The 71,305-nt window shown below is 45.9% G+C and overlaps 4 protein-coding genes across 4 annotated transcripts; 2 read left to right on the top strand and 2 right to left on the bottom strand.

Moving 5' to 3' along the window:
* The first annotated feature begins 26,498 nt into the window (after positions 1 to 26,498).
* Positions 26,499 to 28,204, top strand: LOC149364386 (complement C1q-like protein 3). Its single transcript, XM_089568678.1, has 2 exons — positions 26,499 to 26,695; positions 27,793 to 28,204. The coding sequence occupies exons 1-2, from the start codon at positions 26,499 to 26,501 to the stop codon at positions 28,202 to 28,204; spliced, it is 609 nt and encodes a 202-aa protein (XP_089424804.1).
* A 12,621-nt stretch (positions 28,205 to 40,825) lies between these two features.
* On the top strand, positions 40,826 to 44,998 carry LOC149364385 (complement C1q-like protein 3). Its single transcript, XM_089568677.1, has 3 exons — positions 40,826 to 40,830; positions 43,288 to 43,497; positions 44,587 to 44,998. The coding sequence occupies exons 1-3, from the start codon at positions 40,826 to 40,828 to the stop codon at positions 44,996 to 44,998; spliced, it is 627 nt and encodes a 208-aa protein (XP_089424803.1).
* Positions 44,999 to 46,999: 2,001 nt separating this feature from the next.
* Positions 47,000 to 50,191, bottom strand: LOC149364384 (uncharacterized). The gene is made up of 4 exons (XM_089570101.1): positions 49,984 to 50,191; positions 48,828 to 48,898; positions 47,641 to 47,730; positions 47,000 to 47,269 (listed from the first exon to the last, which is right to left on the bottom strand). The coding sequence occupies exons 1-4, from the start codon at positions 50,024 to 50,026 to the stop codon at positions 47,159 to 47,161; spliced, it is 315 nt and encodes a 104-aa protein (XP_089426227.1). The 5' UTR covers positions 50,027 to 50,191; the 3' UTR covers positions 47,000 to 47,158.
* A 3,898-nt stretch (positions 50,192 to 54,089) lies between these two features.
* Positions 54,090 to 67,211, bottom strand: LOC149364383 (carbonic anhydrase 1-like). The gene is made up of 8 exons (XM_089568676.1): positions 67,100 to 67,211; positions 65,316 to 65,474; positions 64,549 to 64,635; positions 63,432 to 63,593; positions 61,420 to 61,571; positions 59,994 to 60,083; positions 55,261 to 55,482; positions 54,090 to 54,305 (listed from the first exon to the last, which is right to left on the bottom strand). The coding sequence occupies exons 1-8, from the start codon at positions 67,209 to 67,211 to the stop codon at positions 54,090 to 54,092; spliced, it is 1,200 nt and encodes a 399-aa protein (XP_089424802.1).
* Between the last annotated feature and the right edge of the window lie 4,094 nt (positions 67,212 to 71,305).

Genomic DNA, 71,305 nt, shown 5'->3' with positions numbered 1-71,305 from the left:
GGTGGTGGTGCATGAAATGCGAACAAGAAGTGTTAGAAAAGTAATCTGCCTCTCATATCTCGCGAAGAGGTTTGCTTCTTTCCAACGTCGGCTTATAAAATTTGTTATCTTCTTTTATCTAATCTCTACCCTCAAAGCTACTTTCCCGCACTAGAAAAAGTAAGGGGAGACACGAATGTGGGGTAAGTTCCCGCGGCACAATCCCCATGGAGAGTGGCATTATTTCGGGCGAACCACTCCAACTTCCACTCGCAAAGAAAGACCAAGCGAATATTCAGCTAAGTTTCCTTCTCTTGTGGAAGCAGAAGAGAGCAGCCCAAAAACTTCAATATATATTCAGCTCGTTATTGTAAGTCTCGTGCAGATTAAGCGAAGAACACAAAGACTTTTAAAATATGCACAGCTTTTCAACCTCTATAACTTCAAATGTTGGTCGGTTTAAATTGCGCCAGGAAAGAAGCGGTGAAACAGAAAATGAAAATGGATGTATACCCACAGGAAGCAAGAATGGTTTAATCTTTCGGAATAAAACTGAACATTTCTTATAAGTCAATTTTGTGTTTAATTGACCATTGGATGTTGGCAAGTCAATCTAATAATATTGTGACGAAGACGAAGCTGGCAGTGGCGCGGGACGGGAATATGATCATCAAAGGCTAAATAAAAACGAATTCATGTGCTGTCTCATTTCAAAACACTTGACGCCACGGCAGCTTTTCAGCATATAAACCACCCATGGAAGAGTTTTAGAACTTTGCGAATGTTCTGAATTTTTGAATAGGGACTCGAATATTCCCTTATTTTATTCCTCGACAGAATCAAGTAGCGAGTGTTCAAATTATTCTGAACGAATCGAATATATTCTCAAGTTTTTGAATAGTTCTTGAATAATTGGAACGAGGTCCATACAGCTTATTCGTGTGGTAGCAGTTGTAAGGCTTCAACATTGCCTCCACGTTTGGGCAACGCGACAGGGCTCTAGAATATTTAGCAAACCCTGCCTTTACTCCCGATCTCGGAGTCCATGTCACATCCCCCGCCTCGGGCGTAGTTCTTTCCCCTCTTACCTACTGAGGTATGTCTTTAGTCTATTAGTTGCCGTCATCAGTAGTTAGATATTTTTTTTTAGCTGTACGAAATCAGTCTCATAGAATAAATATGCTGACATCGTGTTTTGTACCCCCTGGAAGTGATGGGAGGGCTTCGAAGAAACATAACTTTAAAAAAAAACGAAAACAGCTTTCTCCTTGTGCCGCCGCCGTGGCTCAGTGGTTATGGCGCTCGGCTGCTGACCCGAAAGACGCGGGTTCGATCCCGGCCGCGGTGGTCGATTTTGATTTAGGTGAAATTGTAGAGGCCCATGTGCAATGTCAGTGCACGTTAAAGAACCCCAGGTAGTCGAAATTTCCGGAGCCCTTCACTACGACGTCCCTCTTAGCCTGAGTCGCTTTGGGACGTTAAACTCCCATGAAACTCAGTTTTTTCTTGCTTTTTTTCGCTAGACATGAGAGTTTGAAAAAAGTCGGCATTCTATACTGCTGTTAACACATGTAATGAAAAATTCTGTCTGTATACTTTGAAAGTCCTATTGATATTTTTTTTTTTTTAACGTCTTTATTTCTGCATTTAGTAGGGCAGAACTAAGGTATTTATGTCAAGAAAAAAACAGGTTCTTTTTTTTTTAAAAAAACTAGTTCTCTTAATCTAGTATCATAGGTAAGTTGCTGATTAATCTCGTGCTTAGTCATGACATCATATTTACCATTCAGTTCACAGAACAGCATTAACGACTGCGGCACGAATTAACAGCCGGCTGTGTTCTCGTAATGGGCACTGTGCTTCCCGTTCTGACCATGCTGTCGCCAATACGGTGTCAGAAACGTTGTATGGTTCTCTTCGTTATCAGAACGCGGCTACAAAGGTTGGAAATAATAGAGGGTTGAAAAAAAAGAGGGCTGAAAATAGAAGGTAATAACCGAAGGTTATACGTGTAAAACAAGGTTATTGAGCGTCAATGAAACGAAGTTCACGAAAGAAATGCTGCAATCAGGACATTTTTTTTTTTTTGCTTGTGTCTGTATGTTCAAAACGAAGCCCGCGCAGCCTCACAGCAAAAAAAAAATTGCTGCTTAGCGTGGTAAATTAATAATTAATTGTTGGCAACGTCTTAACGCACCTGAGCACCCCATGTCAGCGGTCAATGCAGGGTAATCAGAATTACGCGCTTTTGCCCCCTAATATTTCAGCCGTCCCTGCATCGGGATTCCCGACCTTATGTCAGCGTCTCCACTGAACAGGACGCTCAGTTCTAAACTCCTGTTGCTAACCAGTGGTTGGGCAATATTTTTTGAGTTATTTTTAACTCCCATTTCAATTTTTTCTGGTTATCCAGTCTTATGATTGGGGGGGGGGGGGGGGGGGGGGCACATATTATTATTCTTTTGTGTTAGCAGTGACTCTTACGCATTACAACATAGAATAAGGGGAAAAGGCCACCTTCTCTTCCCCCTCCTTCTTTCAATGCACCATCTCGTAACGCATCCTGTTCGTGCTTTCCAACATGGCCAGTGGAAAGCAATATGTCGAACTTCCACACAGTAGTCAAGTTAAAGCTGAACTATAATCAAAATACCTACTTCGTAAAATGTTTACTTCCATTGGTTTCGTTTATGTTTTTTTTTGTGTGTGTGTGTGCGGGGATGAAGGGGCATTTTATGATACTTTCCTTTTTTTTTACAGATAGTATTTTATTCCAGCAAACTTTCCCAGTCGAGAACAGCTGGCTGAAAGCGATGAGTACACTGCTTGCCCTCCCCCTCGTAAGATACCGGTTTGCTGGAAGCGGAAGAGTTGAAAGCTTTTTTTTTTCTTTCTGGTTTTCCCAAAAGAAACTTCCTAAACACTCCTATTTGCACAGTGGAGCAAGAACTAATCTTTCTTGCTTTTAGGTACCAAAATAATGCGAAAATTCAGAAAACAGTTTTTGCCTCATCTCACACGAACTAGCTTCGACTATGGGAGCCTGGAACGCTCCCCTTCAAAAGTGCCAAGATATTACTAAGATATTACATGGGTTTTCTCAGCGCCGCGTAGCAACTAGAGGACCAAATATTATTATTAATCATCATTAAATATTAATAAAAACATTATTGTGATTTTTTTTAATGCGATGTTTATTGCCTCAGGGCATAAAACGGCATGTAATGATAAATGAGGATGCCTAAATAAATGAGTAAAGGTTCGCTGATCTAATGAAATCGAGCAGTGAACGATGATGAGGTCCTTGTGTCCAAGCGGTGTATGAAGCACTGTTATCGGGCGAAAGACCCGCTGCCGCCAGGTGCCGAATTCTTGTAGGCTTCAGCGCCGGGCAAACCCACAGCAGGTGGTGAATGTCGGCCTCAAGATTTCTGTTCTTGCAGACTGGACACCCGGGGCGGGGAAATACACCTTCGAATTGCGGCCACTTTCGTGTAACGGCCGGAGTTAGGGCAACCACGACCCGGATCCTCCGAAGCGCAACCTCCTCTGCACGGGTAAGACCACGGGGGAGGGTTACCGCACACGGAGGGATTAGAGCACGTGTGCGGCGCCGGAGGTGTTCCTTTTTTGTTAAAAGGAGGGTGGTGTCATCCAGTGTTAGGACTCGAGGCGAAGACGAAGTTGGGGTCACAAGGTGGGTCGCAGAATCTGCACGGCTTTGCGAACTCAGGAGGTCTCGTGGGACCCACTGAATTCGGATTGGCTGCGGGATGCGCGCCGCGAGACGGTGGATGTCCTGGCAAATGCCTGGGGTGCGACTGACGCGTCGTAGTAGGCGTATGACTTGAAGAGCGTCGGTGCGGATGACAATGCGAGCCGTAGGTAGTAGGGGAACGGCGGCCACTGAGCATAGTGCCTCTTGAACAGCAAGCATCTCCACACAGAAGGAGGAAGGAGGTTCTGGGAAGCGAAACCTGGACGTTTTGTTGAGGGCAGGCTTGCAAGGGCAGTAAATTGCAGTAGTGGTTTCGCAAGCCTGGATGCCTGCGTCAACGTATAAAACGATGAAACCATACGGCAGATGGGCGTCTTCTTGTGCAATTCGTTCGCGAAACGACGCCGCCGCGAGGGTAGATGATGGCCGACTTAGATCTGTTGGTTTGTTATCGCTTAGCTGCACAAAATGCCAAGGAGGGAGAACTGGCGGAGGCGGCTGTCGAATGGAGTGCGAGGAAGCATACGCCCTGAGTGCACACGTTGCGTGTGTAAGGTTAGACTTAAGCCGGCGAGCATCACGCCTTTGCTGCACCAGCTCATCTAGAGTATTCAGCTGCGCATGTTCTTGGAGCGCCACGATCGGGGTTATGCGGGGAAGGCAAGTGATGACCCTCATTGCCTCTCGATTAACGGCTTCAAGGCGATCCCACTGAGCCCTCGTCAAATGCTGGAGTTGGGCTTGGTACACGAGACGCGGTTGCACAACCGCCCGCACCAACTGCCTTGCAACATTGTGATTAATCAGTATTATCAACTTATCATTAATAAAAAGTATCAAGAAGTCGCGAAGTGCGGGTCATCAACATAGCATGAGGCGTGTACAAAAAAGCCAGCAGCTATAGAGATTTTTCTGCTCTCTGTCTATCTTATTCTACAAGAATAAACCGGAGCAACATATGGAAAGCCAACAGTAGCGCAAAGTTGACAGCAAAAAGCTCGAACATAGTGAATACATAAAATTTCTGGTTGGAATACGAGGGTGAAACGAAAGCCTGAAGATGTGTAGAGGATGATAGTACACATAAGAAGGAAAGCAATGTGCTTATGTAATGAAAAAAAATTTTGAAAAGTGAAAGACAACGATTAAGACGGTTACGATATAAAAGACAAGATTGATACAAATCAAGACCACTGACAAAGGTGCGGGATCTAAAAAGATAAAAACAAACGCGGACAGACTAACATAAGGAAAACAAAGGAAACTAAAACTTACCGGCGAAACCAAGGTAAAGCCAGATAAAAGAGAAAAATCTGTTTTCATTTACGCCAAACGGAAACAAGGGGCGGGTGACGCAGTCACCTTCAACCTTCAAAATCTTGTGGCTTCCACTACTTCGCTTGTCAGCTTATCGCGCTTTTTTTTTCGAAACTTTTGTCTTTTTGAACACGGAGGAGCAATGTTCTTCCCCGCCACAGCTTCTACAACGAGCTGCCAAGTTTTTGAGAGATGACCCTGTTGTACCACACTGTACCACGTGACACAAAAAAAACCCTTAATCACATACCCGCAAGGTGTAGTCTATTCTATCCCAATATAATGACCCCTCGAGGAGCTCAAGTTGTCGTGCCCCTATCTTACGGCAAGGTACACATCGTCCCTGAAACAGGCCGTTATATAAATGAAAGGGTAATGGAACAAAGCAAAACTTTATCAGTCATCTGTCTCAAACTTGGAAGCTCACTTTCGCACCTTTGTCAGTGAAGAACAAAGCTCCCCTGTGTTCTAAAATACAATGGTTTTGAAAAAAAAAAACACTTAACGCCAGGCTATTTCTTTTGAAAATGACGCGATTCCAGTAACGCCAGAGTATTAATTAATGCGCATGATAACTGTCATAGATAATTTATTGAGCGAGCTACGCGTTTCGTTGCCTTCTTGTATAATTGCAAGAGGGGCTGCACAGTTCGTGTTTATGGTGGAAGCGAATGCCCTGTGGGCTGGTAAGCTTCATGTCACGAACAGGATTTGAGAGCAGCTCCTAACTCGACACGGGAGACGGGTTGCACAAAACGAGAAATTTTTCGCTCTTTGACTGCTTCATTAGGCCGACTTATATCCGACCTTTAGACGAGCGCACAGTGGAGTTCCGCCTGTGTTACCTGCGGCATAATGAGACAGCAGCTAGGAAGGAGGAAGATTCCGTAAATCCTTGCTTTTCGAGGAACGAATCTCGACAATCTGCAAGTGACATGTTGGCATGTTTTATAGTTGTTCTTTGCTTGGTTTTTAACATGGGCTGTTTCCAACAGATAGCATGTTTGGATGAAATGTGTACTGTTAGGAAATATATATTGCTTAATTTTATAACTTGATACGCAGTCTTTCGGGACTTGTTCCTTTGCCGTTAAATTCTTGGGTGTAACATTTATTGCCATGTATTTTCGTGGACCAATCGAGGGTTTTGTTTTAGTAGAATTTCTACAAGATTTTAAACTGCCGCTTTCATGATATAATATAAAAGCCTGGCACATTCTAGAGCTTTCATTAACTGTCTCCTCAGCCTTCAGTTTGCACTCCTTTAAAACGTTCAACATAATTCATTTAATTGAAATAAAAGCAAACACAGCCATGTTACTGTATTGCAACCAGAACCTTAAGACTGGCGACCTTTTGAAAGCGAAAGGTCTTGGAAAATTGCTGCACCAGTCTAGCATTTATTAGTTCCTCGCTCTAAAGGTGAGTGAGACTCGTCCGCAAAGCACTCGACCTTTAGAATCCTGGCTGAAAATCCCGGCTAGAAACGAGCTCTTAGCGCCATATTTCCAAAAGACAACTAAAATATTCAGAGACAGCGGGAGCCACTAACAAACCTGTCGTGAGACCGCAAGAAAGCAGCTAGAAAACTTGCTTTCAGACCCTGGATCCCCGGGCGAATAAAATACAAGCACTATACGAACCCTTCAGAACGGGAGGAAAACGGAGAAAATTTTTTGAGGAAACTTGAAGGCCGCGGGTATCAATGATATCTGAGAAGCTTTCGGTCGATGCTAGCATGACATCAAAAATGAAAACAAAGTAAGGCACGCCAAATAAACCTATGTATATAAAAGTACAGAACTTAGTTGGGACAGAAAAGAAAAAGATATATAAGATGAAATACCGGAACTAGCCGCAGGAAGTGGCTCAGAAAACCAACACCACTTGCGCCCCGAGAACGGTGGAGAAAGCAGGAAGGCGTCCATAGAGAAATGCAGAGGAAACGAGATTGCAAAGGCATTCACACATGCGCTCTCCACGGCGCGGTTCTCGGGGTTTTGAAATGGAAATCGCATTTACTGCTGAAACCAGGCGCTTCCACAGACGGAGTACTTGGACAAAAAAAAAAAGATGTGAAATGTGGCTGCCAAGAACTACACAGAAGAAAAGTGTATGCTTGGAAGAGGGCGATATCTTTATGTGAAATAAGGCACAATGCGCGGAACTCTCCATCCAAACCCTTTGTCCTCGCTGATCAAACAAACAACCTTGCTTTATTATGGTCCTTTTATTTTTATTTTTATTTTATTTTGGGGAGGGGCGGTTGAGATCACTTTTCAACCTGACTGAGCAGAAAAAAAGAAGGGCAAAACAGAGACAGAAAAAGTTGTCGCTGGTCATCCCATTTCGCTCGCTTCATAATTGTGACTCTCGCTTCCGAAAAGGTATGTTAGACTCAACTTTACGGCGACTTGGCGAGCCGCATACGGTCACACTGACCTCGGAGCCAAAGTGAGGCACACTGCATAGCCGCCGTTGAAGTAACCTTGCGCTACTGTCTACCAATGTTTCAAAATTATCTACATCAAACAATAAGTTTCTCGTTGCCGCACGGAACAACTGCCTGCGAATATGCCTTGGCCTCCCAAAAGGTTCATCTGTATCAGGAACAGTAGCGGAGGCAGGATGTCTCCCACTAGAGGTGATTGCCGCCCAGGAAACTATGCGTACCCATCTCCGCCATGTTCTTCAAGGGAAGAAGCACTTCCTGCACCGTGTCCACCTAACTCACAGCAACTCTAGCTTTGGCCAGGCAGTGCAGCTCCTGCCCATCCCTACTATTAATCAGCCACAGAAACTACTACCTCAGGCATTTCCTCCATGGACACTCTCTCCTCTAAAGGTGAAGAAGTTTGTTCCAGGTGTGAATGCAAACAGCCGCATGCCACAGGCAGCGCTTCTGCAAACTACTCTCGCCTACATAACGGAGGAATATAGGCAGCACACCCATATCTTCACCGATGGTTCAACTACTAAAGAAACCTCTTCATGTGGCCTTTATGTGCCTCAACAGGTCACGCCCTTTCTTACCGGCTGCAGCGGAGGACATCCTCTACGACAGCTGAGCTTCACGGCATTAAAGAAGCTGTTTCTTACATCCTGCGCCGAACCGCCGGCCGTTGGGTTATCTTCACCGATTCAAAAGCATCTCTCCAGATCCTGGCCAACCTGCTGAAGAATACGAATCACCAGCCAGTTTCCCTGGGCATCGGATATCTACATCATTTAGCTATTGCCGCAGGCCACGTTGCACAACATTTCAGTGGGTACCTGCTCACTGTGGCATTCAGGCTAATGAAAAAGCAGATGAAGCGGCCCGTAAGGGCCATCAACATCGGAGATACATTCGAACTTTTTTTCACGAAATCTGATGCGTCCCAAATGGCTAAAAGTTTTGCTTCCGAAGAAACGTATCGGCTTTGGAGTTTGCCAACACATCAGTACCAATTTCTTCACTCAATCGACCCACATCTTAGATCAAGACTCTCACCCAGAATTCCTCGACATCTGGAAACACTTTATCATCGACTTCGTCTGAATGCTGCATATACAAACGGCTTACGATAATATTTTAGACAAATGAACAGTCCGCACTGTGACAACTGTGCCTCGATAGAAACTGTGGAACATATCTTGCTTGAGTGCCCTGCGTATGCTAACGAGCGTGCGTACTATGAACATTGCATGCAGAAGCTCTGCTCAGTGCCCCTAACAATGGACAAAGTTTTGGGTCCCTTAGCATGCCTTAGGCAAAATAGACTTGCAATGAACTTTCTATTCACATATTTAAAAGGCATTGGACATCTCGATAAGCTTTAAATTCACTTGCACGTTACCTTCATGCATTCTTCATGCAGTGAACTTCGTCAGCCTATTTGACGGACTATGCACTCCATCATTCCATAGGTTACATCAATACTCGCCATTGCATCCTTAGTACCCATTTCATGGCCGCATTTTATCTTCGTTTTTTTTTACCTCTTCCACACTGCTCTCCTTCTGGCTTTATCTCCCAAATTCCCCTCCCTATGCAGAGTAGCATGCCAGCGATTTTTAAACGCCGGCTAAATTCTCTGCTCTTCATTAAATAGTCTCTCTCTCTATTTCCAGTGTTCAAGAACTGCCGGGTTTAACAACAAACTGGCGCGAAGAACTTCAGCAGCGCAAAACTGCTGTTGCATTCAAGGCTTTTGCTGGTGATCCCTATTCAGCGACTGCTTAATTCCTAAGCAGCGACTGCGAGACCAGTAAGGAACTGTGAAACGGCGCAAAACGCATTGTTCAAATTCGACTTCATTAGCTATCCTCGGCATTCTCCAACTTCAGCTTGCCTTTTCCGCTCCGCAAACATATCGGGTTTGCGCTGTAATCGTATTCCGTATCCCTTGCCCCAGACAGCCCGGCACACAGTAACTGCGGTATTAATTACATTTGCATTCGGGCGCTCTTGTTCGCTGGAAGCGAACAGCAAAATCAATATCCTTTTGTTTAATTTCGCAATCAAGGTACACCTTCTTGTGTTCACACTTTCCTTTGCTTAGTGGGAAATTTACATAATTTTTTTTTTTTTTGCTTAGGCCGGCACAGGGTATGCGAGGCGAAAAATTCGACTCTTTTGTGCTGACCCAAACCTGGAATCACCCGACGAAGAGAGCGAAATGAGTTCGCCTCGGTTCGATGTATTGACGTATTGCGACACTTTCAGAATTTGTCGAGATCAATGGTTCTGTCGCGGGGGCGTATGGTTGCCTTTCTAAACATGGTGACCTGAAATAGAGGCTACATAGGCATGGAAACCTCAGCCTTCCACATTCCTATTGTAGAAACAGGGCTTTGGCCGGAAAGACGCCCCTTTTGAGAATAACGAGGTAAGCACCCCCCCGACGTCGATAGTCTATTTACAGAAACTTCGGACTGCTTTCCCGCGCTGTTGTAATGAAGGACTGGAACTAAGCTCACTTGCCATGGTGGAGTCTGCTTTTCGGTCGATTGCCGAGCACGGCCTATAGCTGCAGTGTACGGACGGTGACAGAGCGGTTGCTACCCTGTGCGGGAACAGGTTCAGTCAATGAGTTTTCCTAATGAACCTGTCTTCATCTGACAGAACCAATGCAGCGAATCAAGAGCCGCCGCAATTAGCCCTCTTTGGTGCCATTTATGGAGTATTCGTTGGCCTTAGTAAGCGTTCGGAAAAGTTTTAAGCTAAGAAGTAAGCCGTACCATTAGCATATAAAATCAGATACGATGGAGCTTGAAATATCTGTGATGCGGAGCTCACCAACTTTACCGCACCAGCTTCCTTTTTTGGACAGTTTCCAGAAACGCCACACACCTTACACGTTCTCTACTTTCCTGGAAGCCATCTGGTATCTTATGCCCGTATTTAAGCCTAATGGAGAAATGCGGGTAGCCTGCTCGCACTGTAGTAAGTGAGATGAGGCGTCGGACTCTTCACTCAGTCTGCTCCCGGCAACATCGTTTCACGCGGCGAGTTATATTACAGGAGAAGCTAAGTGTTTTAAAATATGTTAGAATGCCTGGCCACCCTCTAAATCTGCCCAAAAGCAAGCAACCACCATTTCTGAAGATAAAAAACGATACCTATGTTCACTTCTCGCTTTCATGTGATCCGCCATTTCCTTGTAATAAAATGACGCATAACAACCACTAGAAAACTAGGCGCTCCGCCATAGCTACTTCTTCGATTTTATTTTGCTCAGCTGCTCAGCGCCAGTCAGTGATTTGATGCCATCTGCACCAGCTTCATTTCGACGGCGGCATAATCCAGAAAATACAGTCACACTACTGGAATTTCAGTGCTGGTTACAGAACCCAAGGTTGTCGAAATTAATCCGGAGCTCTTTACTATACTGTGTTTCGTTGTAGTTGTTGTTGGCCTCTTCAGACATGGCACATACCCGCGATGGGGGTGCGCCATGGATTTTTTGGAGCAGCTCAAACACCTTTCAGCACTTATGCCCGCAGCAATGGTACGCGAAAAACGTGTTACTAGGACGGCTGTTAACGCCACGTTTCTCCTTTATGTAGCATCTTTGTCTTCGTGTTCTAACGCATGATAGAATGACAATTCGCCGCGCTGATTGCTCAGTATATGTGACGTCGCGCGTTACGTCGTAAGATCACGCCGCGCTGACTGGCCAGAATTCTAATCATTGGGTGGTCCGATAGCGATGACGACGCCCGTGACGCAAGAAGTTCTCCTCCTCGTCCTCCCACCGGTATTTCGTCTCCACAGCTGCGTCTGTGAGGCCGGACGCCCGCCTGATATGGATGGATAGATGGATAAGCGACCATGTGTGACGCAGGACCGGCAGTGACGGACGCCCCATACTTCATTTGTCTATTCAACCACTCAACAAAAGGCATCCCTACCCAGTGTTAAGCATTCCAACTAACAGCGGCATTTCACGTAACCCCAGGTGTCGCTGAAATTCGCAATAATCGAACAAATATTTAAGGAGAGACTGGTTGTTTTAAGCAGTTCACAGATTGTTTTCTGAATAAACGTAAGTAGATATTTCGTTCACTGAGTACACAATATCTTTCTCTAATACTTTATTCTCAACAAGCGTCTGTCGTTCCCCTGCAGAAATCTGACAAGTGTTTTTCACGAGTGCTTCGCAATACCCGTACACTTGCGGGAGTCGCGGTGGTGCCGAATGCACAGATAACGAGGTGGAAGTCAATTACAAAAATAAATAATCAAATGCAAAAAATAAAAAATCACTAAGGACGAGAGGACGCAGGACCAATATCTTCCATGCGTCCTCTCTTCCTTTTGTGCTGATTTTGATTTTTACGCGGTTACTATGCGATAGCATAAAATCGTCACTGGGAACGTCAGGTACTTTTGGAATGAGACATTTATTCACTTTACTGAACTAAGTACTCAACAGGTCTCCGCGGTGGCTCATTGATCTCGGCTGCTGACCCGAAAGACGCGGGTTCCATCCCGGCCGCGGCGGTTGCATTTCGATGGAGGCGAAATACAACGGGCCCATGTACCATGCAATGTCAGTGCACGTTAAAGAACCCCAGGTGGTCGAAATTATCAGGAGCGCTCCAATACGCTGTCCCTCATAGCCTGAGTCACTTTGGGAGGTTAAACATTGTAAAACCAAACCAACAGCAGTTTTATGGCTGTGTGGCGTATCATGTTAGAAGGACTCAGACTGTTTGTGTTGCGGTCCACAGCGTCAACACTGCTCTGCCGTGCACAAGAACTACAAGAACAAAGCATACACCACGCAGGCACTGTCGGGCAGGATATATCCGGTGCCGTATTTACTCGCATTACCCACAGAGTGATGTTGTAGAGGACGCTACGTTAGCCACGTCTGTGGCAACAAATAAATAGTATCGCGATATAGGCTGTGGAAATGGCGTAAGAAAGGCAAACAGGGGAGCGGAGGTGAGAGGCGAGTAACTGGCAAAGAATAAATGAAAAATCGATAAGCCAAGGAGCTCTCCTGTTGTGACGATAACAGCACTGTTGCTAGGGCAGGTTACCGTGCCGAAGAGACTCTTCCCTTGTCTCATGACGCAAAGGCGGCTGAGAGTCGTTATCTGGTAGAAGGATCCTAATCCATACAAGGGAAACTCTTGGTTATACACTCTGTAATGATTCTGACTTTGCTTCTTCCTCTATCTCTAACTACGCTCGCCCTCTTCCCTTCTTTCCCACTTCTTTGTTGTGAGCTTCCCTTTAGCGGCTGTCTCGCTTTGATGAAGGCAAAACAAGGGTTGTTGTTTCTTTTTGTACTCACTCCCTACCCACCTTCCTGTTTCTCCACACAGGGGACTGAAATGCCTGTTAAGAGGCTCGCTGATGCCAGGCGGGCACCTAATAAGCTAATGCGCCCTGGAGCTAATGCAACTGGGCGACTGGGGCAAAATGGCACTCTTTGTGTGTATATTTTGGTCACTCCTGGCACAATAAATGAAAACAAGATGAAAATGGCGCCCTTGTTTTTTCTTGCCCCCTTTGGGGTTTTCTTTTTGATTGCACTATCCTCTAAGAACACTAAACTAACGCTATAGAACATGCATGACTCCCAACTTACAATGGAGTGAGAGAAGCTATGCAGAACAAAATCTTTCCCTTTTTTTTAGCCGTCTTCGGTTTTACGTGACAACATGAACCATGTTACGAGTTTTGTGCGAAGGACAGGGCACAGACAACAGTCCATAGGCTCATACCTTCCACAGAAAAGAGTTCGTTAAACCCCTGATCCAAGAGTGAGACGTTCAGACTTAATCTACATAGAAGCGAAGTAGCAGCCTTAAATGGTGCATTCTTTCACATGCAACTCGAATAATCTAATTCAACGTTTAAACTAAAATTGGAAGAGCCATCCAGCTTCGTATCAGGAATTTTTCAAAAATAAAAGCCATTCAGTCAATGAGTAGAACCGGTGGCCGCAGCATCGCATCAAACCTGTTCTCCTTTTAAAATTTAATCGTCTCTCAGCGAAAATCTTTACGGCCGGTGGGCTCTATATTTTTGACACAGGCTGTACAGGATGGCTGATTGTGAAAGGGAGCACGCAAGCGTGTGGCTACCGCGCTTCGCGAAGGGCTGCCTCTTAGAACCAAAGAGCATCGCGGCAAGAGGCACGTGCGCGGAACGACAAGCGCGGCAGCCAAGTGCTCGTGCGTTCCCTTTCATAATGAGCGATCCTGTTCATAGTGTCTCTGTAAAACAGACAGAGTGAACGTGACAAAGACAAAAAAGTCGGTCTGGGAGATCGATAAATAAACAACTACTGCGCGCAAAACGTTTACCAACTACACTCAGCTTGCGAGAAGTTTACTATTGAAGGAAGTAACAGGGCAGCGAAAAATGAGTGTCACCATCGAACGCATAATTTGTCGCAACCTGTCATGCGCGTGCCGCTATAGGTAAACGCATCAACGAGGAAAGTTCGCTCTCGCGGCCTCCCCTTAACGCATTTCCAATAAACGTTTATCCCCGCACGGTTACAGCGGTCCAGCGCTTTTCTCTTTTCTTTTCTCTTCCTTCTTTTCTTTTTCGTCACTCTTGCGTGGCAGGAAAACACGATGGCGTATCCTCCGCTATAGTGTGTTGATCGAGCGAGAAATTAGTATTGTTCGAACCACCCATGAGTTAGGTATAACGCGCTTTTGCGGTAATGGAGAATGCGTAAAACGGGATATTTGTCGCGTGAACAGCAGTGGGGCTTCGTGGCAGGCAAAAGGGATGCTGTGAGCATACAAGCCGTCCTGTTCGACATTGCGTGGTCTCGTAATGGCTAGATCGCTTTCTTTGTGCGTCTGTGTGGAACGTAGCCCTCATATCCTGAGCCGCTGTTAACAAAAGAAGTCCCGGTTTAGGGGATGTGTACTTTGCCACTACGAGGAGAATTCAGTTTTTTGCGGCTTCAGAAAGCTCTATCATCTCCGAACTCGTATCGGTTTGATGCGAATAAGTCTAGAGCAGTTCTCCGCGTGTAAATAGGGAATTCAAAAATTTGTTTGGCTCACGTAACTATCCCGGTAAACACGAGCATTTTTTTCGAGCAAGAATAAAAATATCTAAATGTAGGTTTAACAGACCGTAAGCATAGAATCCTGTGCTCTAAGGTTCCACTAAAGATCGATCGCCTCGAAGGGCCTAACTCGGACGCAAATACAAAAAGGGAAAGAGAAAAGGAGAAAAAGACAAGGCAGTCTTTTTTACCGTGGGTTTTTCAGAGAAGGACACCGGATGAAAAAAAGAAAGTCAGTACCGGGGGTTCCCACAAGTCAGATCCTTTGCACTATTAAACTTAAGCTTATATCCATTGGAGTTACATAAAGCCATGGTAATAAGTTTAATTTGCGTTTTTTTTTTCACTATGTCAACGGAAGCAGCTGAACTGCTCCTTACGCGCCCCTGTCACACTGCTCAAAACGCTAGAGGTCGGTCAATAAACATCGAATTCGTCCCGGGCTGGTATAGTATGGAATGGTGTGGCATAGTATTGTATGACACTGCATGTGCCGGTATGGTATAGTATGGTATGGTATGGTGTAGTCAAGAGTTTGACGAAACGTCGTCTGGTCAGGTAGAGGCATAATAAAAACATAGGGTCACTGACCAAGTCAAAATTTTAAGTCCTTGATGATACAAACCACTTCCGGTACACTAAATCGGACGCAAGGAAATCTGCCTGCTGACTACGCAAGATCATTACGACGCATTTTTTGAATAAGATATAAACGCATGCTTTTGCCTGGTTTCACCCATTGTGAACAAGGAAGCCGTAGGGCTTCCGAAACGTCAATACGTTTCATTAAAATTTTGACTTGGTCAGTGACCCTATGTTTTTATTATGCCTCTACCTGACCAGACGACGTTTCGTCAAACTCTTGACTACATCAACATACGCCATAAGTATGGGCAGCCAGTCATTACAAGCATCCGCCATTTCATTCGTAGTTCGTCAAAACTGGCAGCTTTCCGAACGCATCTGCAATTCAACTTGGCCTGTAAGATTCACCGTGTGACGCCGAGATCCCTTCGTCTGCACAGACCCGTAAGATCTGCCTTTGGACACCAAGTGATCAACAAAGCGGAGCGCCTTCTCGTCCAAGCCCGCATTGAAGAATGCAAACTTACTCTGAAACGCCTTGACAATGATGTGTTCTGTGAAAGGCGCCTCCTAGAGTCTTCGGCTCCAGACGTTTTCCACGAGATCCAACTCGTTGCCAACCAAGAAGCCCGCTTGACAAAGGAAAAGCACGAGAGGGCCCAGGAATCGAAGCTCGACAAACTTACCTCCGAAAAAAGGGGCATACGGGCGACACCATTGTTTGAGGTACGGAACCTTTCCTCTTACACTCTGACTCCGAGCGAAGCCCAGGTTCTAAGTCACGGGCTGAACTTCAACCAAGGAAAGCCACCAGATTCACGAAAAGTGATTTCTGCCGTTGAAAGCGCTGTTCAACTTTTAGACGTTGGTCTCAGGGATGAAGTCCGTACGAAGGCGATAGGGATACTTTCACGTATACGCAAATCTGACCCTGTGTGCCCTCTGTCCTCAGAAGAGCGGAAGTCACTAGAAAGGCTACGCAGTAACCACAGGATTGCGATACTACCAGCCGACAAAGGAAACGTCACAGTTATTCTTGACCGTGAGTCTTATAAAGCCAAAATTGAAGATTTGCTTCAGGACCCGGAAACTTACAGCCGCATACCCAAAGACCCCACTTCTAAAGTCCAGAGGGACCTTCAAAAGCTACTGTCAACGATTTTTCAGTTCCTGCCGCCGTCAAAAAGAAGCCTATATTACAAGCTACGCTGCACAAACGGATCGGCGCCAGCTATCTACGGGCTGCCGAAAGTTCATAAGGAAGGTGTTCCGTTGCGTCCTATTGTGGATTTTACAAGGTATCCACTCCAAAGTTTGTCTCGCTACCTGCACAAGATTTTATCGCCTCTAGTTGGCAAGACCGAGACGCATATACGGAATACAGTGGACTTTATTAACAAAGTGAAGAACGTCGCACTTGAAAGTGGTGAAGTGATGGTTTCCTTCGATGTTTGTTCCCTTTTCACGTGCGTTCCGGTTGACCTGGCTGTGGAAACCTGCAAGCTTCGTTTGAACGAGGACTCATCCCTTGAAGAGCGCACACCTTTCGATGTACCCGACCTATGTAAGCTTCTTTCCTTTTGCCTTGCCAACACATATTTCTCGTACGGTGGCAATTACTATCGACAGACCTTCGGCACAGCCATGGGAGCATCAATTTCCGTGACGGCGGCTAACCTCACAATGGAAGCCATCGAGACGAAAGCCCTAGAAACATTCGAGCCACGCCCTAAATTATTCGTCAGGTACGTGGACGATTGTTTTTGCATTTTAAAGAAACAATACGTCCAACGGTTCTTAAACCACCTCAACGGCATAGAGGCCTCAATCAAGTTCACTGTGGAAGAGGAGGCGAATGGCTGCATCTCTTTTCTGGACACCCGTGTGACGCGAAAACCCACGAGCCTGGAGTTCACCGTGTACAGAAAGCCTACGCACACAGGCCGTTATCTTGACTTTCATTCTGTCCACCCGATGGCACACAAGCGCTCTGTCGTCCGCTCTTTAGTCGAAAGAGCAATAAACACGTGCTCTAACGAGCAATCCCTGAAGGAAGAGCTAAAGACTGTTGAAAGGGATTTGGCGAGAAATGGCTATCCCAGAAGCTTTGTGGCAAACACAAAAAAGAATCTACTGGAGCGACCGCCACCTTCTGACGTCTCCAATGCTTCTAAGCCAAAACGCGCCTCCATCCCCTACATGCCACAGATCAGTGAAGCGCTTGGTCGGGTATTCTGAAAGTACGGCGTGCAAGTTGCCCACGTTCCAACAAGCAAGCTTAGAAACGAGCTCGTCAATGTGAAAGACCCGCTTCCCCCTGACAGATATCCTGGGGTCGTGTACAAGATTCCGTGTGAAGATTGCGACCGGAATTATATCGGGGAATCCGGAAACTGGTGCAGACGGATCCAGCAGCACAAAAATGACGTGGCGAAAGGAAGCAGTGCTGCTAACGCTCTGGCCGAACACGTGCAAGAAACTGGACATATCATCAATTGGGACGGGGCACGTGTGCTTGCCAGAGAACGAATCACATCTAGACGCTTGTATCTAGAGTCCTTGATGATACAAACCACTTCCGGTACACTAAATCGGACGCAAGGAAATCTGCCTGCTGACTACGCAAGATCATTAAGACGCATTTTTTGAATAAGATATAAACGCATGCTTATGCCTGGTTTCACCCATTGTGAACAAGGAAGCCGTAGGGCTTCCGAAACGTCAATACGTTTCATTAAAATTTTGACTTGGTCAGTGACCCTATGTTTTTGGTATGGTATGGTATGGTATGGTATGGTATGGTATGGTATGGTATGGTATGGTATGGTACGGTACGGTATGGTATGGTATGGTATGGTATGGTATGGTATGGTATGGTATGGTATGGTATGGTATGGTATGGTATGGTATGGTATGGTATGGCATGGTATGGTATGGTATGGTATGGTACAGGGGTTTAACATCTGGAAGGAACATATGGGTATGAGGGACAACGTAATTAAGGGCGCTGGATGAATTTAGCCAACCTGGGATCACTAAGCTGCGCTGACATAGCTTCTAAATAATAGCTTCTAAATAAACTTCCAGATGATGTCGACCTAAACAAATCGATTAAGAAAAAAAACGGTCAAAACAATGGTTCTCGAGAAAGAAATTCGCTACCAGTGGCTTCTCTCTTTAAGCAGTATGTAGCGTTTGTTTGTAAAACAGCGCTGTTTTACTGTGTGTTGGATGTCGCCTTTTTCTTTTTTTTCCTCCTTTTCATATGTACATATGTTCGCCACGATGACTGACCTTTGCATTTGTGTTCATATGTTTTTTTTTCTTTTTGTCACATCTACGACAAGAAATCTGTTGTATATATTTGTGTGCAGTGATATGTACTGGATCCTCCACGACATAGAACTGTGTAGAGTGTAACTACAAATGTGCCTACTATTTTCTTAATTTTTTTTTTTTGTTGTCGAAATTGTATGCGGAGGGAGGGCCTCGTCAGGCTAGTAGCCTTTAGCTCTCCCTTCGCTTTTTCCTTGTATTGGAAAGAAGCCAATAAACAAAAAAACAAACAATGGTAGTTCCGACGTGGCGAGCACCCTGAATCTCCGTGGTGTGGTGAGCGTACCCACCACATCCACCGAAGATATTACGTGCAGAAGGCGGACTCAAGATGAGACACAAAAATAAACACCGAGCAAACCTTGGACGCAAAGCACACGCCAAGCCGTGCCATTTCGTTCACGTAGTCGCTGTTCCCACGTGTATTCTATAGCTGGCAATAATAAAATAAACAAATTAAGCACGCCTCAAACTTTTCTGAATTGGTTTCCGTGTTGAATCTGCGTGCATCGAACATCGCTGACCATTTTCAGATTGTGGTCTTCTCTCTTCTTTTTTTTTTTGCTTTTTTTTTCTCTTTATATCGAATGCGACCAATTTCCGGCCCTCTATCATCGAAAGCCAAGAGTTGCGATAGGGTCACTGCCACACGAATAAGACTGAATGCTTTTCTGGCAAAAAAAAAAAAAAGATACACATTGCTGACGGCCGCACCGCAAGGCAGTGTCGCCGATATGGAAGCCGTGAATCACAATAACCGAGACCAGACGCCCAGCCATGCTCCTTTGTCCAGACAAGGGGTGGTATTCTCCCGGTGTCGCCTTTTGCGACATGTCGCATTCGCTCTTCGCTGATTGGCTCCAGTCGCGGTGACGGCGGCGCGACGACACGGGCCCGCCTTCCTGCTACGTCATCGTGACGTCGCCCCAATTTACTACGCTTAGTCGAACAACGGAATGCGCTGAAGCGATCCGCGCGGGCGACGGGCTACCGTTAGCGTACGAACGCAATCGGCAGTTGCGGCTTTTGCGCCCTTGGCGTGAAAACATGGCGACGTCCTTTCAAGCGAGAGCCGCCCGCTTCAGCCAATTCAGCAGTCCTTGCGATTCCGGTCGGCTTGTTTACCGGCAACTACTGGTGTTGTTACTTTTCGCTATGACTTACCTTGCATCGACGATAAAGTTTAAGCTGCAATTCAGCCTAGTTTTTTAGATACGCTCTCGATTCTGGAGCGCGCAAGCCTAATGGGACCTCCAGCTACACTGCTACCGTCTGCAACTGCCCGAAACGCAGCCGAAACCTAGCACAACCATCCGGAACGAAAGAAAAATAGATTTGGAGCTTTTTCGCGGTGTTTTATAGACTTAAATGAAGTAAAGCGAGTTTATATTAAATTTGCAAATGTTTTTTTGAACATTAGACGTCATGTGATGGCAAATATTCTTGCTATAAAAGATACGAAACTACTGCTGCTAGTGAATCAGCAGAGGCAAATTGTCGCTTCTCGGAGTGAATGAATGCACCGCAGACGAAAGTGCCGGCGGCTTTTTCCGTTTCTTCGAGCATCTGTAAGCACTTTTTTAGGCCCCGCCCATATGCGACATGTCGCAAAAGGCGACACCGGCAGAATACCACCCAAGGCCCTCACCTCACGCCTTGCAGCCTTTGGAACAACGCCTACTAGGCGGTCTTCGCTCTTTTGATCTCATCGTGCCCGCTATACATCACCCTTCTCTGCTTTTAGGGCTTCTTTGTCCCCTCAGATTGCCGATGACTTTTCTCTTGCGGGTTCATTTTCGAAAGACACTTCGACTAATAGCGTTTCTCTACTCTTCTCCCTTCTCCGCACAGTACGTGCGCCATCGTGTGGGAGCGAGGGCTAAATCAACTTGGCTAAACACGCATCATTACTACTACTTACGATAAGAAAACCATGCACAAGAAACTATTTGTGCAATATTGTGGGGCATGAAACGAAAATACAAAAAGCCTTAGTGTGCGCACAGCAATACATAAGAGTGATTAAAGTACCTATTAACGTAGCAAGCCTAATGCGTCAACCCCCACAGTTTAAATATCGCAACAGGAAGAAATAGAGCAACGAATATGTGTTGATAATTTACGACAGTGATTGCCTATATTTCTATCTGCTATAGTCAAAAAGTATTCAGAATAGAATTGTTGCCGGCACATCTCACAACGCACTCGAGCCATATACCTTTTATTTGTAAACATAACGTACCGATGATTGTGGGGCCTGGGTACAAACAAAAAGCTCCTCTGTACTTCCCGGTGAATTTATTACAATCTTCGAGGCAATGTTCTTTCATTCGCGCTCTTAAAACGAATGTAAAGTCTGTAACTTACAAATAAGCCCATAATACGAACTACATATTCAGAAACACTTAAGGAATTCAAATCTTATTATAAGAGATTTGAAGAGAACCTAAAAACGGCGTGAGTAAATAAATTTGTTTTTTTTTCTGAATACATGGTTCGTCCCTCCGCTCGTAATGGCACAGTGGTTAGACACTCGACTGCTGAGCCTGAGGACACGGGTTCGATCCCGGCAATGGCGGCAACGTTTTCATGGAGGTGAAACACAAGGCTCTCATGTACTGTGGGATGTTAGTACATGTTAATAAACCCCAGCTGGTCGAAATTAATCCACAGTCCTCCCCTGCGGTTTCCCTCGTTGCCCATTTTGCATATGGACGTTAAGCCCAAACACCATACAATTCAACTGTGGGAAACGCTAAGCTGTAACTTAAATTTTGTTGCCCACAATCAGTCAGCCAGAAGCCACTAATTAACCAAGACACATGAAAGTAGAAAAGTTCTAGAAAATGTAATTTCGAGAAAAATTATACTTACGTTTCCAGATTCACTACAATGATACGAAAAGTGTCAGGAAAACAAAAACTCTTTCTTGCTTTCTTGGCTTCTTCCCCAAAACTTTGCTACAGGTTACTCTTTCTTCAGCGCTGTTCCTTATTTTCAGACGAGCTCCGAGCTCTTCCGTCTCACCCTGCTCTATCAAGCCGTTTGAGAGCGATTTCAGACTGTACGTTTGAGATCATTCCCATTATGATCAAAAACAGCATTTCGGGCTTTATTTCTATCATTGCAGTAAGCCACAGAACCACAATTGGCAATATTCAGTATGTGAGCCCCAACAAATGTCGTTTTGAGGCAGCAGCACCACATCAGCTGGTTCGTTGACACACAGGTGTTCTGCGTCCTGCCATGGACGCACTAGCTGAGAAAACCTGGCTTCGACAAAGCCTGAAACACTGGGAAGTCACGAACGATGATTATATAAACGAAAATAAATCTTGATATTCTGGCTCCATCTGCGTTTAAACTGTCACATGTGGCACTGTCGCCTATTTTCGAAAAAATACCACAGCGGCGTACCAGCTCCTCGCTAGTATCTTTCTTCAGAAAGTTTTTGTTGTTGACCTCAGTAGGCATGGCACCTACCCACGCCGGGGGATTTGCCAGGGTTTCGTGGTGAACGTCAAGGAAAATCACATAGGCGATTGGTTGCAACGAAACTTTCTTTTCCTCGTCCTCTTCCTCGTAGTCTTAACTACTAATAACTCGAATAACTTTCAAAAACGATAACACGCCGGTAAAACGGTCAGAACAACAAACCAAAAGCGACCAGGCTTCAATGTTCTATAGAAGTCCCGTCTACTGGCAAATTTTGCAGTTAAGACCGAAAAAAATGTCAGAAACTAAATTTACTTTACACATCTATCGATATTTCACACCAAGTAATACATATGTTTGAAAATAAAAGGAAGGAAGACAACGGTAAAACAATGCTCGCCTCTGTCATGTTCAAATTCCAGGAAGCGCGCCTTCTGGTGTCATGTTTAAAAGGCTTAGAGCCCTCCTTCGTACTCACCGCTGCATTGTTTTTTTTTTAATTACATAGTGTGCAATATTTTGGTAATAAAATTTTTGTAGAATTTTTTTTCGTTGATTCACCTTACTATCCCCTCTTGATGAGGTCCTCAATTCTGAAAGTCTGGATGCATTAAGCATTAAGAGGGCTCTCGCACAGCTGCCGCTCTCACCATTCGATCACACGTAACATTCACGGTAATGCAAAACGCTCTGTGTCTGCCGTTATATACAAAGGTAACGCTATTGGACATTCTCAAGGGGAGTTTGAAGATAAGGCAGCGCAATAAATACAGAGGCGGAGACGAGGCGACAAGGACAGTGCTTAACTTCCAACAACTTTTATTTGTGAATGTTTTCCACGCATATGCACATTCTGTTCTATCCGTGGTCATCGTCAACGCGTGCGCAAATAGGTAAGCTCCTTGTCGTGTTTGCGCATGCCTTGACGATGACCATGGCTCGAACAGAATGAATATATACGCGGAAACATTCACAAATAAAAGTTGTTGGAAGTTCAGCGCCGTCCTTGTCGTCTCGTCTCTGCCTCTGTCTTTTTTACGCTCCCGTCTCTACAAATACGTACCAACACGCCCAATTCACCACCTTTCTCAAGGACAGCTTCCATGCAACATAAATACCACCGAAGGTAAAAGATTGGAGAGCCGCCGCCATAGCTCAAAGCTCAGTTGGTAGCGCACCGCACGCGGCATACGGAGGTCGCGGGTTCGTATCGCGCTTCTGGCAGGAGGTTGTTTTGTCTTCTAGCTCCTTTCTCATCAGTTATCTCTCAGAGAAAAAAATATTATACTACTAATTTCCCATTGAACAACACCACCAATTTTGAAAAAAAAAAAAGAAGACAATTCCGCTGTAATTTCCTTGCTTGCGGTGACTGCTGGCTTCCTTCATATGAAGGTTCTGCCTTGGCGTTCCTTTGTGCTTTCCGCGTTTCCGTTTTCCGCCGCTTTACGCACTGGATCCACGGCCATGCCTTTTGCTTGAACGTGGTGTCGCGAGAAGCTCTTGCAACACTGTCGAACGGGGTCGCTTATCGAGTGACCTCAAAGGGAAGCCAATCTCATGCAACGGCGCTCGATGAATTAAAACTTGTCCGCAACATCAGCAGTCTAGCCTTGATATGACTGTTAGTTCAAAATTCCTCATGTGAGTCGGACACGTCAAGAGATTGCCTCCAGATATAAGTTGGGTTATACGCTAAAATGTTCTGACATGCTACGCTAGTTCCGTTTCACGTCAGAAAGCAATCACTCTGAAAATGATTATCAGTTACCTAAAAGCGTTGAAGAGAGATATCGAAGTTATCCTTCTGCTTCATCTAGAATGAGCGCGACTGAAAGGCAGTGTCAGTAACTTCAGACTAATTTGTCGCGTAGCTTGATGTCGTTCTCAGATATGGATAGATTCACAGCGTTTATCAGTCGTTAAAGCGATAAACAGAGATATCCCAGTTATTCTGCTACTTCGTCTAAAATGAGGGCAACTCAGAGGCAGTGTTACCAATAGCGGACTTCAACTTACGCGTAGCTTCATATCGTACCCATGTAGGGATAGTTTCACAGCGTTTATCAGTGGCCTAAAAGCGGCAAAAAGAGATATCCCATTATTCTCCAACTTCGTCGAAAACGTGGGCGACTCACAGGCAGTGTCAGTAATATCAGAATTAAATTTATCGCGTAGCTTCATATCGCTCTCATATAGGGATAGATTCTGAAGATTTTTTTCGTCCATTTCCTCAACATTTAGTATTTAAAGGCAGAAAACGCACGACGTGAGTGCAACAGAGTGCCCTTGCTTCGAGTCTGGCCCATTGCTTCGCAAAAACCAAGCTCCGTTCAAGTCACGGTTTCCACAAAAAGGTCAGTGTTGTTCCTCTCTTTAGGGAATAATGAAAGTTTTCCGCAGAACTATTTTCTGTTAGATTTTAATTTGTAAAGCGCTTCTTGTAAATAATTCCTAGCGACTGCACAGTCGAGATCGAGGTTCTGTTTATTTTTTCTTTATTTATTTTATAATAATCTCCTTTCTATTCCTTGAGGTCATAAATACCTCCAAAAATTTAGCTCCTTGTTCAGTGCTGACGAACGTTTGACGACTTGCGTCCATTACCGTGTAGTTTTTTTTTTTCTAGCTCCTTTTACGCATTCTTAAATTTTATATGGTACATACCGCCGAAAAAAAAATTGTTGAATTGCGTGGCACCGAAATCAGCGTGAAATAGCTAGACCACCTCCTCGCATATTCTGTGGTTCGTTGACTTCACCAGAGTGCGGATGATAATTGATAAATCTGTAAGAAATGCTGGTTGATTTATTCTCCGCAGAATATTTTCCCTACCGCGGCGGCTGCATTTCGATGGAGTCTTATTGCAAAAGCGCCCGTGTGCTGTGCGATTTCAGCGCTTGTTAAAGAACCTCAGGTTGTCAAAATTAATCCCCAGCCGTTCCCTGGGACACCTCTCCTAGATCGTGGGCTGTTTCAAGTAAACCCACATAATACCACCCCTCAGAATGCTGCATTATTCCTGCATGCCTATGGCTAAAGACTTTCACTTATGCACCCAAATATCTTCCAAGATCTTATGACAGTCTAAAAATTCAGGGGGGCACTTTGTTAACCTAAAGTGCGGTGAGGCGAAAGCCTTCAGCGCGGTGTTGTGCTTGTGTCACTGATGCGTTGTTAAGATGTTACGCTTCGCCTCTAAAAGTGAAACGCGACAGCTTGTTGCAACGCTGCGAGGGAGTCCACAGAACTCCATCGCCCGTTCGGTTCTACGCCTTGCTAGTCGGTAAATTGGTTTGTGGGGAAAAGAAAAGTATCTGTCTCTCATATCTCGGTGGACACCTAAACCTCACCGTAACGGGAAGGGAGGAAGATGGGAGTGAACGAAGACACCGTATTCTATAGCCTCGCTTTTGTTCATTCCAAACCATCGAGCTGGCATGGCGGAGTGGTTAGCATGCTCGTCTCGCACTCCGGAGACCGGGGTTCGATTTCCAAACTCGACCAATTTCCTACTCGGTTTTATTTATTTACCTGGCCTGACTATAGAGGTTAATTAGGCTAATTGGGAAATTAAGCAATGAACTAAATTCAGTCCCACTTATTTGGAACATCACTATACGAACCCTTTAAATAGTTGCATGGTTGCTATCCAAAGTACAATTGGCACCGTTTCAAATTCGCGCACTGTGACGTCACGACCGTTTGGACCAATTGAAAAGCATGACATTTCTCTCGTTAACAACTGCTTACAACGATGAGGCATTAAAGGCTTCCGCCTTAAAACACCGACGCACCTCTCTCTTATATTAAACTTTACATGATCTCAGAACAAATGTAACTGCGCGCACATATCCTAGCCCGTGTACGGATGCAGCATCCCTGTCCGAAACCACAAAGAAGATTTATGCTGCGCCACAGGCATACTCTATGAGACCAGGACAAGTAATATGTGATGCTATACAAGTGTACGGCATGAAACTTTGAAACTTAATTTTATTTTCCCTTTGTCGTAAGCTTCGAAGGCTGAGTGCGCGTGTATTCATATGGACATGGTGTTACTGTGTTCCTGTCGTTGCGGTGGTAACTCTGAGAAAATAAGCCTACTTTACTGTCTTCACACAAACTACGTCTTGAAAAGATATTCTGAGAAGATCAGGATGGACATTCGCTTTGTTGGTGCCCATAGCTGCGCGTGTCTGTCCTGGAACTGGCTGACCTCGGACTACCGTCGAATCGAAAAGAAGACATTGGAAGTAGAGAGCCACTCCTGTCAAAAGGAAGGACGATGAGAGTGGAGGAATGATCCGGCGCAAATCCCTGATGTCGATGTGTAGCGCTCCTGCAGTGTTAAAGAGTAGATATCGTAGCAGGCTCATGAATTTTTGATACATCGTCTGACACATTTCTGTCATTAAGTTCCTCGACATTTCCGGGTCCCGTACCGCTCTCAAATCCGATCCTTCATTCCAAAACAAACATGGCTTGAATTTTTGCGTACAACTACTCTACATCTGCAAATATAAAATAAAACAGTGTAAACGGAATGAATTCTAAACGTTAAGATGCTTCTTTTTCGCAGGTATCCAATTAAGATGTCTTCGCTTCACGATGTCTCGCCCTACCGGTTGCTGCTTTCTCTCCTGCTGGTCGTCCCCTTCGTGCTGCAGGGAGCCAGCGCCTCAGTGGGCTTCACCATGACTCAGGGAGAACCGGACGGCAAATACGTCCGCTTCAGCCAGGTGCCCACCAATGTACAAGCGGACGTCACCAAGGACCTGGGTGCCTTCCGGTCAGTGCGATAGTCTGCATGCCTCGTTCAGCTGGTGCAGTGGCTGCCACAGTCGCTTTTAAAGTAGCTGATGGCTCCGTTTTAAGTGCAAGGCGAGCGGAAAATGCGAAGCTCGTGCAGGGTGTCATCATCTCTTCTTCACTTAGGCACCCACTGCGGACAAAAATTGCTGCACAGTATTTTTCTGACAAAGATCTCTACACAAATGCTTCAATGGAGACGTTAAAAACGTTTGTGCGTTAAATCAGAAAGAAGAAAGTACAGACACATTATCACACCATCACTTAGTGACATCAAGAAGGAAGCAGTTCGGACTCTTTTTGCAGTGCTTTGCATAGAAGGCGAATAGTGACTTCTGCAGTGACCTTTGTTAGTTAGGAACCACTGAAAACAGCCATGAACCTATAGCTTTCTGAGCTACCTTTCTTCATCTGTAGTCCCGGTGGGAAGCTTCGTAAACTACCGAAATTTATTTCGTAATTTAAGCGGCTTCGTTCATTACACCTACACTGATTATTCTTGATTTGTCTTCAATTCACTTCTGTTCAAAGGCTAGCTAGTAGGTTTACTGGGCCCGGAGACGACCCGGAAATGACAGCACCTAGGCACATAACACTTAGAACAATTAATACTATAAATAACTCTGTATAACCTCGCGTTTACTTCAGGTTAAGCTAGAGGGCTGACGATGCGTTGATTGTTCACCTGCCTCGACAGACGCGTATGACAAGAATACCACCCTTATAAAAATTCTCTATAGACAGTCTATAGACTTCTTATAGACTTCATTGCCTTCCTATAGATATTTCTTTTTGTTTATTCATAGTCTGTTGACTGTCTATAGACAAAAGTCTACTAAAAGTGTATGACAATAAATTTATAGATTGTCTATAGACTGTCTATAACATTAGTATTGCCTATAGACTGACCTCTAGGATTTGTCTATAAAGAGTCTATAGTGTTTATAGACAGAAATCTTTGGACCGTCTATACACTGTCTAACAAAATTTTGTAAGGGCAGGCGGGGTCAGCGATAGAAGTGGGGTACACTTACGGAATGCTAAAATGTCCTGTCTCCCTCCTCGCCTATTTCGCAGTTGCTCGCAGCCCGGCCTGTACTACTTCTCCTTCACCTTCATGGCATCCCGCGGGGATTCCTGTCGCATGTCCCTGCGCCGAAACCGCGTGCCCGTGGTGACGGCCTATGCAAGCGACAACGGCTTCAGCTGGGCTTCGAGCGGGGCGGTGCTGTACCTGGCACAGAACGACCTCGTCTACTTGTACCTGGAAGACGGCAAGTTCCACGAGTCTCAGTCTTCCCGCAGGGCGTTCACTTCCTTCTCCGGCTTCCTCGTCAGCGAAGACGTGATGCTGGGCCGCCAGCCCCCAGCGGTCGACACTACCGAAGGACCTCTCCCACTCGAGGACCCAAACGACAACATCTTTGGAGAAATGGCTCTCCTTGAGCTGTCGCAGAACGCCACAGAGACTGCCACACCATGGCCGTAGGACTCCTTCGAGGCGCCACCTCAGTATTCTTTACATTAGCGCCATGTTTCACCGTTGATACCTAAAACATGCGTGCCAGTGTGTGCAAGAAGGCTGGCAGAGGGCATTTCTCAGGCGCTTCTCGACGGCACCGCGGTCTGAATCATTACATCTGTAATAATCATCCGGCCATAATTATTGCTTGTTCATGTAAATAAAACTTGTTGTATGCAAATAAGCCTGTGTCCATGGAGACATTGATCGGAGCAAGACTGCTTTGGATTTGTTTACGTTAATTTCACTCAACTTTACAAGTTGGTCTAGGTGTCAAGCTGACGTAAGCGTTGCGAGATATAGAGGCAAACATTGCGCAAAAATGACATTAGAAGACGTGAATTAATAATTACGCCAGAAGGAAGTTTGCCGTCGGGCAAAATTACTACATAAGCAAGAAAACGTTTAACAACACTCGTACATGGTTATTAGGCTTAATTGTACCACAGCGTGTGCTGCTCTGCTGACCGCTAGATTCTCGCCCTCTCTCCAACAAACTGATTTTTTTTTTGCTTGTGTGAGAGTGTCAGTTTCGTACATGTAAATGTGTGTTAACAGGTCCTGCGCAAGCTAGCACTGCAGGCAACGATAGCCGCATCTCTAGCCTTGGCTGCCCTGCTGTTCACAGTCTTGATTGTCCCACTGATTGTCACAGGCGTTGTTCAATGAAGAGCTTTTCCTATGAACACTCCCTTTCTCCAGTTCGGCACGTGATACAGATAGCCCAGATAGCCCAGAGCCCAGAGAGATAGACAGGCGTTGTTCAATTTGTCTATTCAAGCACAAAACAAAAGGCATCCCTACCCAGGGTTAAGCATTCCAACTAACAACGGCATTTCACGTAACCCTGAGTGTCGCTCAAATTCGCAATAATCGAACAATTATTTAAGGCGAGACTCGTTGTTTAAACCAGTTCACAGATTGTTTTCTGAATAAACGTAAGTAGATATTTCGTTTACTGAGTACATAATATCTTTCTCTAATACTTTACTCTCAACAAGCGCCTGTCAATCCTCTGCAGAAATCTAACAAATGATTTCACGAGTGCTTCTCAATGCCCGTACACTTGCGCGAGTCGCGATGGTCGGCCTAATGCACAGAGAACTAGTGGGAAGTCAATAATAAAAATAAATAATGACAACGCATAAAACAAAAAAATCACGAAGGACGAGAGGACGCCGGACCAATACTTGCCCGGCGTCCTCTCTTCCTTTTGTGCGGATTCTCTTTTGTAGGTTGTTACTATGCGAGAGCATAAAAGCCCCACTGGAACCGCGAGGTACTTCTGAAGTGGCACATTTATTCTGTTTACTAAACTAAGTAATCAACAGGCCTCTGCGGTGCCTCGTTGAGCTCCGCTGCTGGCCCGAAAGACGTGGGTTCGGTCCCGGTCGCGGCGGTTGCATTTCAATGGAGGCAAAATGCTACAGGCCCTGGTACCGTGCGATGTCAGTGCACGTTAAAGAACCCAAGGTGGACGAAATTATCAGGAGCGCTCCAATACGGCGTCCCTCATAGCCTGAGTCGCATTGGGATATTAAACAACCATAAAACCAAACAACAGCAGTTTTATAGCTGTGTGGCGTATCATGTTAGAAGGACTCAGACTGTATATTTTGCGGTCCACAGCGTCAACACTGCTCTGCCCTACACAAGAACTACTAGAACAAAACATACACCACGCAGGCACTGTCGGGCAGGGTCTACCCGGTGCAGTATTTACTCGCATTACCCACAGAGGGATGTTGTAGAGGACGCTCCAAGAACTACTAGAAAATTCTGGAACCATATAAGCTGGTTGGGAAAAACAAATCAAAGAAAGCAGGAACAGATTATAGATGCTGAAGGAAAATGTTTAGAGGGAGACGATGCTGTGGACTACATTACGTCATTTATAGCTGCGTCTTTTAGCAACACCAATGGGGTAATCTCCCCAAGTGAGGCGGCAACACAGGACAGCACAAAAGAGAACAGGTTACAACTGACTAGTCTTAACTGGGAAAAGGCGGAAGCGAATATTTCTAAAACCACATCCGCAGGGATAGAAGAAATTCCAATTAAGCTGATTAATGAACTTGGCCCAAGAAGCAAGGGTGCGCTGATAAAAGCATTGGAGGCAGTCATAACAAATCAGCAAATTCCGCACAGCTGGAGACAGAGTACAATGAATTTGATTTATAAAGGGAAAGGAGATAAGATGAACATAAAATCCTTCCGTCCGATTACGATAGCATCTGTTATGTACAGGCTGGCAATGCAGGCGGTGAAATTAAAAATGCAGTCATGGGTAGAAGGGAATAGGATACTCGGAGAACTTCAGAATGGGTTCAGAAGGGGTAGGCGGTTAGATGATAGCCTGTTCGTGCTTACCCAATGCATAGAAATAGCTAAGGCGGAAAATAGACCTCTGTTTTTAGCCTTTCTGGACATAAGTGGTGCATACGATAACGTGAACAGGGAACTCCTGTGGAGCATATTGAAAGATTTAGGTATTGGTGATGAGGTAATTGATTTTCTACAGGAAATCTACCGAGATAATGAAGTTGAAATTACATGGGAAGGGAAAAAAAGTACCACAACTGTGGGGGTGCACAAAGGATTAAGGCAAGGTTGTCCTCTATCACCGCTGCTGTTCATGCTTTACATGCTAAATATGGAAAGAAGGCTAGAAGAAAGTAATCTGGGTTATAATCTATCGTACAGATTAGGCGGAAATGTAGTTGAGCAGCGACTCCCGGGTTTAATGTATGCGGACGATATTGTACTGTTAACAGATAGCCAGGAAGATTTACAAACTTTGGTTAATTGCTGTGGAGACGAAGGAGACGCTCTAGGATTCAGTTTTAGCGCAACTAAATCAGGTGTGATGATTTTTAACGATACAACTGATCAAGTGCTTACAATACAAGGCCACGAAATACCCAAAGTGGCCGAATACAAATACCTCGGGATATGGCTAAACGAAGGGAAGATATACACGGAAAAGCATGAACAGGCTCTTAGGGCAAAAGGACGAAGAGACGCCGGGATAATGAAACATAGGACATTATGGGGGTACAACAAATATGAAGTACTAAGAGGTATTTGGAAAGGAATAATGGTGCCGGGACTTACTTTCGGCAATGCGGTTCTGTGCTTAAGGGCAGAAGTTCAGTCGAGATTAGACGTAAATCAGAGAGCTGTTGGAAGATTAGCACTAGGTGCCCACGGCAAAACCACAAACGAGGCAGTACAAGGGGATATGGGCTGGGCATCGTTCGAGGCACGGGAAGCTAAGAGTAAAATACTATATGAAGAACGCCTGAGGAAATTGGACGATAACAGATGGGCAGCTAAGGTATTTAAATATTTATACAGAAAGAACGTTGACTCACAGCGGCGGAAAAGAACTAGAAAACTAACCAGTAAGTATGCCGGTCATGAGGACGGAGAAAGAAAGAGCATTAAACGACAGGTTAAAAACGCGGAAGTTAAAAATTGGATGAATTCAATGGAAAAGAAACATAGTGTAGAACTATATCGATTCTGGAAAAGGCAGATCACGAAAGAATTTTTCTATGGTAATCAAGAGGCAGTGCCCTACTTTTTGAAGCTAGATCAGGGTGTCTTAGAACGCGCAGCTACAAAAAGAAATTTAACGAAGAAGATGGCACATGTGCAGTGTGTGGTAGATCTGTGGAAACAATTGAACACCTCATAATCAATTGTGATGGTATCCATCCGGATGTCGATGCAGGCACAATCACTCTTTCTGAGGCCCTAGGGTTTAAAGATAACAATGGTCATGTAAATAAATCTGCAGTGGAAGTCAGCAAAAAGCGATTGGAGGATTGGTGGCTGAAAAGCAGAGATGTGGCATAGGGTTAGAATTGTAGGAAACCGTAGGCAAAGGTGATGGAGAATCTTAATGAGAATTGCCAACACAGTAAACAAAAAAAATAATAAAGAAAGAAAAGCTGAGCATGGTGGCAATTGCCACCACCCCGTTTCAAAGGGGGCGCTCCTATCCATCCATCCATCCATCCATCCATCCATCCGTTAGCCACATCTGTGACAATAAAGAAATAGGATCGCGATATAGGCTGTGGAAATGGCGTAAGAAAGGCAAACAGGGGAGTGGAAGTGAGAGGCTAGTAATTGGCAAAGCATAAAAGAAAAATCGATAAACCAAGAAGCCCTCCTGTTGCGACGATAACAGCACTGTTGCTAGGGCAGGTTACCGTGCCGAAGAAACTCTTCCCTTGTCTCATGACGCAAAGGCGGCTGAGAGTCGTTATCTGGTAGAAAGATGCTAATCCATACCAGGGAAATTCTTAGTTGTACACTCTGTAATGATTCTGTCTTTGCTTCCTCCTCTACCTCTGACTACACTCGTCCTCTTCACTTCTCTCCCACTTCTTTGTTGTGAGCTTCCCTTTAGCGGCTCTCTCCGATCTTATCTTTGTTCGAGGAAGGCAGAAGACGGGCTGTTGTTACTTTTTGTGCTTACTTCCTGCCCACTTTCCTGTTTCTCTACACAGGGGACTGAAATGCCTGTTAAGAGGCTCGCTGATGCCATGCGGGCACCTAATAAGTTAATGTGCCCTGGAGCTTATGCAACTAGGCGACTGGGGCAAAATGGCACTCTTTATGTGTATTTTTTGGTCACTCTTGGCACAATAAATGAAAACGAGATGAAAATGGCGCCCTTGTTTTTTTCTTGGCTCCTCTGGGGTTTCATTCTTGATTGCGCTATCCTCTAAGCATACTAAACTAACGCTATGAAACATGAATGACTACTAACTTACAATGGAGTGAGAGAAGCTATGTAGAACAAAATCTTTCCCTTTTTTAGCTATCTCCGCTGTTACGTCACAACACGAACCATGTCGCGAGTTTAGTGCGAAGGACGGGACACAGGCAACAGGCCATAGGTTCATACATTCCACAGAAAAAAGTAAATATGGAAGATCGATAAATAATCGACCACAGCGTGCAGAACGTTCACCAACAACACTGAGCTCGCGAGAAGTTTACTATTGCAGGAAGTAACAGGTCAGCGAAAAACGAGTGTCACCATCGAACGCATAATTTGTGGCAATCATGCGCGTGCCACTATAGGTAAACGCATCAACGAGGAAAGTTCGCGCTCGCGGCCTCCCCTTGACTCATTTCCAATAAACGCTTATCCCCGCATGGTTACAGCGTTGCAGCGCTTTTCTCTTTTCTTCTCTCTTCCTTCTTTTCTTTTTCGTCACTCTTGCGTGGCAGGAAAGCACGGTGGCGTATCCTCCGCCTATAGAGTGTTGATCGAGCGAGAAATGAGTATTGTTCCAACCGCCCATCATATAGCTATAACGCGCTTTTGCGGTAATGGTGAAGACGTAAAACAGGCAGTGGCGCTTCGTGGCAGATAAGAGGGATGCTGGGAGCATACAAGCCATCCTGTTCGACATGACGTGGTCTCGTAAATGGCTAGGTTGCTTATTTTGTGCGTCTGTGAGGAACGTAGCCCTCATATTATGTGCCCCTGTTAACAAAAGCAGTCCCAGTTTAGAGGATATTTCTTTGCCACTGGGAGATGAATGCAATTTTTTTTTCTGCTTCAGGAAGCTCTGTCATCTCCTAATTCGTGTCGGTTTGATGCGAATGAGTCTAGAGCGGTTCTCCACGTGTAAATAATGAATTCAAGAATTTGTCGGCTCACGTAGCCTTCCCAGTTAACTCATGCATTTTTTTTCGGGCAAGAATAAAAATATCTAAATGTAGGTTTAACAGACCGTAAACATAAAATCCTTTGCTCTAAAGTTCCACTAAAAACCGAGCTCCTCGGAGCTACTCGAGCTACTCGAACGCCAATTCCAAAAGAGAAAAAAAAAAAGAAGAAAAATGCAAGGCAGTCTTTTTTGCCGTCCATTTTTCCAGGAAGGACACCCGACGAAAAAAGAAAGTCAATACAGGGTGTTCCCACTAGTCAGATCCCTTACACTCTTAAACTTAAACTTAAATCGATGGCCGTTGCATAAAACCATAGCGATAAGTTTCATTTGCGTTTTTTTTTTTTTTTTCACTGCGTCAGCGGAAGCAGCTGAAGCGCTATTTATGCGTCCAACTCAAAACGCTAGAGGCCGGTCAGTAAACATCGAATTCGTCCCGGGCTGGTCTAGTATGGCATTGTGTGGCATGGTATTGTATGACAGAGATGTTGCGTGGCAGAGGGTGGACTCAAGGTGAGACAGCAAAATAAACACCGAGAAAACCTTGGACACAAACCACACGCCAAGCCGAGCCGTATCGTTCACGTCGTCGCTGTTCCCACGTGTATTCTGTAGCTGGCAATAATAAAATGAACAAATGAAGCACGCCTCAAACTTTCCTGTCTTGGTTTCCGTTTTGAATCTTCGTGCATCGAACAACGCTGACCATTTTCAAATTGTGTTTTTGCCTCTCCTTTTTTTTCTGCTTTCTTTTTGTCTCTCTCTATCGAATGCGACCAATTTTCGGCTCTCTATCATCAAAAAATCCCGGAGTTGCGATAGGGTCACTGCAACGCGAAAAAGACTGAACGCTTTTGTGGCAAATAAAAAAAGCACATTGCTGATGGCCACAACGCAAGGCAGAGTCGCCGATATGGAAGCCGTGAATCGCGATAACCGAGACCAGACGCCCAGCCATGCTCCTTTGTGCAGACAAGGCCCTCACCTCACGCCTTCCAGCCTTTGGAACAACGCCTACTTGGCGGGCTTCGCTCTTTTGATCTCATCGTGCCCGCTATACGTCACCCTTCTCGGCTTTTAGGGCTTCTTTCCTCCCTCAGACTGCCGATGATTTTCGTTTTTGCTGAAGTTTTCCCGGTGCCTTGCGGGTTCCGTTTTGGAACTTCACTTGGACTATTAGCGTATCTCTACTCTTCTCCCTTCTTCGCACAGTACACCCGACCAAATCTTCAACTGCATTGAGTGTTGCATCGCTAAATTCACCTTGTAAAAGATTCTTTTCGGCTACACCGCTAGCATATTCATGCTGTAATTTGACGCGTGAGATGGCATTTCGTGGTTCGTTTTTATTTACAATGTTTTAGTGGAGTACCTGAGTGTTTAGATCAAAGTTATCAGAAATATTCGTCTGCCACTACGATGAGCCGAAACAAGCGGAATACGCAGCAATGGTTCTGGTGGCGCATTTGCGCTTACTCTGGGTAAACGACTTGTCCGCCACGAAAGGAGTGGTAGTTTACCCAGAGGAGGAGGCCATATGGGCCAGAACCATTGCTGCGTATTCCACTTGTTTCGGCTCTTCGTAGTGGCAGACGATGAATATTTCTAATAACTTTGATCTAAACACGCAAGTACTCTATCAAACATTATATGAACAAAAAAGATCTACGAAACGCCATCTCACGCGTCAAATTACAGCATGAATATGCCAGTGGTGTAGCCGAAAAAAACCTTTCACAAGGTGCTTTTAGCGATGCAACACCCGAGCGAGTTAAAGATTTTGTCGGGTGTACGTCAGGCACCTTGTGGCACTGAGGAAGATATCAACTTGGTTAAGCATGGATCATTACTACGACTTAGAATAAGGAAACCATGCACAAGCTACTCTTTGTGCAATAATAGTGGGCATGAAACTAAAATACAAAAATCCTAATGTGCGCACAACAATACATATTAGTGATTAAAGTACCTGTTAACGCAACAAGCCTAATGCATCAACCTCCACAGTTTCATAACAAATATCGCAACAGGAAGAAATAGAGTAACGAATATGTGCTGATAATTTATTAACCTGATTACCTATATTTCTATCTGCTATAGGCAAAAAAGTATTCACCACAGAATTGTAGCCTGAATATCTCACAACGCATTCGAGGCATACCTTTTATTTGTAAAAATAACGTACCGATGATTGCGGGGACGGGGTACAAACAAAAAAGCTCCTCTGTACTTCACGGTGAATTTATTAGTCTTAAAGGCAAAGTTCTTTCATTCGCGCTCTTAACCCGAATGGAAAATCTGTAACTACAAATAAGTCTAGATCATCCTATCAAAGTACCAGAAGCAATATTCTTCGCAGCCAATTTATAGGAACTACATATTCAGAAAAACTTGCGGAATTCAAAGCTTATAAGAAATTTGAAGAGAACCTAAAAACGGCGTGAAGAAATAAATTTAGATTTCTTTTTCTGAATACATAGTTCGACTGCAGAAAATCCCTCCGCTCGTAGTGACACAGTGGTTAGACACTCGACTTCTGAGCCTAAGGACACGGGTTCGATCCCGGCAGTGGCGGCAGCGTTTTCATGGAGACGAAACACAAGGCGTCCATGTACTGTGCGATGTTAGTGCATGTTAATAAGCCCCAGCTGGTCGAAATTAATCCGCAGTCCTCCCCTGCGGTGTCCTTCGTAGCCCATTCTGCATTTGGGCGTTAAACACAAACATCATACAATTCAACTGTGGGAAATACTAGGCTCTAACTTAAATTTTGTCACCCCCAATTAGTCAGCAAGAAGCCACGAATTAACGAAGATATGTGAAAATAGAAAAGTTCTCAGAAATGTAATTTTGAGAAAAATGCACTTATGTTTCCATATTCACTACAATGATACGAAAGGTGCCAGGATAACAAAAGCTATTTCTTGTATTCTTGGTGTCTTCGCCAAAACCTTGCTTCAGGTTCCTCTTTTTTCAGCGCTGTTCCTTATTTTCAGACGAGCGCCGAGCTCTTCCTTCTCAACTTACTCTATGAAGCCGTTTGAGAGCGATTTCATACTGTAGATTTGGTATGATGCCCACTGTTGTCAAAAACAGCATTTCGGGCTTTATTTCCATCATTGCAGTAAGCCACGGTGTTACAATTGGCAATATTCAGTCTGTCAGCCCCAACAAATGTCGTTTTGGGGGCAGCAGCACTACACCAGCTGGTTGATTGACTTTCTGGTGTTCTGCGCCCTGTCATGGACGCACTAGCTGAGAAGGTTTGGCTTCGACAAAGCCTGAAACACTGGGAAACCGCGAACGATGGCTATATAAATGAAAAGAAATCTTGATATGCTAGCTTCATCTACGTTTAACCTGTCGCGTGGAGCACTGTCGCCTATTTTCGAAAAAATAGCACTGCGGCGTACCAGCTCCTCGGTAGTATCTTTCTTTACAAAGTTTTTGTTGTTGTTGTTGACCTCAGTAGGCATGGCTGTGTTCGTCCTTCTTCTCTTCCTGCTTCTTGTCTTTGGCCGTGTGCCGTTGCGCTGAAAAACTATGAGTGTAAATCAGGCATGGCACATGCCCACGCCAGGGGATTTGCCAGGGTTCCGGGGTAAACGTCAAGCAAAATCACATAGACGATTGGTTGCAACGAAACTTTCTTTTCCTCGTCCTCTTCCTCGTAGTCCTAACTACGAATAACACGAATAATTTTCAAAAAACGATAACACGCCAGTAAAACGGTCAGAGCAACACAGCCTCACCGACCAGGCATCAGTGCTCTATACAAGTCCCGTCTACTGACGAATTTTGCAGTTAAGAATGATAAAAACGCTAGTAACTGAATTTATTTTACACATCTATCGATATTTCACATCAAATAAAGCGAAAATAGAAAGGAAGGAAAACAACATATGAACCAATGCTTGCGCTATACAAATTCTGGCCCCTACGTCCCAAAATTATCAAAATTCTCCATTCCTTGTACATGTGTGCGCTTGTATCCGCTATGCACCCTGCCCAATCCCCCGCCGTGGGTATGTGCCATAAGCCTTAGGACATCGTCATCATCATCATCATCATCTGCTATGTTCAAATTCCAAGAAGCACGCCTTTTGGTGTCATGTTTAAAAGGTTAGAGCCCTCCTTCGTACCACTGCTTTGTTTTGCTAATTACGTAGTGTGCAATTTTTTGAAAAAAAAAATTTATATAATATTTTTTTATTTCGTTGATTCATCCTACCATCCCCTCTTAATGAGGGCCTCGATTCTGGCAGTCTGGGTGCCATAGATAGCATTAATAGAGACCTCATACACCTACCATTCCCACCATTCGATCACGTTGCATGTAACACTCGCGGTAATGCAGTATGTATGTCCGCCGTTATATACGAAGGTGACGCTATTGAACACTCTCAAGGACAGTTTGACGATAATTCAGCGCATTAAAGACAGGGATGTAGACCAGACGACAAAGACAGCGCTGAACTTCCAATAATTTTTATTTGTGAATGTTTCCACGCATGTATACGTTCTGCTCGAGCTGTGGTCATCGTCAACGCATGCGCAAATAGACGATCTCTTTGTCGTGTTTTCGCATGCGTTGACGGTAGCCACGGCCCTAACAGGATGAATATATACGTTCAAACACTCACAAACAAAAGTTTTTGGAAGTTCAGCGACTTCCTTGTCGTGTCGTCTCCGTCCCTGCTTTTTTTGCGCTTCCGTCGCTTCAGATATGTACCAACACGCCCAACTCATCACTTTTCTGAAGGAAAGCTTCCACGCAACATAAATACCACCGAAGGTAGAAGATTGTACAGCCGCCGCCATAGCTCAGTGCTCAGTTGGTAACGCACCGCACGCGGCATACGGAGGTCGCGGGTTCGGACCCCGCTTCTGGCAGGAGGTTGTTTTGTCGTCTCCTTTCTCATTAGTTATCTATCGGGCATAAAATGATTATGCTACTAATGTTCCATTGAACCACACCACCAATTAAAAAAAAGACAATTACACTACGATTTCCTTGCTTTCGATGACTGCTGGCTTCCCTCATATGAAGGTTCTGCCATGGCGTTTCTTTGGCCTTCCGCGTTTCCAATTTTCGCCGCTCTACGCATTGAATCTACGGCCTTGTCTTTTGCTTGGACGTGGTGTTGCAAGAAGCTTTTGCAACACTGCCAAACGGGGTCGCTTATCGACTGACCACAAAACGAAGCATATCTCATCAACGCTGCTCGATGATTTAAAACTTGCCCTCAACACCAGCAGTGTAGCCTTATCTGCACTCGTGGTTGCAAATTCCTCATGCGAGTCGGACGCGTTAAGAGATTGCCCACAGATATAAGCTGGGTTATAATGCCGATATGTTCTCACATGCTATGCTAGCTCCGTTTCCCGTCAGAAAACAGTCACTCTGACAGTGTCTATCACTGGCCTAAAAGTGGTTAAGAGAGATAGTCCCAGTTCCTCTTCTATACTTTGTCAGAAATGAGGGCTACTGAAAGGCAGTGTCAGTAATTTTAATTTATCGCGTAGCTTCATATCGTTCTCATATAAGGATATATTCACAGCGAATATCAGTTGCCTGAAAGCGGTGAAGAAGTTATTCTTCTACTTCGTCTAAAATGAGGATGACTCAGAGGCAGTGTCAGTAGTATCAGACTTCAATTTAACGCGTAGCTTCATATCGTACCCATATAGGGATAAAGCAAACAAGGGAAGGGGAATGAGGGGCTCGTTATAAATATGACAGAAGCCAACAGCCACAGAAACCAAAGGGCACAGGGGATTTTTTTTAATTATTTATTTATTGTGTGGCGTTCATCAATTTAGAATATTACTTAATATGTTATCGCTTAAAGCAAATTGATCAAAAAAGCAGAAGAAAAAACAACCGCATGCCGCCGGTGGGATCCGAACCCACAACCTCCGAATTACGCGTCCGGTGCTCGACCTCTGAGCTACGGCGACGGCTGTCAAATCTTCTTCTTTCGGGGGGTATTTATGTTTACAAGTAACCTAACCTTGAGAGTGTTCATCACCGCCACCCACGTTCAGTAGCGGCGGACGTAGAACGTCCTGAGTTACCGCAGGTGTGACGTAGAACGTCATCGAACGGAGAGGGTGGAAGCTGCGTGAGAACCCTCTTATGCTTCCTATGGCGTCAAGGCTGCCAGAACCGAGGCCCCCGCTTAGTTTTGCTGATTACATAGTGTGCAATTTTTTGGTAATAAAAACTTTAGAAATTTTTTTTTCCCTCTTCATGAGGGCCTCAATTCTGGCAGTCTGGATCCCATAGATAGCATTAAGAGGGCTCTCGCACAGCTACCGCTCTCGTCATTCGATCCCGCCCCACGTAACACTCGCGGTAATGCAGTATGCTCTATGTCCACCGTTATATACAAAGGTGATGCTAATGAATACTCGCAAGGACAGTTGGAATAAAGGCAGCGCAATAGAGACAGCGACGGAGCCGAGAGGACAAGGACTAGCTTACAACTTTTATTGTGAATATTTCCACACATAATTTCATCCTGTTCGAGCAGTGGACATCGTCAACTCATGCGCAAATAGGCGAGCTCTTTGTCGTGTTTGCGCATGCGTTGACGATGACCATGGCTCGAACAGGATGCATGTATGTGTGGAAATATTCACAAATAAAAGCTGGAAGTTCAGCACTGTCCTTGTCGTCTCGTCTTCGTCCATGTCTTTTCTGCGCTTCCGTGTCTTCAAATATGTACCAACACACCCAACTCACCACCTTTCTCAAGAACAGCTTCCATGCAACATAAATACCACCGAAGGTAGAAGATTGGAGAGCCACCGCCATAGCTCAGTGCTCAATTCGTAGCGCACCGCACGCGACATACGGAGGTCGCGGGGTTCATATCCTGCTACTAGCATGGGGTTGGTCAAATGTTTAGGGGAATCCCCCAAGTTGGAGTAGATTTGTAATAACAACCCCGGACCAGGACGAATTTTTCTTTAACTACGAAGTTTCTGAGAAAGCTGTATAGCTTTCCTTTGTAGCCGTATGGCTGCGCTCGGGTGGATGCCAATGAGTAATTACTCCCTTATTATAGCATGGGGTTGTTTCGTCTTCTCTTTTCTCATCAGTTAGCTCTAAAGCATAAAACGATTATACTACAAATTTGCAATTGAACAACACCACCAGTTTTGTTTTTGTTTTTTTTAAGACAATTCCGCTATGATTTCTTTGCTTTCGATTACTGCTGGCTTCCCTAATATGAAGGTTCTGTTTTAGCGTTTCTTTGTGCTTTCCGCGTTTCCGTTTTTCGCTGCTTTACGCATTGAATCCACGGCCATATCTTTTGCTTGGACGTGGTGTTGCGAGAAGCTCTTGCAACACTGTCGAACGCGGTCGCTTATCGGCTGACTACAGAACGAAGCCAATCTCAGCTACGGTGCTCGATGAATTAAAACTTGTCCGCAACAAAAGCAGTGTAGCCTTATCTGCACTCGTGGTTGAAAATTCCTCATAAGAGTCGTACATGTTAAGAGATTGCCCGCAGATATAACTTGGGTTATAATGCCAATATGTTCTCACATGCTATGCTAGCTCCGTTTCCCGTCAGAAAACAGTCACTCGGACAAAGTTTATCACTGGCCTAAAAGTGTTAAAGAGCGATAGTCCCAGTTTCTCTTCTATACTTCGTCTGAAATGAGGGCTACTGAAAGGCGGTGTCAGTGATTTCAGTTTATCGCGTAGCTTCATATCGTTCTCATACATGGGATAGATTCACGGCGAATACCAGTGGCCTGAAAGCGGTAAAGAGAGATGCCTCAGTTATTCTTCTACTTCGTCTAAACTGAGGATGACCCAGAGGCAGTGTCAGTAATATCCGACTTCAGTTTATCACGCAGCTCCATACCCTCCTCATATAGGGATAGATTCACAGGGAATATCAGTAGCCTGAAAGCGGTAAAGAGAGATATCCCAGTTATTATTCTACTTCGATTAAAATGAGGGTGCCTCAGAGGGAGCGTCAGCATTATCTAAATTCAGTTTATCGATTAGCTTCATATCTTTCGCAGATAGGAATAGAGGCTCAAGATTTTTTTTCTCCCAGTTCCTGAAAATTTTGTATATAAAGGCAGAAAACGCACGACGTGAGTGCAATAGAGTGCCTTCGCTTCGAGTCGGCCCCATTGCTTCACAGAAGCCAAGCTACGTTCAACTCACGGTTTTCACAGAAAGGTCAGTGCTGTTCCTCTTTTTAAGAATACTGAAAGTTTTCCTCAGAACAATTTTGTGTTCGATTTTAATTTGTAGCGAGCTTGTAGTATATAATTTCTAACGACTGCACATTCGAAATCAAGGTTCTGTTTATTTTTCTTTATTTATTTCATAATCATCCCCTTTCTATTCCTTGAGGTCATAAATACCTCTAAAAAATTTATCTCCTTGTTCAGTATTAACGAAGGTTTGCCGATTTGCGTTCATTAACGTGTAGATATTTTTTCTAGCTCATTTTGCGCATTGTTAAATTATATATGGTACCTACCGCGCAAAAAAAAAGTTTGTTCAAAGGGCGTGACACCGAAATCAGGGTGAAATAACTACCCCCCCTCCCCGCGTATTCTGTGGTTCGTTGGCTTCACTAGAGCGCGAATGATAATTGATAAATCTAAGAGATGCTGATTGAATCATTCCCCGCAGAATACTTTAACGGCCTCGGCGGCTGCATTTCGATGGAGTCCAATTGCAAAAGTGCCCGCGCGCTGTGAGATTTCAGCTCACGTTAAAGAACCTCAGGTTGTCAAAATGAATCCCCTGCCCTTCCCTAGGACACCTCTCATAGCTCGCGTGTTGTTTCACGTAAACCCACATATTGCACAATAATACTGCATTATTGCTGCATGCCAATGGCTAAATACTTCTACTGTTTCATAATCAGGAACAAAATCAGCACATTATTTGGAAGTCTTTAAGAACTACTGTAGAGAACACATTTAAGAAACCCCTGCCCGAAGGTTTCAACATATATCTGGAGATGTGGCAAAGAATCATAAAGAACAGGATGAGCAAGGCTGTGTGCGGGTTTCCAGGTTCCGCAAAATGTAAGCGCTTAGAACAATGCTGCGCTGATTCACAACGCTGCATAGGACGCTACTTAGCATTGTCAGGAAAACCAGTCTGCCATACTTATCGGCTCTCGCATTTCTCTCAAAAAAGCTCATGTACCCAAATATCTTCCAAGATCTTTCATTTTTCGAATCCGATCATTCATTCCAAAACAAACATGGCTTGAATTTTTGCGCACAATTACTCCACATCTGCAAAAAAAAAAAAACTGTGTAAACAGCATGAATTCTAAACGTTAAGATGGTTCTTTTTTGCAGGTATCCAATTAAGATGTCTTCGCTTCACGATGCCTCGCCCTGCCGGCTGCTGCTTTCTCTCCTGCTGGTCGTCCCCTTCGTGCTGCAGGGAGCCAGCGCCTCAGTGGGCTTCACCATGACTCAGGGAGAGCCCGACGGCAAATACATCAGCTTCAGCCAGGTCCCCACCAATGTACAAGCGGACGTCACCAAGGACCTCGGTGCATTCCGGTCAGTGGGATAGCCTGCCTGCCTCGCTGAGCTGCTGCAGTGGCTGCCACAGTCGCTTTTGAAGTAGCTCATGACTCGGTTTTAATTTCAAAACGAGAGGAACATGCAGGGTTTGTGCAGGGTGTGCTCATCCCTTCTTTTCTTAGGCACCCATTGGGGACAAAAATTGCTGCACAGTATTTTTCTGACAAAAACATATCCAAAATTGCTGCAGTGGAGCCGTTAAAGGCATTTCTGCGTTAAATCAGGAAGAAGAAAACACAGACACATTTTCACACCATTCCTTCGTGACATGAAGGAGAACAAAGCAGTTCGGGCTCCTTTTTCAGTGCTTTGTATAAAAGGTGGATAGAGACATATGCAGTGACCTTCGTTAATTAGAAAGCGCTGGAAACAGCAATAAACCTACGGCTTTCTGAGCTACCTTTCTGCATCTGTAGTCCCGATGAGAAGGTTCGTAATGTATTGAAACTGAGTTCGTAATTTAAGCGCATTCGTGTATTATACCTACGCTGATTATTCTTTATTTGTCTTCAATTCACTTCTGTTCAAACGCTGCTAATAGGTTTACTGGGCCCAGAGACGACCCCGAAATGGCGGCACCTAGGAACATAGCACTTATAACAATTAATACTACGAATAACTCTGTATAACCTTGCGTTTACTTGAGATTAAACTACCACGGTGGCGGTGCACTGACTGGTCACCTGCCTCGACAGATGCCTATGACCCTTATAAAAATGGTCTATAGACAGTCTATAGACTTCTTATAACCTCTATTGCCTTCCTATGAATATTTCTTTTCGTGTATTCATTGTCTGTAGACTGCCTATAGATAAACGTTTACTAAAAGTCTATGGCAATAAAACTATAGATCGTCTATAGACTATATATAGCATTTGTATTGCCTAAAGACTGTTCTCAAGGATTTGACTACAGAGAGTCTATACACTTTATAGGCAGAAGTTTTTGGACATTCCATACACTGTCTAAAAACATTTGCAAGGGCAGGCGGTGTCAGCGATAGGAGCGGAGCACATTAACGGAATGCTAAAATGTCCTGTATCTCCCTCCTCGCCTATTCCGCAGTTGCTCGCAGCCCGGCCTGTACTACTTCTCCTTCACCTTCATGGCATCCCGCGGGGATTCCTGTCGCATTTCCCTGCGCCGAAACCGCGTGCCCGTGGTGACGGCCTACGCGAGCGACAGCGGCTTCAGCTGGGCTTCGAGCGGGGCGGTGCTGTACCTGGCACAGAACGACCTCGTCTACCTGTACCTGGAAGACGGCAAGTTCCACGAGTCTCAGTCTTCCCGCAGGGCGTTCACTTCCTTCTCCGGCTTCCTCGTCAGCGAAGACGTGATGCTGGGCCGCCAGCCCCCAGCGGTCGACACTACCGAAGGACCTCTCCCACTCGAGGACCCAAACGACAACATCTTTGGAGAAATGGCTCTCCTTGAGCTGTCGCAGAACGCCACAGAGACTGCCACACCATGGCCGTAGGACTCCTTCGAGGCGCCACCTCAGTATTCTTTACATTAGCGCCATGTTTCACCGTTGATACGTAAAACATGCGTGCCAGTGTGTGCAAGAAGGCTGGCAGAGGGCATTTCTCAGGCGCTTCTCGACGGCACCGCGGTCTGAATCATTACATCTGTAATAATCATCCGGCCATAATTATTGCTTGTTCATGTAAATAAAACTTGTTGTATGCAAATAAGCCTGTGTCCATGGAGACATTGATCGGAGCAAGACTGCTTTGGATTTGTTTACGTTAATTTCACTCAACTTTACAAGTTGGTCTAGGTGTCAAGCTGACGTAAGCGTTGCGAGATATAGAGGCAAACATTGCGCAAAAATGACATTAGAAGACGTGAATTAATAATTACGCCAGAAGGAAGTTTGCCGTCGGGCAAAATTACTACATAAGCAAGAAAACGTTTAACAACACTCGTACATGGTTATTAGGCTTAATTGTACCACAGCGTGTGCTGCTCTGCTGACCGCTAGATTCTCGCCCTCTCTCCAACAAACTGATTTTTTTTTTTGCTTGTGTGAGAGTGTCAGTTTCGTACATGTAAATGTGTGTTAACAGGTCCTGCGCAAGCTAGCACTGCAGGCAACGATAGCCGCATCTCTAGCCTTGGCTGCCCTGCTGTTCACAGTCTTGATTGTCCCACTGATTGTCACAGGCGTTGTTCAATGAAGAGCTTTTCCTATGAACACTCCCTTTCTCCAGTTCGGCACGTGATACAGATAGCCCAGAGTTTTTCACTTTCCCAGAGGCGACAGTATAAGGAATTAAAAAAGTGCAAAAAGTCCGTAGGCAGGAAGAAAAGAAGAACGCTAAACGCGAACGGCAGCATTCATTTTCATTTTTCCCCTAGGCTTATCATAACTAATTCTAGATTTCACACAATAGCATGAACGACAACTAAGTCGCCGATACAAACTTCGGCGAAAAGCCCTCTCAAAAGCACGCACCGGGACGACAAGAAGACTCGAATCAGGCGGGCTTCACCGAAGATGACGTCAATAGCTTAGGAGCTCCGCACGCAACACAACGGTCCAGGATTTCCCCCCTTAAGAGAAGTGATCGAAGCTTCCTTTTGCAGTCGCGTTCATATATGTCAAGGTGAACGCCGTTTCTCACTTTGGCGATTGTCTTCTTGTCATAGAATATATGTTTATTGCGTGCGTCAATACCTGTACAAAGAGGGGACTCGAGAGCCGACTAGACCTTCTCGACTCACATGAGGGCTTAATTACGCACTAAAGGCTATAATCAAGACGATGCGCGAAAAACGCGTCTCCTCTTGCACGCAACCTTCCGACATTATCTCCAACTGCAGCATAAATTTTCCTGAAGTACCAATGACGACGCTGCCGCCTTGGTTCTTCTTCCATGTCGGGGACTTTAACACGTACATTGTTCGATCCACATTTTTCAGGAGATGAAAATAAAAGTCAGTTGCTATTCTCACGCTCGCTCTTGCACGCAACCTTCCGACATTATCTCCAACTGCAGCATAAATTTTCCTGAAGTACCAATGACGACGCTGCCGCCTTGGTTCTTCTTCCATGTCGGGGACTTTAACACGTACATTGTTCGATCCACATTTTTCAGGAGATGAAAATAAAAGTCAGTTGCTATTCTCACGCTCGCGATAAAAAAGAAAGAATTACCACAGAAGTTATGAATGATAAAACTATTTAATTAATTTGTCAGGCAGGAACATCATAACCCCTTTCATTGGTTAAAAAAAAACGAGGCTCTAACCGAACAAACAGCTCAAATTTTAAAATGGGTTATACTTTTAACTATTCCACTAGTTAACTGCATGTATTTTCCGCTTAAGCTCGCTATTCTTGCAAGCTTTCTTCCATCAAAAGCCCGACTATTGTTGACAAAATCATTTATTAAGGTTTTTTGGCACAAAAATGCGCCCTCGTAGTTGAGCTCATTGTATTGCATCGAGAAAACATTCGGGAAGCTGTACAGGGTTCAGCTAAGACCTCCTTTACTCGATGAGCCCCGAGCACGAAGCCAGAACATTCAAATTCTGCGGCGCTTGTATTCGTAAAATACGCCACACTGCAGCGACATATCCTGTGCTTGTCCGCTAATCGCTTAATATTCTATTCGCCGTAATTGCCAGGGGTCTATTCTGGCCGTTCGCTGATGACGCCTTCATCGCCTTTGGCCGAGATTCCTTTCTTGGGCCTGGGCATGCGGCACTTGCCACGAATGCACACGCCTTCGTGCAACAGTGACTGAAAAAAAAAAAAGAATGAAAAAAAAAAAGTTCATTTTTAAAAGCGGCAGGCACACTTATGTTTCCAATAACTTTTCTAAAAGCAGATAATTGCGTCTTGAATTCTTGTTGATAAATCTGCAATCGCTTCTATTTCTAAAAGAAAACATAAAAAGGAGAGAATTGAAACTGAGCGTTTTCGTAATAAACTGCAACCACTTCGCTGGAATGAGGGGTTTTCTTGAACGCAAAATATTACATCTTTACCAGTCCTGGCTAGAATTTACTATCCCTCACTGAATTTGCTGTTCTTTCTGAGCACGTCTGCAAAATAACAGAACTACAGAAGAGGTGAGGACAGGTGAGAACATGATCGTGCATGGTCCTTACCCGACACGGTGTGCCGTCTTCTTCTAGTCCCATCCTCAAGTTGCCTTCCGGCAGATGGCAGAGGTAGACGCAGTGTCTGCGAACCTTGTCCTATGGGAGAGCAATGAAAGAAACCTTGTGTGACACTTCGAACGTTATAAAGAACATTGTACACTGCACATGCTGGTGGCTTGTTTGATATTTTCTGCATTTCTACGGTCAGCGTAATTTTAAGAGGCAAAACTGCTTCTGGGCTTGTAATTTATGTGCAACGAGAGGTTATAAAACAATTTAGACAACCTATCATTCTTTTTAATGTACGCCGAGACTAATAGTCTTTTCTTCCGGGTGTTTTCTTTGTGCGTGGCCGTCGCGGGACGGAAATGCTGTCTGAAAATTGTGGCTTAACAGTTGGCAACCATAGCCTGCTGGGTTATGATAAGGGCTGCTGCCTTGCTAATCATTTTTTTTTTACCCGCAATGCAATCTCGTCGAGTCGGAATTACGCATTCAGCTTTCTTGCTACATTGGCGGTTGCGGTAATGTCCGCCTCTTTGAACCGGCAAGCCATGTTGGCACATTGCCCCACACGTGCTATAGCGCTGACTGGAATTCTAAACAAATCGTATGCAGCGAGACTTCACCCAGCATGTCTTCCTCGTGCATGCTCAGGAGAGAGCTTCACCACTACCCTCTCCCTCTTTTACTGCCATTAGCAAACGTTGAGGAGCTTGTGCATGTAAATCATATCAAAGAGATCATCTGTCATAGTTGGACTCGAGAAGGCTCATTATCCAATCAAGGAGACCGAGCGAGCCGGGAAACTTCTTTCCTTTGGCAACGACAACGGTGCTAACGACTCACGCGCTTATCTCATCTGATGCGTTACTCTCAATCGCACCATTGTTTCGTTTCAACATGGTCTCTAGTGGCTTTCGCTATTGACTGCTTCATGTATAACTTTTCATTTTTTTACTTTTTTTATGAAGTGACTGCGCCTGCTTATTATGCCTGTGAAGTATGTATGGCTTATGTTTTGGGCCACTGATTCGCAGCAGTATTGGAACTGAAAACGGTTTAATACGCAGGAAGTTAACAAACTGGGCGTAAAATCTTCACACCACAAGCAAAGTGATGCCAACAAATCTTTAGAGGATGCTAAATGAGCCTAGCTTAAAACCTCAGCGTCTTGCTTCACTGCCACTCACCACTTTCGTCCGCATCCTGTGGCACGCCGGGTCCATTGTGATCATGGCAGTAGCGAGGTCAGCGAAGGTCGCTTCATGAAAAAAAAAATGAAGCAAGCAAATAATTATTCGTAGTAAGCTTCCGGCTTTTCTTTCTTTCATTTTTGCTTTACCTCACCAAAAGCTGCAAAGGCGGTCACATTTTTTAATAGGCGTTGCAATTAATATAGACTGCATGCGAAGTTTCGATTGTCTGCTTTCTTAAGATCCCTTCACTTAGCACATCAGAGGGATATGTCCACCAACTGGGATGTACCTCTGCCACCTATGCTCTAATCTCTTCTCGTCATTGCAAAATCACTTTTTTTTACTTTTTAATTTTTCGTTTTTAAAGAACTCCTGGGCCATTTTTTAGAAGACACGTAGAGTCTTACGCAACAGTGACACAAGTGGATTCTGGCTGGATTGATAATGTTTATGATTGACAGGAAAGACAACAATTTAATACTTTTTAATGTAGCGCATATTTCAACCTCATCACTCTAAGATAAGTGGCAGCCGAGGAGACAGAAAATGATGAAAGTCCTTTGAATCAATCGACCAAATTATTACAACAAAAATATGGTCCTGCATACAGAGAGGGTGAGTTGTTCATATTCATGCAGCGCCTGAAATAGTTACTATCATTACGCGAAAAAGAGGACGGGTCTGCTATCATCACTCATTTAATACGACACAGAGAATTTAAACAGTGGCACAGTAAGCACTTCAGGAAGGCAAACTATTCTCTATTCCTCGATTTGACGATACACCCTGAAAGCAACAGAAACTTAACAAACTTCACTCTGAATGCCTTATGAGCCAGCCTAATTTACACTTGGATTCACCTGTGAATAAGCTTTAAATCCCTGCAAAGTAAGTCTCAATGTGACGACAGACTAAATACCAATATTCGGCTAATTCAGTCGCAAACTTTGACGTTTTTAGAGCAAAGAATGATTCTAGCGTCGAACTACAAGCGCATAAAAAATTGTGTTCTGCTGCTTTGACTTCTCTTTTTCTGTGGAAAGCTTTTGTTTCCGGCCAGAAACTATCTCAGTGATCCCTTGGGCGGAAAAAAGAGACAGGTTGGATTGGTTTGCTATCACACACATCTAAAATGTAGCGTAGCACTTACCGAGAACCAGGATCGCCACAACAAACACCACCGACTTCTTCATGTTCCTTGCAAGTGTGTCTCTGCAAAAACTGCTCGTATGATCACGGCACCGCAGCCGCTATATACAAGGCACGGGATATAGCTTCACACGGGCGCGCGCGTTGAAATTGACTGACTAATCTGCCCTTAGCGCACGCTGTTTCAAACCTCTTCTCTCGCGTAAACGTTGACGTCTAACCCGAGTAAGCTGCCAAGCAGTAGCGTGCCCAGAAGGTAGTCGTGAAAGGCGGGATTCCCTCCGAGGCACAGCGCCAACGTAAATGGCGGGGGGGGGGGGGGGGGGGGGGGGGGGGGGGGGGGGGGCCGGCTGGCCTTGATCAGGAGACGGGGGTCAGTTATTTCCATCTTGGCTCTCTGGAAGTGTGCGTCAGCAATAATGCGTCATGATAAGGAGAAAATCTAATTGCAAAAAAAAAGTAAGCGAAGTGTTGCTCAGTAGAAAAATGAATGCTGCTGGCGAAGGGTGCTTCGTGGCAGAATGACAGAGCACAAACGACTACGCTGTTCAGGTCCTCGCCCGTATCGTTTCGTGCGCTATAGCGCAACCACAATGCAGACAAAGAAAAGAGTTTGAGACGCGCTCGTGAGTGAGAGAAAATTATTTCGACGCTGTCGCACACGCTAATCGCCTGAAATGACTGCAAGTAGAACTAGATGTGCATGCTCCGTCCGCGGCTAGACACCGCTGGAATAAATTCGCTGCCAAGCGCTCGCGTCCTTTAAACTACAGCCAAAACCTGTACCTTCATTAGAGGCGTCTCGTTGGGCATTTATGGGAAAATAGCGCAGCACTTGGGGCTGTGCTCTCTTTTAAAACTCCGTCACAAGCTTATTGTTTCAGTACCGCAGTGTATTAATATGCACCTCAGTGACAACCGTCATATTGCTAACACGTTTGGCTTTTGCAGGTTAACACATCCGCTTGCTCTAGAAGAGAGCCAATATGGCGACTTCGTTCTCTTTGTGTATCAGCTTGTTTCTGTTTGATACTATGTTACTTGAAAAACCCGAGAATCAGCAGCAGTGTGTCCCTCAACCGTTATTAATAAAATCTCGCAAACATTGGCTATTGCATGCAACTGCGGGTCCATTCAGTTCAATTCACTCCCCAATACTTTAATTGGTGTGGTCTCTGTTGCTTTTGGCCTATTTTTCGTTGGAAGTACCGATCATAGAGGACGGGTCATGGTTTTGCAACGCAAACTTCCCGAAACGTGATTGAAAATTAAACACCGTTACTTTGAAAGAATGTAGCTCTTACGACAGGAGGCCGGGGATTCATAAGGTTTTTGCGCGTTGTTCCTATTCCCTTGGTGCAGACATGATGCAAAATTTATTGTTTAACTGTTTTGTTCATTTTTCTCTTGCGTTCGAAACTGCGTCGGCGTAACATAACGATCCACTCTGTTTTGTTATTTCTCGTCAGTCTCTGTACTTTCCGTCTCATCACTGGCTCAAGCGACCCCGCGTTCCCGCTATCGCTATGCTTGAGCCAATAACGAGAATCGAATGCGGGACAAGGCCTCGCTTCGGGTTGTGACGAAGCGCGGGAAATCCAAAAAAGACATTGAGCCGGTTTCAGATTTTTTTTTTTAATACACCAGCCCATCTTGTGGTAAAGCTACAGCATTTGTCGTAGCTGCACAGTCATTGTCCGAGGCCTCAAATAGACAAAGTAAAGAGATGGCACATAAAAATCAAAGGAGTGGTTAAGACACTCGCTGTTCCCTTAATAAATGTCGTGCCAACAATCTCACTTTCGTTGCGTTTCTCAGTTTTGTTGTTCCCATGAGCCTTTTACATTCCATTGTGTCGCTCAGCTTCCCTTTCTATCGATTCTGTTTTGTAAGCGGGGAGGGCTTCCTTTTGAGGCGACATAATCTTGCACACTTAGTTACCGAACCACATCAGCCATAAGCCTTGAGATTAGGATAGTGCCCGCAGGCAAACTGGGTTATTTTACGCAAAGCATTGAACAAGAAATGAATATACACCCAATTTCCTGCATGCACTGAATGTAGTGGCACCAGGTGCGATGCAGTCCATTAGGAGCATTCTTCAGGGCGCAGCCGGTGAAGATCCACCTGGTATATGTACCTGTGCTGGCCTTCCCGCGTCATTTTTACACTTGTTAGGCCAAATCACTTTCACAGGTCAGATCACTAACGAGACGCGATGGAGATGACTTATGTGGAAGCGGCCTCTTACCTAAAGCGAATGAGAGTTTCGTCTTCGGTAGTCGTTAATCTTCGGTGCCGCCACCTGTCAAGAGGAGTCACGATCGACTAAGCTCGATATTGCAGCGCTGGTCTTGCAAATCAAAGCCTATCATAAGAAACAGATGTTATTATTGCCACAAACCTGTAGCCGCGTGACAGTGTTAGAAGAAGCCGTTATGTGCGCTGCTCCTAGTTGTTACGGCCCGAATTATGTGCTTTGAACATGCGTTTTTCTTCTCGCTGTCGTGTCGTGACTATTACATTAGCGGGGCTCATCGAGCAGTCCTGGTCAGTACCAGTTCGAAGAAAAAGGAAGGGGGTTTCGGAAACCATGTTTTCACCTTCGGGGGCGAATTCGAGGAAGGCCTTTTTTGAGTCACCCGAACCGCAGCTGCTAGAGCCTAAGTAAGCACCATCTCCCCCTCCCCACCAATACAGAGGCCTCGTGCCCGTTGTCATGATAGAACGACATCTTAATCACAAATTAGTCACATAATTCGTAGTCAGTCACATGACCTACATAAATAGCATACCCAATTGGTCCGATCCAAAAACATTCTCATCTTTTCACATCCCTCTTACCAACACACTAGAAGCAGGAGCTCTATTCCCGTTGCGTGCCTCTGAACTTTTTCTTTCGACTTTCTTTTTTAATACTCAAGTCACGTGTTTAGTTTGAGGACGTCACCGTCCCCATAAAACGCCCTGGTCGTAGCTGGGCAAACATATTCCCGACCGCTGCGATCACCAGTACACCGTATGCAAGCACTCTCTCTCCGAGTGCGTGTTACACGGAAAGCACGAGGAAACTTCAACTGAAATATTAAGCATACAAACCAATTTTTCCTATAGAACAGGACCGATTGAGTGAATTGAGGAAACGAGATAGAGCTATACTGCCCCGTGGTGAGAGGATGGCAGCTGTAAGGAAGACAAAGAGCTCGCAACGGATACTGTTTATTGGGCAAACTTGCGTCACGATAGCAGCACGTTCAATGCTGGCAATCGTTTCATGCACGGCAAGGAGCCGCTCAACATGCTTCACGCACTTACAAAGCATTATCGCATATTATTGTCCACTGGTGCTTACCGCGGTACATGTAAAAAACAAGACTGGATAGTGTGTGTGTGTGTCTTGCACTCGTTTGCACGCAATAATGAACGAAAAATAAACAAAACATGCAGCAGCAGAACTCCCAATGAAGTAAGGCTTGAAGTAACAGATAATACATCCTCTCAGTATACAAAGCATTGCCACATGTCCTTATAACCTTAGCTCATAAAATGATTTCTGAAATGCACGTAGCAATTAGAAATTTGCCTTTTTTTATGTTGTATGCGTTAAGATCTCCACACAGAAAATTCACTTCACCTTACAATTAGCGAAAACAATCAGCAAGACCAGTTCCAAACGGTGGAGCACTCAAGTGTTCAGTGTTCGGTCTTGTATCTGACACACCATACTCCACATTTAAAGCGTCTGACTACACAACACAGAAAGCACGCTCCCAAATAGTTGTGGTCACATAGCTGGTTTCGATATTACCTCTCAGCCTACTCCTTAGGTTACAGAGGTAGGAAGGTGTCATGGAACTCTTCGTCTCATCCACGTGCTCCCTAAGGAACGCATCATTCAATTTAAAAATACTAATAAAAGAAAAAAGCTTTTGTAGCATATTTGGTTCGATGTATAGCTAAGCCTAGTTTTCTTTGCAAGTAAAAACTCTTGTTTGCCGTACACATTATGACGGCTCCTACAGTATAATGAAGCCTACTTAAAAGGTTTCGCAGGATATGATCTCATACGTTGTGAAAAGCAATTTTGTCCCTCGTTTAAGTATCCACCTAGATGTTGCAGCTGGCTAATAAATACTTCGCAGCCGCAACCAGCGCCCCCAGCAACGGTTCCACTGTGACGCTTGTGGTGATTGCAGCACCGGTGAACTTGAAGGATCTGTAGACGACCCGGTTGCCCAGGCTTTGCTGCTTGCGCAGGTTTCCGGCGACCCTATTCTTGCAGGTGCCGAAGTAGTAGTACAGGTTGTTCCTCAACTTCGTCAGCTGCAAGCACACCCCGTAGGCAAAATTAACGACCGTCAACTCAAAAGAATTAACGTTGATCAACCCTCGTTTGATAGAAACATCTGCTGTTAAAGCTAGCACAAATGCGCGGTTCAAGATTACCCGTACTCAGACACAACACACGCGCATGCCCGGGGGCAGTGCTCGATTTGTGCCTTCGCCCTGTCCCACATGCACTCGCCGCCATAAATTTATGGAACACAAATTTGATTTTAAATACGTATTTTTTTTTTTTGCATAAAGGCCTCAATAGCTGAGATTTAATAGCCCGCTATGTAATTCGCACACTGTTAACTAGGGTGCATACATCTACACCACGAAGCGTGCAACAACGGTGATGCAAATGCTTTTTTCCATTAAAATTTCATTCCATGAACTTTAGACTCATAAATTTATGGAACACAAATTTGATTTTAAATACGTATTTTTTTTTTGCATAAAGGCCTCAATAGCTGAGATTTAATAGCCCGCTATGTAATTCGCACACTGTTAACTAGGGTGCATACATCTACACCACGAAGCGTGCAACAACGGTGATGCAAATGCTTTTTTCCATTAAAATTTCATTCCATGAACTTTAGACTGCGGGTGTACATTTGAGCTGCATCATTTAACATGACCCAGTACCAACCAATTCGCCCAGCTCAAATCTTGCATTAGTAAATTGCTCTCACTGCCACGTCTTTGCTTTGACAGTTTTGCAAAATCGCAGGACATAAGTGACCTCAGAGCAGGGCCTTTGCCAATGAATACAACTCGTGCCACAAAAAAATAATAATAATAACAATAACAAACTAGTCAAAAGTGGGATGTTGCGAAGTCGTTATCTAGACGAAGTACGACTAGGCCTATGTTGCCATCGATGTTCAAAGACTGCAGTGAGAACTTGTTCAAGCTCACTACCCTAGCAAGACCTAGCAGGGAAGCTGCTTACCTGCTGCTCGCCGATGAAAACCGCATTGCTGAAGACCACAACGAGCGCCTTGTTAGTGCATGGCGGGAAAGTGAGTGAGCCCAGGTAGATGTAGTAGCTCAGCGTCGTGTTCGGGAGAAGGTAGGCCATGGGAATCTTGGTCTCGGTCGAGTTGCCCCGGGACGTCATGTGTTCCGTGGCATTGACGAGTACATCCAAGAGCGGGTTGGGCGCTTCCCGTTTCTGCATTCGAGCAAAGAACAATGTTCCAGGACGACTTCATTCCATGCCTATACACGATTTTAATGTCGATACCTGGACGCCGCCATGTTTGTTTTACTCGAGCGCCGCCTACCACCGGCGCCATCGTGGGCTGATAATTTGCAGCCCGTGGGCTGCCGACGAAGCAGCGTGTAATCTGGAAGTGTCATATCCATCCGTTTTATTCCTGCCAGGCCTAGAAATTTTGCGTGCGGGTTTGCCTCGTGTTAATCCACGTGCGTGCTATGCTATTCGAGCTTGCAACAACCAACCGGGAGCAGGCGACCATTCTTCGACGGAGCGAACGATCAGCACCGGTGAGTGCTATGCCCGCAGTTGGCGCATGCAGTTTTTGTCGCCGCTTGAGTGTAGGGCAAAGGCGGCATCTCGTTAACCAATACACGCGTCTCGCCCAGACCGTGTCCGGTCGCCGCCTCTTGGACCGGTTACATATCAGACATGATCACCATACCATGGAACGGGTTCGAGTGCCAGAACTGTGGAGAAGCGCCCTCTACGTTCGACCCCTTCCGACTAAGATGAACAAGGAGGACCATAACGGCCGGCGCCAGGCGCGGGCGAATGCCCTGCACCGCCGCTATGGCTCAAAGAAACACGTCTTCTACGTCGACATTGCAGGCCCCTACCGCTCCAGGGGGGAAAGGTACACGGCTGCAGTCATACACGAGGGAAAACAGGTGGACGGCCTCTCGTTCAGAGCGCCCAACTAACGCATGCGGAGGAGGTGGCGATCGCCCTCGCAGCCTCCCATCCCAACTCTAAATTCATCCTCACAGACTCTCGCGGAGCCTGTCGTAACTTTGAGTTCGGTTGGATCACTCCACTCGCTCAACAAATTTTACACCGCAGTACTCGCGACGGCGATCCAATTCATCGCTCAATCATATGGGTCCCCGGCCACCAAGGCATGCCAGGTAACGAAGCCGCCCATGAGGCAGCCCGCGCACTCACTCACCGGGCACCAGGCGTCCCTTGGGAGGAGCTTAACCCAGATCACAGCCCTCTCCTTTCTTTTAAAGAAATTACTGAGCACTATCGTGCCGAACACCGGCGATACCCAGTTCCTATGAAAGGACTGGGTAAAGCTGGCGAACGAATTCTCCTCAGGCTCTTTACAAACACCCTGCTGTGCCCGGCGGTTCTCAAGCACTTTAATCCTTCTTTGACGGCCGCTGCTCATTCTGTGGGGAGGTGGCCGACACCTTCCACATGGTTTGGGCATGCAGAAAAAATCCTTCTCTCCCCCCAATCACCCCTTCCCCAACCCGAGAGGACTGGGAGGCGGCCCTGCTCAGCTGCCAGGAACTATCGGCCCAACAGGCCCTGGTTCGGCGGACTTGCGTAGCGGTCTCGACCAACGGTATCCCGGAATGAGGGACTCCGCCTAGTATTGTAAGGGGTGAGACCCATTAGGGGCCTCTCCCCGAGCACCTCTCTGTAAGTTACTAAATAAATGCTCTTCACCACCACCATGGTACTGCATGTTAGAAAAATAATAAGGGAGTAATTGCTCATTGACACCCACCCAAGCGCAGCCATACGGCTGCAAAGGAAAGGAAAGGAAAGGAAAGGAAAGCTTTCCTTTGTAGCCGAATGGCTGCGCTTGGGTGGATGTCAATGAGTAATTACTCCCTTATTACAAATCTACACCACCTCGGGGGATTCCCCTAAACATTTGACCAACAATGTTATAAAAATGAAAGCAAAATGTGTTGGAACATGCATATCGCGAAGAGCAATCGAATATCTAGTTTTCCGTGGAGCACAGTTTCTCATCTGCGCTCTAGCTGCCTGCTTGGCCATGGCGGGTGTGACAATTTAGATGCAGAGCTTGCGACAGAGTACGCCGTTCACAACTTGAACACTTTGGAAACAGCACCGAAACGAATCTACGTCTGATCATTACAATGCTTGTTTGCGATGAAACGCGCTACGGAGTTGAAATTCGGTCCCTCCTGCCGCTTGCGTAGGGCTGTTCGTACTACGAGCGATACAAGTCAGTTCACTGAAAGCAATTCGCATTCTCCCTTACTCCGTTCCCGCTAGTGCTCACTGGTACACAAATACCGAAAAATGTGTAATTACACGCTGTGATAGCTTGTACGCTAATGAAACGCTATTACCGCTTACCGACAGGCCGAATTGCCGCACCTGTATTGAGAATTCCAATCTCATTCGGGTAGGGGCACTGCTGAAATCGTTGCATTTTTATGCGAAGCATATTACTAGAGCTACACTACAGCTCGTCGAGCGCGGCGGTGGAGCTACCATGACCACGTGACACCACGTGACAACATGACGTCACCGCAGAGGAGAGATGGGCTGCCGGCTCGCGCGGTCGGCTGCGGCGGTGGAGGCTCCACATCAGAGGCGCGGCGGCTGGCCACGTGACAACATGACGTCACAGCAGAGGAGAGATGGGCTGCCGGCTCGCGCGGTCGGCCGCGGCAGTGGAGGCTCCACGTGACGCTACAGCAGCGGTATAAAGCTCGCGCCGAACGGGTGGTGGCGTTCCTCTCTTCCTGTACGGTGCGGTTCGGGTGTCCACCGAGATGACAGAGAACTACTGCGCCATTTCCTTTCCTCAAAAAGCGTTGCGTTCAAAGGGCAAGGCATCGCGCCGAACGGGTGGTGGCGTTCGTCCCTTCCTTTACGGTGTGGTTCGGGTGTCCACCGAGATGACAGAGAATTACTGCGTCATTTCCTTTCCGCCTAGAAGCAGGGCTGATTTGAGCGACGACCAAGCCTAGCCATCAATATGCTTCGCATCTGACTAGGCTTAACCTTAGCTAAGCCTCAGCCATTTTTTTTTTATTTGATACCTCAAAGGCCCCTGGTATGGGGCATTTGTTGTATCTCTGGCACGGTTATGCATAGTGGACTTTTTACAGTGCATTCGATGTAATTTCAGTCGAATAATTTATTAAAATTCATGGCAGAGTTTACCGTTCCGTGCATACGGTGTTTTTTCTTACGTTGCTGTGGCTGCATTTTTGCTCACTTTGCAGTTGGGTAAAAGTCCTTGTCGCCGCGTTCATTCGTGCCATGCTGCGGAAATTAAATTAGTATTTTTGTACTAATGGCATGTTTTTTGTTTGTTTGTTTTTGCAGGTGGCGATGCCGACACGCTCCCGATATTGGCGGACATGTGCGATGGCGAAACGAAGTTGCGGCCAAATTTGTGAAGTCCTCACATCGAGTGCTGGTGAATTAAAACAGTTTTGCCAAGGCCGTCCAAAAGCTTCATCTCTCAAAATTATTCACGAAGTATTATAGTTATTATAGTCACGAAGTAGTAGTTGACTCCTTATCGCACCAGAAACACTGCTCTCGTACAGTGTCGTTCGCCCAGTTTCTGCACCGCATCACACGATCGGTAAACTAACCACTGTCGCGCATATAACGGTCACTGTCCGAGTTTGTAGGTCGCTGCAGTCCCGCTGAAACAGACATATACATAGGGAAGGAAAATGCACGGTCCCGATTAAGGGCGGAAACACTTCGCCTGGCCGCTACAACTTCACCTTTTTATATACCCAGTGAACCCATCGCCTGCGTCCTCCATGACCTTGCTCTTCCGGCTTGTGGCTTCACACTGTCAAGTATCGCCGAGAAATTCAGTGTAGAAGTTGTTTTCATTAGTGTGAATTAAATCAAGAAGCCGATAGGTCGAGACCGCAGTGCACGTCTTGGGTTACAATGCCACGACGGCTGGAAATACAAGTGAATCGGTTGAATCAGTTCAAAACAGAGTGGTCATATTCATCCATTCTCTCGGTTTTTACCATATCAGTGTGTCAGCATTGAAAGCCTAATCCGGCTTATTACCCCTCTTAGTTCGTCGCTGTATTGCCTGTCTTTGCTTATCTCATTAACTTCTCCATTGTCCACTTAGCTGCCCGCTTTACTTTTGTGTTTTGGAAGTCGAATATGACACCGCAGACGAATAGTAACCAGAACACGGGTTGCTTATTGTCATCCGGACGTCAGACCACGCGTTCCGCTGGTCAACGACTGCCCGCACAAACAGACCGCAATGCCCTTATATCAAGATCCAGAGAGAAAGAAAGGGGCGGCGCCCTAACACCGACACGTGGCAGTGAGTTAGCTATTTGCTTATCGGAACACAAACTCTACTCTTACCTTGTCCCGCCAGTCCGCATATCTCACCGCAGTCGTTATCATTTGCACATTTCCTGACCACTTTCCCATGCTGTTACTTTTGCCGCTTCATTTTTTTTTCTGGGGGGGGGGGGGGGGGGGGGGCTGCTGCAGACTGGAGCGACCTACCCAACATCGAAGCCATCACGTGCTCATAAACTGTGCCGAAAATGTCACCAGTCATCTTTAACTCCGTTAAATACTTGTTTTCGATGCTGTGTGTACCCACCCCCTATGTAATATCCCTCGCCGGATATTTAAGGTATTAAAATAAAAAGAAATGAACGAAATTAGAAACCAGGCCGGCCTACCTCGAAGAGAATGACAAACATAGCCAAGCCTTTGTCGCGTCGGAGGCAGTCAGTGGGCGTCGGCTTCTCGCAGGACATAAGTAGCTGGAGCTGCGCAAGGAAGGCGGAAAAGAACATTCGACTTAACGTTTTCAAGCAACGCCGGGGAAATGGAGAAAAAAGGGCATCTCTCTAGTACACGGCAAAGGGGTAGGAGAACTCTTCAAACAGCTCACGAATTCGAGAGCATTGTGGAGCGCACCACAACGAGTTACAACTAGGGCCCTTTGTTATGAGATTTTTTTCTTTTTGGAATTCGGGGGGTTAAAAGATACATGAAAAAATTTCAGTTCAATTTTTTTTAAGCCGGGTTATTAAAAAAAAAGTTCCATACTCCAGGTTTTTCGACTTATTTTTTCAAGCAAAGATAACTATTAGCGTTCATTTTTGTGCAGGACATCAGTTTATTTGCTCAATATTTTTGTGAACCATCCAGAAATGGAAGAGTGCACGAAGGAACTACTTTTGAGAAATGAAACATTACTTTATTTCTCATTATAATTATGTCGTTAAGAACATATACTATTCCCAAGTCCAGCACTTGCCGTTTCAGCTCGCCCTGTCTGGCGATGTACACTGCATAAACATTTATTCGATACAGCAGTGGTCATTTTAAACACACATCTGCCTTAAAACAGGGCTTCGTTAGCGTCGGTAGCACATAATGAAATGATGCCACTGAGACTTCAGGCCACTCGCAGTCTTTTGGCTTCTATCTCTTGAAACAAACTATCCGAACCTATTCCCAAAATAGGTCAGACCAAGAATAACAAGCACTAAAAGAGGAAGAAAATCAACAAAATAACTACAAACAGTGCATTACGGTTCGTACAAGACATCCGCCATTGACCATGCGTTTCCCTCACTTTTTTGCATTGCGGAACTGCATTTGGTTGAAGGCGCACTTTCGGGCAAAAATCAGGGCTTCACTCCATCTTCGAGAAATCAGCTCGTGGCACAAGAATCCGGTGAAGCAGGAAATACGAGGGGCCCTAGCTTCTGCATAAGAACACCAATTGGCCATTATAACGCGTTCTTACTATTCTCAGCTGAACCTCGGTGATGCCATACAGTTCGTCAGTGAGTGTGTTTTTTCAAACACTTATCCGGAAATTAATCCGTTTACATGGCATACACGTAGCTTTTGGCATGCTTTAAGTTGCAGGTCTGACTGGAAAAATGCAATAAAAGTTTTTTTCTTAACAATACTTGACTGCAGTAATTTTCTGGCGGATTTTCCCAAGGTAGTGCCGGAAAAAGCATGTTAGCCTAACTTATATCCGACTGTCGTTGTCAGTCGTATTTCTACCACTAGTTGTGCGACCAACTGTGCCAAATTCATCTTGGTGTTTTGACGCGTTAATAATTGCGCTGCGCATAGTGTCACCTCGGCAGCGAAGTCGCGCCCGTCCAGTGTGTGCTCCGATCCCTTCTCGCTGGTCTCGTTTCCGAAGCGGAAGACTCCCTTGGACAGCTTGTAGCGCGCCGGCAGCGGGCCTCCGTACGACTCGAGGTGAGCGTCCTCGGGCGTGATGTACACTGTGTCACAACGCAGCAAGCGACAGCTGCGCACTAGTCATAACTACTGCATTGCCACCGCGTGTTAGGCTATGCGGTTGGTAGTGCACCGGCGAGCTACGCTCCAAACACGAAGAGGGCTCTATGAGAGTAAAGAGGAAGTAAACTGTCCTCTAGCGCACACCCTTTTATAAAAGGGAATATGCTAAAAGACAACTTGCTCCCTTTTCCCTCCTTTGTGTTTCGAGTGTAGTTATCTTTTCGTGGTTGAGCTTTGCACAGTTATATAGAGACTGTGAACTTTGTGTTGATAGTAGTGTAAGTTTTTTTTATTTGTTTATTTATTGCGAAAATATGCCCTTTGGCATAAGATGGTTGTAGGTACATGCGCAAGCCTGTGTCGGCTATGAATGCCAACAAAGCCCAGTATTGGGGCCCATGGCTCCAGATTTGAGTGCCTGCTGGTCGACTGGGGAGGTAACCCTGAATGCCGAGGTGCCGCATTCCACACAAAGTTTTAATCCACACAAGGTTATGAGAAGTACTCCTCTTTTTTTCGTACACCACTATCTTCATTGGCACATTTGTTGAGAACCTAATCTATTCTACGCTGCTTGTTCTGCTTCCATTGCGAGAAAAGTAATACACAATGAGCGGATGACGTTTCCAAGACGTTGTAATTTAAAGCCGTTCCTCCGTAATCGGGTGGAGCTTCTCGTTATGTATTCTGCAACTTTCTTGTCGGTCATTTTGCGCTTAAAAAATGCCAGCCCACTATTTTAGATCCAGGAACCTACGGCATTTGCAAAATGCCGAATTTCTTTCACGACGTAAGCGCCCTCATTCAGATGCCCCGTGCTTTCAGAGAATGGGCATTATGCGAGGTCAGTGCTTAGTGTATGTATAAAATAAATCTGTAAAGTGTTTTATACAAAAACCTGGCTCAATTTCGGGGAAACTGGGCCTTACGATGGTTATTCCGCTATCTAACTTGCTCTTAAAGACTTCCTGCGTATCTGACATCTGTAATATTCATTGACTGGAGCAAGGTCACGGACTGTTCACATACTGCATGTGCACTGTATATTTTCTTGAGTTCTTCGTAGCGTACAGCGTTCGCCAAAAAGTTCAGAGCGCATGGGGTTTGAGTCCGGGCCGTGCTGTATGGTTCGTTCTGCATCTCAGGTATTTCAAATGCTTTCAAATTAGACCAACTCTCGTGCTTATCCCTCCGAATGTGGGGACCTCCACGGACTATACAAGGACGCCACAATGCAGTTAACAAGAGAACCGCTCGGACTCCCTATTTTTGACAAAGCTGTACACAGAAGAATTAGTGTGGATGTTGTGCATCTTGTATATAATTCCATTTTTTTTTAATGGAAAGCATTATATGGCTCCGTCGCGTCAGCAAAACACGTCCGCAAATTTCGTCCGCACGATTACGTCGTTCTCTTAAGATAAAAGTGTGCAAGTGTGATTGTGACAGATAGCGCGTGATAAAATGTTGCATGGAAAATATTCGGTTGATGAGGTGCTGATAGCTGATTAAGCGCGCAGAAAGGCGAAAAAATACACCTCGACGTCAAAACAGCCATGGACGTGGATATAGTACGTGGACGTCAGAACAGCCACGGACGTCGATATAGTACATGGACGTTTTGCTTTCGCATTGCTCCAGTGCTGGTCGCCGCCGTGATCTCAAAGTTTTTTTCATTTTCAATATTCATCAGATCCACGTTTCTTTGATGGTGATCGCATTTATTTATTGGCAGCAATGTTTCACTGGCAATGTAAATCTCTCCATTTCGTTGCAACGAATATATTAAGGGACACACGCACGTTCCATAAGTTCACGAGTGCAGGGGCTCAACTCCTTACGCGCGTGTCCCCCGTTCTCGACCTTGAAGCGGAAGGGCACGTTGTAGCCGAGGAACGAGATGGGGGCGAAGCTCTTGAAGCTCGTCTGCAGGAAGTTGATGTTGACGGGCGACTGGCCGGGGTTCCCGCACGCCTTCTCGAAGTGCGGCCACGCATCCTGGTCTGCGGGGAACAACGCGGAATTGCTTTTCTTTTTTTTTTTTTGCCGCCACGCGCACTCCTACTCGCTCCGCTCATTCGGTTGCCACCTTAAAGCGTAATCCATGCAGCACAACTAATCGGCATAATATTGGAAACGTATCGGGAAAGGTCGGCCCAACAAAGGCCCAGAGTGAAACCATCCATTTTCAATATTGGGCCGATTACATGTGCTGCTTAGGGATTAATCACGCACCCGTTATGCGCAAGCATGCGCTGTAGTTACGTCAGCGGCTCTTAAATATGTGTAGCGCTTCCGTATGAAATTTTTTCGCCATATAGGCATTCTAAATCTGAACTTATCTCTCAATGAGCTGCTTTGGAAGTACGCCTTCTATGTGCAGGTGAATGTAATAGGAAAGATAACATTTAGTTCCGGCTCAACAGCAAAAGATATTCTGCTCCTGCATAGAGTTTAGAAGATACACGGAGAAGATCAATCGTTTAGAAAAATCTACTAAAAAAAAACTTCATTCTCTTTGATGCTTGAAAAGTAATCTTTGCCGGCACACTGATGAAGTGTATATTTATTACTGATTCGACCTCTAAGCAGTTGCATGGAGTTCATGATGTGCTTAGAACATAGCTCTACGCATATTTTTTTTCATTACTTAATATGAGTTGATTCATGATAAAACCTTTTTTCTGGAACGATTCAGCAATTATGTTGGCTGTGAAGGTTTACTGGATTTGTACTTAATCTCAGTAAAGAAATAAAAATGACCGTTAATTTTCTGGTTTGCTTTTCTTTTTCTCGCAGGAAATAATTACGAATTGGAGAATCAGCACTCTTCTCACCAATCGCACGTACTGGAACGGTGATGCCACAGGATTTTTAGAGTCATGTATCATCAGGGGGGTTATGTACGCCTCGGATACGCTACAAGAACAACAAATCATGACAGAAGTGTTTACTTACTTTCTGAAAAATTGGGGTCCACATTGGTCACGTTTCCGCAGTACGGTGACTTGTGGGCCCATCTACCGCCGTCGCAGTACTCGCGCCCTGCGAACAGTGCCCACAGTATCAGCAAAGGTTCACAGGGACATCCAATTCCATTACGTGTTGCCAATGCAATAGCATCAGCAGCTGTCGATGCCTTTACCGGAAGTGACGTCACTTCCTTCCTTCTGCCAAAGGGAATTATCCCGTCTCGATACGTCACTTCCATCCAGCCAATCTGCGAATTTCCCATTAGCAGAAAGAAGGAAGTGACGTCACTTCTTTCCTCCTGCCGATGGAAATGATTCAGTCTGGTGACATCACTTCCATCCAGCCAATCAGCGAATTTCCCATTGGCAGGAGGAAGGAAGTGGCGTCACTTCCTTCCTCCTGCCAATGGGAATGATCCAGTCTGGTGACATCACTTCGATTCAGCCAATCAGCGAATTTGGCTTCCGACGACGCATTTTCTTCAAATGAGAGTTCTAATGCTCTCGCATTATTATCTTTTGCCGGCTACCCAAGCATCGTGGCTTTATGCATCACAGCTGCGCGCTGCCAGTGTCACCTCTCGTAACGGTGTACAGAGCTTTCAAATAATTCAAGCTTTATCTTTAGGCGCTTAGTACAAGTGAAGAGTAGATGACTCATTTCCGAATCCAGCGGCTAAATGAGGATATCATTGCAATGACACAGCCCATGCATTGACCATTCTAGAGCGTATCAAAGCGTAGACCACTCACATCCTGCCACCGGTATGATGTCCCCCATAAGATGATGGAGGGCAACCCTGTGGTATAGGTCGCTGCCGAGAGCAGGCCCCGGTACGCATGCGCATACCAACCAGGTGGTCACCAAGGCAGGGCACGCTGGAGAAGCTGGCTTCCGAGGCGTAGCCGCACCTGCAAAAAGACACGAAACGTTCCCAAGCTTTAAGTGCAACGCAGGCTTGTTTAAAATGCCTATGACGATTCTCCAAAGCAGCGGACGCGACGGACACCGCGAACGCCTTCTCAGCGGCGCATAGCTGCACGGGGAAGAAACGGGGTAAAAAAAGGGAGAGAGGAAGAAAAATAACCCGCTCACCGCTTTTTAGAGAGAGGAGCCAGTCTTACTCCCGCCAGCAACGTGTACTGTAAGTTTATGGGGCGCCTTTTCCCGTGCCCTCCTCAGGGCACGTCGGTGACCCATTTCGGCATTAATAAGTATCGCCTACTTACAATACCATGACAGTGTCCTAGGAAGTAAACTGGAACTTAGGCCCGTGAGCTACCACTTCGCCTTTCTGCACAAGCTTTATTAATGGCAAATCACTTTGCTTTAGGATGTAACCATAATTATGAAGACGACCATGAGACCGCCGCTGGATTTTCCGCAGAACGGGAGACTTAACGCGGTCGCGTTAATACGCCACTATTGTAAATGCAAATTGAAAATTGGGGGCTTTAACGTTCCGAAGCGACACATGAGCCATAAGGGACGCCAATACATTGAGTTCGTGTGATGTTGTGAAGACAGTCCTGTGACAATATGGATTTATGTCTGAGGTGCTGTGCTTAAGGCTGAATTGTGTTAGCTGGTTAAAAATGAGTCCTGTGTCCACCACAAACAACAGGTTTCTGCCTTCAGCGGCGACACGACAGCTATAAGCAAGCATTGCAGATTGCACGGGATGGGCTTCACTTTGAAAGCTAATTGGGACAAATCTATTATTGTTCCTCCTTTTTTCACTAGAAAAATCACTTTCCCAGTATTTAAACGCGCAAGATTGTGCGCGCATTTTGTTGCGTGTCAGTTTAAGTTTATATATACTTAGATAGTCTTAGACTTGTTGGTCTATGTCTTCTTGAGAATGCATTTGTCTACTTTGTGCTTGTCACGTGACTGTAACCAATTGATGCACTTATGTCGTTCTAGTAACCTCTCTTTTGTCACGATTTCAGCCAGGGAGCCTCATCTCTCTCTGCTCCACCTGCCTTGTGCCGTCACCACACATTTCTCAATGCATATTTAACCTATAATGCATTTAAAAATTTTCAACTCATTTGGTTCCAGTTATAAAATACGCCAGAGACCAATTAAATATTTAGGCAGGCAAGAGCCGCTTATCCTGTGCATGTCAGTAGTCACAAAACGGCATATCAAGGTCACAAACCATCTGCGACTACTGCTGGCTAAGTTTGTCTGTGCCCAGAAAAAAAGCAGATGCCTGTCAACTAAGAACTGTATTGGGACCGACGTTACGCTCTGACACGCACATATAAAACTCGCTGGTAATGTCCGAAACTAATTTCCTATCCAATATTTTTAACACTTGCTTAAGTTAAAACATAATCGAAGTTTTCGCGAAAATCTCTGCAGCAGGGCACTCAAAACATATCGATGAGCTACGTGTTATTCTGACGCTCTGAATAGTCCTACGATAGCAGGCTGAGTACATCTTATCGCAACGTACGCCCACACAACCAACAGTAGGCGTTTACGGTTCGATAAGCGATGATGAATTCTAGAAACTGTTAACGCTTACTTGAACGTCCCATGCTGTCGTAGAGGACGCCGTCACGCTCGCTGGCTAGTCTTTGGAGGCGATGGAACGGCGACCTGAACGCCTTAACCGTCTTCTTCTTCTGTGCTGGCATGAGACAGAACGTGATTTGAGCTGGCCATCTTCTTTCTTCTTGTGGCATTTGACGCATATGCCAGACACTGAAACTCATTGGACAGCACAAGCAGCCGGCCGGCAACAACTAAGTAGCACCTTTAAAAGAAATTTATTATGCATGATATTGTCACGAATATTACACGGCACACCGTTAGATACACAAGAACTGTTCCAGTCTGCCGAGCGGTCACCAGCAAGCAGGCGAAAAACACTTCTTCTTCCTCGTCACAGGCGAGATGGCGGAGCCCTTCTTCTTCGTCCACTTCTAAGCTGTATCATTGCTCCCTCCTCTGCAGCATCGCCTCGATGCGGGCCGCTTTCATAGAGGGGAAAATGGGTTGGACACGGGAAGTTAAACACAGCTATCACGACACAGAACCGGTGGCACTCAAAGTACAATCAGCAGGACGGTCGTAGTACGGCTTCATACGAACGACGTGCACAACATCCGGATGCGGTGGTCTGCGCGATGGGCGGCCTGGGGTTGTCGGTGAAACTTCGTACGTCACGTCGCTAATGCGGCGAAGAACTCGGTAAGGTCCGAAGTATCGGCGCAGTAATTTTTCGGACAACCCCCGGCGACGAACTGGTGTCCAAACCCACACATGGTCGCCTGGTTCGTACGTAACAAATCGCCGTCCGAGATTGTAGCGGTCAGCGTCGACGTGCTGTTGACGGTGTATTCGCTGCCTGGCCAGTTGACGTGCTTCTTCAGCCCGCTGAACGAAAGTGGCGACGTCAAGATCTGGCTCTAGGTCACACTGAGGGTCGACGGGCAACATGGCATCCAAAGAAGTAACAACTGGACGACCGAAGACAAGCTGGAAGGGCGTGAGCCGCGTTGTCTCCTGCAGGGCCGTATTGTAAGCGAACGTTACGTATGGGAGAATTTGGTCCCACGTTTTATGCTCCACATCCACATACATGGAGAGCATGTCGGCCAGGGTTCTGTTAAGGCGCTCCACCAGACCATTTGTCTGTGGGTGGTACGCTGTTGTACGCCTATGGCTGGTGTGGGTCAGATCTAGGACTGCCTGAGTCAAGCGGGCCGTGAAAGCAGCTCCACGGGCAGTAATCATAACCGCCGGAGCCCCATGACGCAGCACGATGTTGTGTACAAAAAACGTAGCTACTTCGACAGCAGTTCCGTTTGCAAGCGCCGTTGTCTCAGCGTACCGCGTCAAATAATCCGTCGCGACAGCAATCCAACGTTTTCCAGTGGATGACTTCGGGAAAGGGCCGAGTAGGTCCATTCCCACTTGTTGGAAAGGCGTCTTCGGAGGCGCTATGGAATGAAGAAATCCTGCGGGTTTTAAGGGAGGAGACTTACGGCGCTGGCAGACGCGACAGGTTTTGACGTATGTCCGCATTGATGGAAGTAATCTGGGCCAGTAGTACATCTGCCGAATCCTCGCTAAGGTACGACTGACCCCCAGGTGGCCGGCAGATGGTTCGTCGTGGCAAGCGCTCAAGATATCAGGTCGCAACTGGGACGGGACTACGAGCAGAAATGTTGCGGTGTTGCTCTCAAAGTTGCGCTTGTAGAGGACGCCGTTCTGCAGAGTGAAATATTTGAGCCCACGAAAAAAAAACACGAGGAACGCGGGGACCATCGCAGCCTTCCAGGTACGCGATGAGCGGCGCTAACTCTGGGTCCTCCCTTTGAAGCTGCGCCATATCGGTTGCGCTAACAGCACCAAGGAAAGAGAAGTCTTCAGTGATTTCCGGGGAAGCCAGGTCCACTGGCGCGCGTGATAAACAATCCGCATCTTGGTGCTTCCGCCCCGACTTGTACACGACCGTTACGTCGTACTCCTGCAAACGGAGGCTCCACCTCGCCAACCGCCCAGATGGATCTTTTAGGCTGGCCAGCCAGCATAACGAGTGGTGATCGCTGACAACGCGAAAGGGTCTTCCGTAAAGGTATGGGCGCAACTTACTGATGGCCCAGACTACCGCAAGACATTCTTTCTCAGTCGTTGAATAGTTGCATTCCGAGCGCGAAAGTGTACGGCTTGCGTAAGCGATGACTCGTTCGGCGCCATCCTGCCACTGTACCAGGACCGCCCCAAGGCCTACGTTGCTAGCATCAGTGTGTATGTCGGTTGCTGCGGCGTCATCGAAATGGGCAAGTATCGGTGAACGTTGCAGGCATTGTCGGAGCTCCACGAAAGCATCCTCTTGGTCGCTTCCCCACAAGAAGGGTGTGTCGTCTCTGGTCAGCGCTGTTAAGGGTTCAGCTATTTTGGAAAAATCTTGGACGAATCGTCGATAGTAAGAGCACAGTCCCAAAAAACGTCGAAGAGTCTTTTTGTCAGTGGGACGCGGGAAACTGGAGACAGCAGCGGTCTTGTCGGGATCTGGGAGAACACCGCGCGCGCTGACAACATGGCCGAGGAAACGAAGCTCCTCAAAACCGAAATAGCATTTCTCAGGCTTGATCATAAGTTGCGCACATTGGAGCGCCCGGAGCACTGTGCGCAGCCGCTCCAAGTGTTGCTCGAAGGTGGGCGAGAAAATGACGACATCGTCCAGGTATACGAGGCACGTCTGCCACTTGAGCCCAGATAAGACAGTGTCCATCATGCGCTGAAAAGTGGCCGGAGCTGAGCACAGTCCAAACGGGAACACCTTAAATTCGTATAGACCATCAGGCGTCACAAAAGCAGTTTTCTCGCGGTCTCGCTCGTCCACCTCTATCTGCTAGTAACCGCTTTTGAGATCTAAAGAGGAAAAGAACCTGGCATCACGTAGTCTGTCGAGTGCATCATCAATCCTGGGGAGCGGGTAAACGTCCTCTTTGGTCACGTTGTTCAGTTTGCGGTAATCAACACAAAATCTCAAGGTGTTGTCTTTCTTTTTCACGCGGACCACCGGTGATGCCCATGGGCTTGTCGACGGTTGAATGACATCGTCGGCGAGCATTTCGTCCACTTGCCTTTTAATGGCTTCGCGTTCCGTCGAAGAAACGCGGTATGGGCGCTGGCATACGGGTGGTGTAGTCTCGTCGGTGATGATGCGATGCTTTGCGACAGGCGTACGACCGACCCTGGAGCTTGTGGCAAAACAGTCCGCGAAGTCGGTTATAAGCGCCGAGAGGAGAGCCTTCTGCTCAGGCGCCAAATCCGGATTGATTCTGACGGACGGAAGGACAGGACATGGTGGAGCCTGGTCTTGAGGGCTTGTCTCCAGGGCGCACACTTGAGGCACCACGGCGAAGTCATGCAGGAAGGCGACAGCCGTGCCCTTGGCGAGGTGCTGCAACTCGTTGGCAAAATTTGTAAGGAGCACACTGGCACAACCGTCTTGTAGTTGGACGAGCCCGCGAGCGACGGCTACTCCCTTCTCGAGCAGCAGGGGTACGTGGCTATCAGCGACACCTTCGTAGTCGTGGAATAAATCGTTCCTTACGAGAACTAGCACACTGGGCCGGGGTGGCACCATTACGTCGTCGTCAACAAGTCGCAGAGCAGTGAAGCGTGAGTCGTCTGTGTCAGTGCGCGCCACGGCCCGTTTAGTCGAGACCGTGACCCGTGCTTCGTGCAGGTCAATGACAGCACCGTTCGTGTGGAGAAAGTCGAGACCGAGGATCAAGTCCCTCGAACACTCACGGAGGACTACAAATTCGCCGACGTACACAAAACCACGGATATCGACACGAGCTGTGCACCTGCCGGCGGGGATAATCAGGTGACCCCTAGCAGTGCGAATGCTAGGCCCCGACCACCCCGTCAATACTTTCTTCAGCTGTAAGGCAAGGTCCAGGCACATGACAGAATAGTCGGCACCAGTATCCAGCAAAGCGGTCACGTCGATTCCGTCAATTTTGACGCACAAATCGGAGGTAGCGCGTCGGATGCTGTCGCTACTCGCTCCCGGAGAAACATCGTCGCGTGGTAGTGGCGCAGGAGGATCTTCACAAGTCCCGGCATCAGCTGCCTTGCCTCCAGAGGCCGCTGGAATCAGTTTTCCCGGCGTGGACTGGGAGAACGGCGTCCGGAGTAGCCTGCGGCTTGACGGGGGCTTGGAGAACGGTAGCGTCTCGGCGACGGTGATCGAGCCTCCTGGTGG

Source organism: Amblyomma mixtum, chromosome 2 (assembly GCF_055824585.1).
Source record: "Amblyomma mixtum isolate Tamu chromosome 2, ASM5582458v1, whole genome shotgun sequence".
Taxonomy (NCBI): Eukaryota; Metazoa; Arthropoda; class Arachnida; order Ixodida; family Ixodidae; genus Amblyomma; species Amblyomma mixtum.
Note: the sequence above shows the minus strand (reverse complement) of the source record. Positions and strands in the feature narration are given on the sequence as shown.

Coding starts and splice junctions, on each gene's coding strand:
- LOC149364386 (XM_089568678.1), top strand. CDS start 26,499: ATGTCTTCGCTTCACGATGTCTCGCCCTACCGGTTGCTGCTTTCTCTC. Junction 26,696..27,792: donor AAGGACCTGGGTGCCTTCCG/GTCAGTGCGATA, acceptor CCTATTTCGCAG/TTGCTCGCAGCCCGGCCTGT.
- LOC149364385 (XM_089568677.1), top strand. Junction 43,498..44,586: donor AAGGACCTCGGTGCATTCCG/GTCAGTGGGATA, acceptor CCTATTCCGCAG/TTGCTCGCAGCCCGGCCTGT.
- LOC149364383 (XM_089568676.1), bottom strand. CDS start 67,211: ATGCCAGCACAGAAGAAGAAGACGGTTAAGGCGTTCAGGTCGCCGTTC. Junction 61,572..63,431: donor CGAGAACGGGGGACACGCGC/GTAAGGAGTTGA, acceptor GTTGTGACACAG/TGTACATCACGCCCGAGGAC. Junction 54,306..55,260: donor TTTTCATCGGCGAGCAGCAG/GTAAGCAGCTTC, acceptor GTGTGCTTGCAG/CTGACGAAGTTGAGGAACAA.
- LOC149364384 (XM_089570101.1), bottom strand. CDS start 50,026: ATGAAGAAGTCGGTGGTGTTTGTTGTGGCGATCCTGGTTCTCG. Junction 48,899..49,983: donor TGTGGCGATCCTGGTTCTCG/GTAAGTGCTACG, acceptor TTTTTCATGAAG/CGACCTTCGCTGACCTCGCT. Junction 47,270..47,640: donor AAGACGGCACACCGTGTCGG/GTAAGGACCATG, acceptor TTTTTTTTTCAG/TCACTGTTGCACGAAGGCGT.